At 32.6% G+C, this 72,089-nt stretch overlaps 4 protein-coding genes across 6 annotated transcripts; 2 read left to right on the top strand and 2 right to left on the bottom strand.

Annotated features, from left to right (window-relative positions):
* Positions 1-15,010: 15,010 nt before the first annotated feature.
* Positions 15,011-16,901, bottom strand: LOC110423061 (two-component response regulator ARR6-like). Its single transcript, XM_021437166.2, has 5 exons — positions 16,673-16,901; positions 16,490-16,568; positions 16,301-16,378; positions 16,138-16,208; positions 15,011-16,018 (listed from the first exon to the last, which is right to left on the bottom strand). The coding sequence occupies exons 1-5, from the start codon at positions 16,828-16,830 to the stop codon at positions 15,694-15,696; spliced, it is 711 nt and encodes a 236-aa protein (XP_021292841.1). The 5' UTR covers positions 16,831-16,901; the 3' UTR covers positions 15,011-15,693.
* Positions 16,902-23,311: 6,410 nt separating this feature from the next.
* Positions 23,312-27,824, top strand: LOC110423631 (zinc ion binding protein). Of its 3 annotated transcripts, XM_089784764.1 has the most exons (13): positions 23,312-23,463; positions 23,558-23,671; positions 23,900-24,018; positions 24,583-24,632; positions 24,704-24,804; positions 25,295-25,379; positions 25,765-25,873; positions 26,277-26,448; positions 26,587-26,658; positions 26,826-26,939; positions 27,089-27,274; positions 27,367-27,530; positions 27,652-27,824. In XM_089784764.1, exons 1-11 carry the CDS (start codon positions 23,362-23,364, stop codon positions 27,179-27,181), a joined length of 1,131 nt encoding a protein of 376 aa, XP_089640890.1. In that variant the 5' UTR covers positions 23,312-23,361; the 3' UTR covers positions 27,182-27,274; positions 27,367-27,530; positions 27,652-27,824. The 3 variants fall into 3 exon arrangements, with proteins under 3 accessions (XP_089640890.1, XP_021293589.1, XP_021293590.1); XM_021437914.2 differs by having other exon boundaries at positions 27,089-27,530; XM_021437915.1 differs by lacking the exons at positions 27,089-27,274; positions 27,367-27,530; positions 27,652-27,824 and having other exon boundaries at positions 26,818-26,939.
* Positions 27,825-36,485: 8,661 nt separating this feature from the next.
* On the top strand, positions 36,486-41,749 carry LOC110423630 (zinc finger MYND domain protein). The gene is made up of 7 exons (XM_021437912.2): positions 36,486-37,089; positions 37,551-37,691; positions 37,805-38,170; positions 40,281-40,523; positions 40,680-40,772; positions 41,015-41,215; positions 41,301-41,749. The coding sequence occupies exons 1-7, from the start codon at positions 36,763-36,765 to the stop codon at positions 41,511-41,513; spliced, it is 1,584 nt and encodes a 527-aa protein (XP_021293587.1). The 5' UTR covers positions 36,486-36,762; the 3' UTR covers positions 41,514-41,749.
* Positions 41,750-41,868: 119 nt separating this feature from the next.
* On the bottom strand, positions 41,869-43,509 carry LOC110423632 (non-functional NADPH-dependent codeinone reductase 2-like). Its single transcript, XM_021437916.1, has 4 exons — positions 43,026-43,509; positions 42,661-42,904; positions 42,401-42,580; positions 41,869-42,319 (listed from the first exon to the last, which is right to left on the bottom strand). Exons 1-4 carry the CDS (start codon positions 43,361-43,363, stop codon positions 42,110-42,112), a joined length of 972 nt encoding a protein of 323 aa, XP_021293591.1. The 5' UTR covers positions 43,364-43,509; the 3' UTR covers positions 41,869-42,109.
* Between the last annotated feature and the right edge of the window lie 28,580 nt (positions 43,510-72,089).

The raw sequence follows: 72,089 nt of genomic DNA, 5'->3' as shown, positions 1-72,089 counted from the left end.
ATGAATTTAATGATATCTTAGCCTTCGATTTTTTTATCAAATGGCATGATAGGGGGTGTAAAAGGTAATCTCTTTGTTCAGAAAAAGGGGCCTGGAGGCAGAGAGCTTTTTGGGAGAAAAAAGAAAGCTTTCTACAAAAAAAAGAAAAGGAAAGAAGTCAAAGGAGGATTGGATTCAAAAAAGCTGCAGCAACTCATTTCTCACAATAGTTTTTGCTTTCTCTCTTTACTTTTTATTGTAAAAATGATTTATTTTATGAAAATATTAAACTTTGCTATAAATATAATGAGTTAGATATCTTTTTCTAGAATTGTAGTTGTTCTCTTTATGTAGTTTGGTTATTTAAATGCTATTTTACTTATTATTAATAGGTATTATGTCATTTATTTCAAATCTAATCTTATTACCTCCAATTGCTTGGTCAACAATTATATTAATTTGTATCTCTAATTGCAACTAGATAAAGAGAGTTTAGAATAGACCAAGGGTTTGAATAGTATTTGTTCATTTCACTTAAAAATTAAGTGATTTATTAGTATTTAGAATAGAAATATACTTAAAAATCATATGTTGCCAAATTTAGAGCAAAAGCTTAGTGAACTTACCTTTATTAATTTACATAGACATATGAAAAATTAATTATAATAGATATGTTTACAATATCTCGACAAAGACTTGTAAATAAATTTAGATTTTAGGTTAGCAACTAACCTATTGATATAAGCATAAAGAGAGAGCTTAAATTCAAATGAAAGGTAGAATCATTCTACAACCCTATACTTTAATTCACTAATTCTCTAGCAATTTCTAGCATTCATTCTTTAGTTTAAACTTGTTAATTTAAGCTTAATTTTTTTATTAATCTTCAAATTAATTTACTTGGATAAGATTACAGTGTCTTATTTTACTATTTAATAAGAAATTATACACAAATTCCTTGTGGAGACAGTACTTTACTTACTATTATGTTACTTGTGCGACATGTGCGCTTGCGTGTGTGTAAAACCAGCAACAAGTTTTTGACACCATTTTTGAGGAATTATTTTTTCTATTCTTTTGCTAATATTAATACCAAGCAAACTATTATTAATTCAAGCTTTGTTTTCTTTATTTTTAGGTACTTTTTGGTCAGTGTATAAAAAGATTAAGGAGCTTGAAAATTGTCCTTTGTGATTCAGAAATCGAGAAGACTTTCCGAAGATTACTTAGACAAAACTCTCAAGACTCTAATCAATCGGAGAGAATGGTTGAGAATCAAACTAGGCAGTAAATTCAAGGATATGTAGTTGAGAATTGATCATTAAGGGATTATGCTATTCCGTTAGTCCATGGACTTCATTCAAGCATTCAAAGGTTAACAATTCAAGCTAAAATTTTGAGATTAAGCTGTCCATCATTCAAACGATCCAAACAACTATTCAATTCGAAAGCTTCCCAAATGATGATCTTAACGCTCACTTTTCTAACTTTTTGAAATTTGTGATACTTCCATACACAATGGGGTCACTGATGATGCTATCTAAATGAGACTTTTCCTTTTCTCACAGCGAGATAAAGCCAGAGTCTGGTTGAATTTTCTTTCCATGGGTTTGTCAAAGCATAAGATAATCTTGCGTAAAAGTTCTTGACTAAATTCTTCCCTTCGGTAAAGATGGCAAAGATGAGAAACAATATTACATCTTTCACACAATTTGACTCTTAATCTTTGTACAAAGCTTGGGAAGGTAAAGGACTTGCTTTAGAGATGCCCACACCACGGTCTACCTAAGTGACTTACAAGTGCAAACATTTTATAATGGGTTGTTGAACCACATTCAAACTACCATTGATGCTATAACTGATAGTGCTCCGATAGCTAAATCTATTGATGACACCTATGACCTTTTAGAAAAAATGGTGTCCAACAACTATTAGTGGCACTTTAAAAGGTCATTACTTAGGAAGATGGTTGGAGTTCTTGAGTTGGATGCAATTAATGCCTTAACTGCTCAAGTATCTACCCTTACTAAGAAATTTAAGACTATTAGTGTTCATTCTATTCAAAGCACTCCTGTCATATGTGATTAATGTGGAGACGAACACTAAACGAAGCATTGTCTTGTGAGTACGAAGTCAATTCAATTTATGGGAAATCAATAGCAAAATAACCCATACTCCAACACTTAAAATCTTGGGTGAAAGAATCACCTCAATTTTTCTTGGGGTGGCAATCAAGGATCTTCATTAGCTCCAAGACCAAACTTTCTTTCGAATTTTCAACCTCAAGTGAGACCTCCTGTGCAAGAGAAAAAATCCTCCATGGAAGAGATGTTGATGCAATACATATCTAAAATTGATTCCTTCATCCACAATCATTTAGCTTTAATAAAGAATTTAGAAGCACAAGTTGGTTAGTTAACAAGTTTTATTAATGCTAGGCCCCAGGGAACCTTACCTAGTGACACAAAGCCAAACTCTAGGAAGGAAGGCAAAAAGCATGTGAAAGCCATTACTCTTAGGAGTGGGATAACATTGGGTGATAGTAGCAAACTAATTGAAAAGCAAGAGAAGACAGTGGAGGAAAAAGTAGCAATTGAAGGGTAAAAAAAACAGATGCAAGAAAAGGCTGTAAAGGTAACGCACCTTCATATCCCATTTCTTTAGCACTTCCAAAAGTAAAAGTTAGATGATCAATTTCAGAAATTTCTAAAAGTGTTCAAGAAACTCCATATTAACATTCCTTTTGCCGAAGCCTTAGAGAGCATTCCCACTTATATTAAGTTTTTGAAAGATATACTAACAAAGAAAAGAAGACTTGATGAGTATGAAACAATGGCACTCACTAAAGAGTGTAGCATCATAATTTCGAACAAGCTTCCACCAAAGCTCAAGGATCAAAGTAGTTTTACTATACCTTGTACTATTGGTGCATTGTTCTTTGTAGAAGCCTCGAGCGACTTAGAGGTTAGTATAAATCTAATGCCTTTGTTTATTTATCAAAAGTTGGGATTAGGGAAATGAAGTCAACCACAATGACACTACAGCTTACCAATCGCTCTCTCACTTATCGTTAAGGGATTATGAAGGATGTTTTAGTGAAAGTGAACAAAATTCATTTTCCCAATTAACTTCATTGTTCTTGACATGGAAGAGGGTTGTGAGATATTGATCATACTTGGAAGACCCATTTTACAAATGGCAAAAGCTCTAATTGATATGAAAAAAGGAGACCTCACTTTAAGGGTTCAAAATGAAGAAGTACCCTTTAATATTAACTTCCTAGTAAACATGATGAATGCTTTGCGGTGAGAGTCGTCAATTGTGTCACCCTTAAGGTGTTTGAAGAGAATTACCTAGACCTTTTGGAGGCATAATTAGCTGTTAGCTCTAAGAGGGATGATATTGATGTTGCGAATTATGTGAACCTCTTGGATGCAGCATCCCACCATTTGAATCCTTGGATCTTTCTTTTTCATTTGCTCCAACAAAACCATCCTTTGATGAGCCATCTACATTTGACCTTAAACCTCTACCCTTTCATTTGAGGTATGCATTTCTTAGTATGTCATTTACTTTTCCAATTATTATTTCTTCTAGTCTTTCAAATTTGCAGGAAAAGAAACTTTTAAAAGTGCTAAAAGAGCATTAAAGAGCCATAAGATGGACTATTGTTAACATTAAGGGGATCAGTCCATCCATTTGCATCTAGAACATTTTGTTAAAGGGAGATCACCGAACCTCCATTGAGCATCAAAGGAAACTCAATCTCATTACAAAAGAGGTAGTTTAAAAGGAGATTATCAAATGGCTAGATGTCGGTATCATTTACCCTATCTCGGATATCTTGTGGGTCAACCCCATTCAGTGTGTTCTAAAGAAAGGAAGAATGATCGTGGTAGCCAACTCCAACAATGAACTTATCCTCACGAGGATGATGACTGGTTGGAATGTGTGTATGGATTATTGGAAGTTCAACAAAACTACAAGGAATGATCATTTTCCTTTGCCATTTATTGATCAGATGCTAGATAGATTGGCTGGTAAGGAGTTTTATTGTTTCTCGGATGGATATTTTGGGTACAATCAAATAGAAATAGCTCTTGACGATCAAAAAAAGGCTACCTTCACTTGCCTTGATGGCACTTTCACTTTTAAGAGGACGTCTTTCAAATTTTGTAATGCACTTACTACTTTTCAAAGATGATGAAAAATCTTTTTAGATATAGTTGAGAAATACCTTGAGGTATTTATGGATGATTTTTCAGTGTTTGGTAATAATTTTGATGAATGCCTTTTGAATCTTTTTATGGTCTTTCGAAAGTGGGAAAAGATTAACTTAAGGTCTTTCGAAAGTGGGAAAAGATTAACTTAGGGTCTTTCGAAAGTGGGAAAAGATTAACTTAGTATTGAATTAGGAGAAATGTCACTTCATGGTGTAAAAAGGCATTATTTTAGGCCACAAGGTTTCAAGTTGAGGCTTAGAGGTGGACAAAGCAAAAATTGAAACAATTGAGAAGCTTCAATTGCCAACTTTAGTGAAAAGCATCAGAGGTTTCTTAAGACATGATGGCTTTTATAGGAAGTTCATTAAAGAATTTTTAAAATTTTTCAAACCTTTGTGCAACTTGTTGGAAAAAGATATCCCTTTTAAGTTTGATTATGAATATCATGCTGTATTTTTAAAATTGAAAAAGAAATTAGTATTTGCACTTATCATTGTAGTCCCAAACTAGAGTCTTCGTTTTGGAGTTGATGTATGATTCTAGTGACTATGCTGTATGGGCAATGTTAGGCCCAAAGAAATCAAAGGTTTTTATTCTATTTATTATACAAGCAAGACATTAACCAAAACTTAAATGCACTACACCACCACTGATGCATTTGATAAGTTTCGTTCTTACTTGGTTGGCATTAAAGCTATTATGTACACTAGTCATTTTGCAATTAAGTATTGCCAAAAAAGATGCTAAGCCAAGATTGATAAAATGGATCCTTTTGCTACAAAAGTTCGACTTGAAAATTTGAGATAGAAAAGGCATAAAGAACCAAGTAGCAGATCATCTATCTAGACTGGAGAATAACAATCAATGTAACAATTTGACTTTAAATAATGAAACTTTTCTTGATGAGCAATTGTTGGATGTTCATTAAAAGAAGTTGCTTTAGTATGTTGATTACGTCAATTACATTGTGAGTAACCTTCTACCTTCTTATTTAAATTATAATCAGAAAAAAAATTTCATGATGTTAAATTTTATGTTTGGGATGAACATTTTTTATTTAAATAATGTGTTGAAAAAAATTCTAAGAGGGTGCATTATGGAGGAAGAAGTTGAAAGCATTTTAAAGCATTGCCATTCTTCCAATTATAGGGAACACTTCGGAAGGGATAGAATAGTAACAAAAGTGCTTTAGTCAAGTTTTTATTAGCTAACTTTGTTCAAAGATGCTAACAATTTTTCTTTACACTGTGATAAGTGTCAACGAGTAGGGAATATCTCAAGGAGACATGAAATGCCACTCAACAATATCCTAGAAGTAAAGATCTTTAATGTATAAGGCATTGATTTCATGGGACCTTTCATCTCGTCATTCAACAATCAATACATTTTTTTGGCTATGGACTATATATCGAAATGGGTAAAAGCTACGGCAATGCCTACAAATAATGGAAAAGTGGTGTTGAAGTTTTTGAGGAAGAACATCTTCACTATATTTGGCACCCTACGGGCAATAATAAGTGATAAAGATAGTTATTTCTGCAACAAGTATTTTGTTGCAATTCTTGCTAAGTATGGAATGACACATAAAGTTATGACTATCTATCATCGACAACAAGTGAACAAGTCGAGGTTTCCAATTGTGAAGTCAAGAGGATTTTGGAGAAAGTTGTGTCCTCATCGAGAAAAGATTAGAGCTAAAGACTTCATGATGCACTATAAACACATCGAACAACTTATAAAACTCTAATAGGTAAATCTCCTTATTAGTTAGTCTTTAGAAAGCCATGTCATCTCCTGGTAAAGATTGAACATAATGGTTATTGGGCAATCAAGAAGTTCAATTTTGACTTGGAAGTAGCCGGTGAGAAACGATTACTTCGACTCAATGAAATGGATGAATTTAGATTGGATACTATTGGAGTAGGATCTTAGTGAATTAATGTGATTGTATAAAGCATGGATTTCAATTTTTTTTTTATAAAAGAAGCAAGCAATCCAATTATACAACCGAAAACACACATTATTATTATTACTAGTAATAGAATCACATCTAAAAATAAGAATATACTAAGAAAGAAAAATCATACATTTTATTCTGAGATTCTCATTTTCGAATATCACCACACCAATGAATGATTTTTCTACTAAACAAGTTTACCACTTATTCTTCAAAAATACATTCAACTTGAACCTTGAGTAGACAAAGTGTGGAATACAAAACTATAAGATGACAACCGATTTTGTCTCTCTTTTCTTTAGAAAAGCTTGGAGGAGGAGAAAAGAAGAAATGGCTGAATTTTTTTTTTAAAAGAAAAAGTATGTTCTTTTCTTTTTCTTCCAATCTCTTCTCTTTTTATTAAAACTCTTGCTTCAAAGGTTTAATCAAAATAAAACACCTTTGAATCAATCTTGACCATCCATTCAGAGTTATGGGAGTATCAAACATGCTCCACAGTTATCAAAATTAAAATTAAAGAATAAATAATTTAATTCTTTAATTATCATTTAGAGTTCTTGATAAAATAAAACTCCTTATTAAATAATAAGTCTTATTTTATTATTATCCATCTTTAATTAAAAAGAATTGATAATAAATAAAAGAGTAATAGTCAAACATGGAGTCTCCTTTTATCAACATGGATATCTAGATTTATTTTGCAAGAATCCTCCTAAAATTATCTTAATTTAAGATAACTCTTGTTTGTAATTAAGACAAAAATATTTTATCTTGTATAAATTGAGAAAAATATGTTTTCTTATCTAGATTAAGACAAAAAATAATTTTCTTATCTTAAATTAAGACAAACATATTTTCTTGTCTAAATTAAGAACAAACATGTTTTTTGTCTAAATTAAAATAAACATGTTAAGCCTACCATTTTTGTACACAATTTAATTAATCAAATTAAAACATATATTTCAGCTTAAACAAGTTGAATTCTACAAAACTAAGTGAAGAATCTATTTGGACATAGATGTTCCAAGCTTCAATAAACTTAGAATTACTCTTAATCTCATTAAAAATAATTCAAGCTTATTAACCATGAAATCACTCCACCATAGACTCATGGATGCACTCTTGGATTAACTATAATTACAAGAAACAATTTCATATTTGATATTAATTATTAGTTGTCCAATTACAAATCTTATATTGTGAACTTTCATAACCATCCAATGACAAAAGGTGAAATTATTGTTTAACCATTTATGTCAATTTTATCCCCTAGTCTCAAATTTTATCTAATTAGTAATTCAATACGCTAGATCTAATCTTTTGAGTATCTAGATGTGATAAGTAGTTAATTCATCAATCCACTAGGCCTAGATTAATCACCAATCCTTCTAAAATTAGTAGAAGCGATGTTTAATGCTATGAACTCTATTATTTGGATATATGTTCTCAGATGTTCATCTCAATTATAATCCCAAAAGACAGAGTCTAGATCAAAGTTTTATGATGATCATGCCCATGGTAAATCAACAATTATAAGAAAATTAAACACGAATCCACTATCCATCAGGATTTTAGTTCTACTATAAACAAATGCATAAGTTTGAGATCAAGATTTAGGTAACAATAAACTTAAATTTGATTCTCACATGATTCTAGTTCATGTTATAGTGCATTACTCAAAGTTAACTATTTTGATGATTTGAGACTTATCATTCTCTTAAAATGAATCACATTCGTTTCGTTGAAAATAATCTTGACACTACAACCTTAACATAATAAAGTGACCAGCTTTATTATATGGCTATAAATAATTTTTAGATTCAATTAAAATATATGTCTCCTATGTATGACTCTTCATTCAAATGTATTTTAACATCTTAATATAATCTTGGTACCTTAATAACTAGATAATGAATGCTTACTAAAACAAACTCTTCGTCTTATTATCCAAATGTACTTTCATTACAAATAAATTTAATGAAATTAAGCATGAGAATATACTTGCTTTCCAAGGCACCATATTCTCAAAATTCCTAATAGATGTATATGAAAATGTCAAGATTTACAAAGAGAAAACTAAGAAATGGCATGATAGGAGACTTGTGGAGCACCTTTTTGAACCGAGTTAGCAAATCCTGTTGTTTGATTCTCAATTGAGGCTATTTCCAGGCAAGTTGAAATCAAGGTAGTTAAAACCTTTTCTTGTTTTAAAAGTGTTTCCTTGTGGTGCATTGGAAGTTGTTGATGGTTCAACCAATGAGAAATGTAAAGTGCATGGGCAATGATTGAAGCACTATTGGGAAGGTGATATCGAGCGTTAACATTCCTCTATCAATCTAACTGAGATCCCAAATGAGATTGAAGAGAGTCCGATTGATGATTATAAAGAAAGCGCTTCTTAAGAGGCAACTTAAGTTCTTTATACTTAATTTTCTTGTTTTAAGTTTTTTTTATCATTTATTGTATGTTTTTATGATTTTTTATGATTTAATATTTAAGTTGATAGTATTCTTTATTAAGTTTTCTTTTCATTTTTGTAAGAGGAGAAAAGGCAACACAAAGAATTTGGCGCTGCAATGCCAACTTCTTTGCACCACAATGCCAAATTCTAGCTTATAAGGTGGACAAGTTAGTAAGTTTGGTGCTGCAACGCCAAAATATGGAAGTATTATGTGAGAAACAGAAGTTTACCAATCTTTTGGTGCGGTAGTGCCAAAACATGCAACTTTGCATTGTCAACAAACAGAAAGTTTGGCACTGTAGTGTCAATTTTTTTGTGCTACGGTGTCATTTAAAAAAATAAAATAATAAAGATCGGGGCAGAAGGTTTGACACTATGGCTCCAAATGGAGGTCCCTTCCTCTATATAAATCCCATTTTCTCTTTTTTTTCTAATTTCAAACCCTAGCCCCAAATTTCCCAATATTCTCTCATCCAAAAAAACAAAAATGTCTCTGGCCCAGTCATCAAATCCGTCAAAAACCATAAATTCTTGCCATTTTAATCAAGTTTCAAGGATTTGCACCATCTCTTCTTCATCAAAGTGTAAAAATCAAGTAAGTGTCAAATATTTTGCATGAAATTTTATTCTTGAGGAACTTGACTATTTGAGAAGAATTGTGTTGTTGATTTTTGGATAAGTTATGCTTATTGATGGTAGTAATCACTTTATACTTGAAGTTTCATTGAGATTTATGGTGAATGGTGATAATTGCATTGTTATCATTGAATAGTATCAATTTTCTGCACATTGGGAGAAATTATTGATTTTTGGTGCTTTTATTGTAGTTGGTATAGATTTTGAAGAGAGTAAAGTTGTGGTGATTATTTGTCAAAATATTTGGTGTTTATTGTGGGTTGAAATATGTAGAAATGTAATTGTGAATTTTTTTGAGAAAACCATGACACCTAATAGAGTTAGACTTAGTAGCAATGGGTTTGACAGTAACAAATTTGTGTCAATTGAGGTGTTTAAACACCATACTTAATCCTTAGTTCAGAAGTCTCCGATCCTTGAAAGAGGCATTGAGGTTCCCATGGCTACGTTTAACTACATTTATGATATAATTGAGGAGATAAAATAACAAGCCTTTTGTGCTCAACCTGAAGTCATAATTTTACCAATTTTTAGAGAATTTTATGCTAATGCTTTAGAGCATGAGAATGGTGTGGCATTTTATAGGAGAAAAAGAGTGCCATTTGATAACCACACCATTAATCATTTCTATAATACACTGAAGGTGGAGAATGACCAGTATGTCTAATATTTGAATGGTAATGTGGATATTGAGGAAATCATCAATTTGCTTACTAACTTGGGCACTACTTGGAAACTATCAAGGGGAGTTCTAGCATCATTCAAGGCAAGTGTGTTATAAAATGAAAACAAGGTACAGCACCACTTAATTGTCACAAAAATATTACCAGTCAAGCATTTAAGTGATGTGACTAAGGATAGAGCAGTCTTGCTTTATGCCATCGTATCAGGTAAACCCACAAATATTGGTCAGTTGATTTTTAATAACATCATTCACATTACTGGTTCAGTTAAAGAAAAACTATGGTACCCATCACTCATCACTGCATTGTGCAAGCAAGTGAGAGTCCAATAGGGCAGCAGTGAAGTGATGTTGCAGCCAAAAGCTCCATTGAATCCAAGAATTGTTCAAAGATTCCACGTTTCAGAATCAGCTGCTATTGGTTACAGTTCATCTATTCCACCAAGTCCTTCATCACATTGACCAAACCTTTCCATCTCACAAAAGATGAAGCATTTTGAATGCTACATGGCAACCATGGAGCAAACGTTTCGTGTTTGCACTATACCTTTGTAGATGGACATCATAAATTTCCCACCCATGACTAAGGATTCAAGTGATGATAAGGACGAGGAGGAGGAGGAAAAAGTGAATCATTCTAAAAGGGAGTTTCCTTTTCCTAATTTTTCTTAATATTGGGGACAAAGTAGACTTAAGTTTAAGGGGTGTTTAAGTTTTAAACTCTATTTTAGTTGTTTTTTACATTTCATGCTTTTAAGTTTCCAAGTTAGTTAAGTTGTTATTTTCTAATAATTTTTTTTTTTTAGAAAATGTTGACTACAAGAAGTTACGCCATTTCTTTTGATCTACTTATTCAATAAAGAAAATTAGTTGTCTTATTATCTTGTGCTCTTAGTAAGTGTGAATATTGTTTAAAAATTACATTGAACTTTGTTTTTAAGCACCCTTATAGAATGTGAATTTCCACCATGTTGAGCACATTCTTCTTGCTGTGAATAATTATGTGTATTTAGAGAATGTTTACGTAAGTGTGAACATTTGAATAATTTCTTGAGTTTTAGAATTTGTTTTAATTTTTCTCGAGGTGAAATCCTAGGCTACAGTTAGTTAGGGAGATGACTTAGGCCATTTATATATCGTTTAAGCTTTTTAGGCCTACCATGCTATATTTTGTCCTTAATTACCCTTTTTGAGCTTAATGTTTCCTTTTCTTGATAAAACACTTAGTAAATAATCCTAGCCTATGAACAAATTTCCATTTCAACACTCATCACTCCTAAGTATGTAGATCATTTTAAGAACGTAATTGGGCTAAGTAATGAAGAAAAAGGTAGAGAAGGTGAAGTGGTGGAAAATTCAAAATTTTATGAAAATATTCACCCCATTATCTACCATAAAAGAAATAAGTTTAGGGGTGTTAAATTGTGAATATATGAATTACAAAAATATATAGAATAAAGTGTTTGATGGATGAGAAAAGGTGAAGCAAAGGAAAAAAAACGGTGACTAGGAGAAGTGAAGAATAAAGCTCATTATAGATCCTAGACTAATTATGTGTTTAGGGTGATTTAAGTGATATGTTATCCTATATCCTACCTTGACCTTAGCCATACATTACAAACTTGATAAAGTCTTAAAGATCTTTGATTAAGTGTTAGTCTACATTAATAGAAAGAGAAAGATGAAGAGTAAACATATGAAATTCTTAATTTGTTTAAATTCTTTGCATAAGCATGAACTTATCTAAATGACATAATTCTCATTGCAAGAAATTACACACAGACACACACACACACGAGATTCCATTTGAAAATGAGCTTGCAATTTAAGGATATGTAAATTTAAATAATGCTTCTACTTGTTATGAGTTGAGGAAATAAGACAACTTACAAGGAATGAAAGTGATCATTGGATTGGTGTAGTCGTTTTGTAGTTCAATGTTTTCTATTTTCATGTTTTTCTGTTGTTTTTAAGTTTTACTCAAGGACTAGTAAAATATTATGTTTAGAGATGTGATAACTCTATTATATAAAGTTATCTTACACATATTTGGAATCTAAAATAGAGTTAAGTCCTTTAGTTTTTAAGTAATTTATGGGTAGTTTATGCTTTCTTAATAATAGTTTCAATTATGTTATAACTTTTTCATTTTAAGAAATTTTAGTTTAATTTTTTGTTAAAAAAGTCCTAATTTCAACCTCAACTGATTTAGTCTCTTATTGATAAAGGTGTGCAAGAAGATGGAGCTTAATTAAATGGAAATGGATGAACACAATTTGGTTTGAAGCAATTGCTAAACATGTTGCTATACTTTGTGCATAATGTGAGCTAAAGAAACCTGATCGAGGTGATTTTTGGATTATTAGAATGCTAAGAGGAGAAGCTACAATTTTCATGTTCATCACTCCACCAAGTTTTAATGAGATCAAAGTCAAAAATCATCTTATAAGAGGCAGAACTGTTGCAAACTCAAGACAGAAGGCTTGGCACCACAGCCTCAAATCCTTCCACGCCGCAATGCCAACCTAATCAACCAAACAAGCTTCCAAAACAAAAGGTTTGGCACTGTAGCACCAGCCTTTTGACGTCGCTATGCCAAACGAGCCTTAGCACTAGGGTAAACAATGTGTTTGGCATCGCAGCACCAACACGAATTTAATGGCATTTCGACCTTCAATTTTTTTAACAAATGGCTATGATAGGGGGTATAAAAGGTAACCTTTTGATTCAAGAAAAAAAAGGCTAGAGGCAGAATACTTTTTGGGAGAAAAAAGAAAGCTTTCTACCAAAAAGGAAAGGATAGAAATCAAAAAGATTGGATTCAAAAAACTGCAACAACTCATTTTTCATACTAGTTCTCTTTCTCTCTTTACCTTTTATTGTAGAAATGATTTATTTTTTTAAAATATTGAACTTTGCTAGAAATATGATGGGTTAAATATCATTTTCTAGTATTGTGATTGATCTCTTCTTATGGTTTAGATATTTTAACTCTCTTTTACTTATTATTAATGGCTATTGAGTTGTTTATTTCAAATCTAAGCCTATTACTTCTAATTGCTTGATCAATAATTAAATTGATTTGAGTCTCTAAATGTAACTTGACAAAAGAAGTTTAAAATAAACCATAAATTTGAATAGCTTGCGTTCATTTCACTTAGAGATTAGGTGATTTGATTAGTATTTAAAATGAAAATATACCTAAATACCATATGTAACCAAATTTAAAGTAAAAGCTTAGTGAATCTAACTTAATTAACTTACATAAACATATAAAAAATTATTTATGATAAGTATGTTTACAATATCTTGACAAAAACTTGTAAATAAATTTAAATTCTAAGCTAGCAACCAACCCATTGATATAGGTATAAAGAAAAAGATTAAATTTAAATGAACAGTAGAATAATTCCACGATCCTAAACTTTAATTTACTGATTCTCTAGCAATTTCTAACATCAATTCCCTATTTTAGCCCTATTATTTTAAGTTTTTTTTATTAATTTTTAAATTAAAGTTATTTGAATGAGATTAAAGTGACAAATTTTATTATTTAATAAAAAATTAGACAATTTCTTGTGAGGACGTACTTTACTTATTACTATATTGCTGGTGCGAGTCTTTACGTGTGCGTAAAATCAACAACAATCTTCAAACTGACTTTTCCAAGCTGTAATGCTTTTGAGAACAGGTTCCACCTTCCGATGAGCTGAACCTCCTTCACCCTTCAAATCCTTTCATAAAATTCCAGAATCCGTATCCAAGATAACTTTCGTTAATTTTCAACTCTTTACCAGACCAACATCTTCCCTCAAAGCCAATGCTTCTGCTAACAGACTGAAATCAGATATAAAGCCGACCCAACCAGCTCTTTCTTGTTCCTGATGATAACCGTACTCCAGCTTCATTGGAGTTGTGAGAGTAAGCCCCACCATAATCAACCTTTACCCATCCCTCTTCAGGTTCAGTCTACATCTCTTTTTTTGGGTGGCCAAGGGCGTTGCAGACGTCTCCGCTGCAACATGGTTTTCAGAAATTGCTGTATTAGTACGACCCTCAGATCTTTGGTACTTAGTTCACACGTAGATGAGGATAGGCCACTGAACTGACATTTTATGTCGGGGTATCAAATATCAATAAGTCATCTTCAGGTGACATAGCCCACCCCCCACTCAAAAAGAACCACATGACTCACGGCAACAAAACCCTAAACTGATACTAATCCATTGTTTTTGGTGGCAAAGCAACAAAGTATTTTATTTTTTCGCTTTTACTTAACTAACCAATTATACTTCTCAGTTAAAACATTTACAAGAATGACAGAGGCGTCAGCTTCACCTTTAGTAAACAATTTGTCCGTATGCAATTTCCTCTATCAAGGGGAAAGAAATTTAAAGACTTTTGCCTAGAATATTTCGACTGAGCTTTCAGGGCCAAATTTATAAGACGCGGAGTAACAGAACCAAACAAACAGCGAATATTCTTCTTTATCATTTTTGCCTAGCCGTATCCGCCACCCTGGTCTCTAGTGCTTGCACCAGGACCAAACATTGCATAATGACAATTTTAGCTAAAGAGAGAAAATCTTTAAAATGAAAAAGAAAAAAAAAGTGTGTGCGCGCGCGGATGGGGGGAGAGAGACGTATAAAACTTCAATTTGGGCCGGCTAGCAACAAAAAGGAAAGAAGACATGCAAGGCCAGCTGGCCGCTGCTGGTCTCTTGTTTGGGCCCTTGTAAGGGTCTTTAAACAGAACATTACGGCCCAGGCAGGGACGGACAGATATAGATTTTGGACACGCCCGGGGATTTTCACGAGAAGAGGAGTTTGTTTCCCTTTATTGTTTCTCTTTGCAATCACTCAATAGCATGTAAATTATTCTTACAATATAATCTGAGGACTATTAGGATGAGAATATACGTTCTTTTTTTTTTATTATTTTGATCTTTCTAAATATATAAACTCAAGTAAACTAGAAATACTTGCATCCGAAAATTGTTTAGACCCAAGTCAATTATTACTACATTTTTTATTTCAAAACCTAGAAACAAATGATGCCCATAAAACGCAGCCTTTTATCTCTCCCATGCTAGAAGTCGTATGAAGTATGAACAATCAAAGTCTCACAACCAATCCAGACGTAGGGTCCAAGATCTTTACAGTATCAGCTATGTCCAATAGTTGTATGGAAGTAACTGGGGATTAGGTCCCCCTTGACAGCCGAGCATATGCAAGCAAAATACCGCTCTCAGAGAGACAGCCAGACAACACTGGCAGTTCCCCACTCCTACGTAGCCCCTTGTTCAGGGAACATCTCCATCTCATTCCCAACACTCTCCCAAAGTCCTATCCCCCTCCAAATATTCCCTGCTCTCTCTAGCAGACAACAAGATCATGCCCTCCACCTTATCATATCATATCATATTATTATTACTACCAGTATTATTTTTTTATTTCAAATTCAAAATCCCCAAACCCATCTGAACTGGCTTCATTCATATACAGAGGTAAAATATAAAGAAATTAAAAATAAATAAAAGAGACTAAGTTGATCAGAGTTAGGATTCGTAACTCGATTTTGTCACGTTATAGATTAACAAAAAATAGTACAAAAAAAAAAGAAAAAGAAAGAGGGTAAAATGGAGGGGAAGGGCCTTAATTGATTGCAAAGTGCAACAAAACCGTTGAAATACTAACGGAGAATTGCGGGTGGAAGGGGGGCTTGGCATGGGCTCCTGATAAAAATCACGTAATTTCTATTCAGAGCTTGTCATTTTGAGACGTCTGGTGGGAGAATCTAGTGATGAGGGCGAACATGGTGCTGATGCTGATAGAATTGACGGCGTTGGGGATGGAGATTGTGATGATAGAGATGATGCTGGTGATACCGGTGATGATGACAAAGTGGACGGTGGCGATGAGGAAAGATCACAGCTGTCTCTCAGCTTTCTCTTGTTGATTCCTCCTCCTCTTTCTCCTTCACCCACTCTGAACTCTCTCGTCATGTAATCTTTTATACGTTTAACATCTGATAATTTCACCGGCTTCACTATGAAATCCTCTGCTCCTTCCTCTAAACATCTGTTCATCAAAGATTTGAATAAACTCATCAATTAGTATAGATTCTTCCATTCTCGACTGACATAAAACAAAACTTAGCCAATTTTCATTTATCTAAGGCATGAAAAATATTAAAATACCTGTCAATTCGAGCTAAAACGTTCTCAGATGACATGATTACTACCGGGATTTCTCTAAAAGCAGAAGATTCCTGTTCAAAAATAAGATATTTCCATATAAAACATTAAGCCCTGTTCAAATACCATTGACAGAATTTCGAAAGAAAATGGAAAGGTTTCTAACCTTAATTTTTTTGAGCAATTCGTAGCCAGTCATTCCAGGCATGCAATAGTCAGTGATAATCAGATCAACCTTCAGACCCTGAATCAAAAACAACAGAGCTCTGAATCAGCTAAACTCATCTTTAAAAAATTCACTGACATAATTTTGAAATTGAGCTTAATTTTGTAATTTTATTTCAATTATACTCACATCAAGACCATTACTGTTTTTCTCCTCATCCAATCCCAGAAATTGCAAAGCTCTCCTTCCACTATCCACTGCCGTCACTGCACCAATTCAAACCAAACCTCATTCAATTCAAATCCAAAGAAGAAAAACAAATAGAGTAAAGAAGATAACTACTTTGGAACAAATGGAAATTATGGAACCAACCTTGCAAGAGGAATTCTGAGCAACCTTTCAATGACTTTCCGATCAACGTGGCTATCATCGACGCAACGATAGACTTCCTCAGAATCAGTCGGTGAAAGATCGAAGCCGTCAATCTTCTCCGTCCTCCTCCGCCATGTAACGGCTCCATTTCTGGCCATCTCAAGGTAATAAAAAAAAACCAGAAAGGAGCCAAATTTCTCTGTGAAACCTAAACTTAAAGGAAAGAAAAAAAAAAACCTTCAAGTAGGGAGAAGGAAGAGAACCCAAGTTCAACTATGGTAAATTTGTTGGCAGGAGAGGCAAGAACAGGGTTCCCGTTGTTCTGTGGCCTTGCTTTTATACGCTGTAATGTAATGTCTATCTGTCTCTGTCTCTTTCGTTTTCAGTTTCTTGTTTTTACCTTTTTTTATAAATGTTTAAGTATTATTTTTATTATTTATTTTTTCTCTGAAATCAAATCTTTCTCTCTCTAAGAAATCCCCGCAATCTACCTTCTTTAATACAAAGGCTTAATAGTCGCTGGGATTCTGAAATCCACTTCGGTGCCCCGCCACTCCCAATCTCTTTCCAATATATCGCTTTGAGGACCATTTTATCGTGGTAAGAGATAAATTGGTCAAATCTCGGGATACGTGCCAGTGAATGGTCGGGATCGAGGAGGGAAGTTGACCGGAGGTCAATGGAGGGCCGCGCCGTCAAATCCGTATAGGGAAATGACCGACACGGCTCCCGAACCGGCGGCATCAAAAACAGGTAAAAAAAATTGTCTTTTTTTTTTAAAACTGTGTTTGTGAAAGTGGATAGCATTGGAGAACCGCCTATTTAGTATTCCTGGATAATTTTTGTTTTTAATTTAATTTTCACAATTATCACACCCATTGCCTGTCTCACACGTGCCACCTAGTGTTCGGTCTTTTGCTTTTTTTAACTTGTTTTTACTTTTTCACTTTTCCTGGTCTTTTAAAGACACGTGCCGGCTTTTAACCGGATCAAGCAGCTGTCGATGATTGACTTTCGGTTTTGATTTAAAAAGCTTCTGTTTATGGGTGCTTATGGTTTAAAATGAAAAATGAGAAAAGATTTCCATTTTTTTAGAAAACAGTCTGAGCTTTGCATGATGAATTGAGTGGAGAATTGGGGATGATATCTTAACTGAGATTTAGTTTTAAATGAAAATCAATGCATATCTGAAGATGTCATTAATAAGTTACCCGTTTGGTGGTCCGTGCATTGTGCTGTAATCACTACTTGAAGAATTTCGATTTCAATTTCAATTTCAATTTCAATTCTTAATGAATTTGATTATCCTACCCTCTGTTTTGAGTGCTATTAATGAACTGTGCTTGTATTATTCAAAGGTTGAGATTTTTCTTAGTTTTCTTTTGCTTTATCATTTTAAATTTTTCATTCCTAAAATTTATGAGACTAAGTTGATGTTATTATAATAATTATTTTAAATCACTAGAACAGGTTGCGTTTAGTTTGCACTGACTTTGCTCCACCTAAGGCTAAGGCTAAGGCTCCATAAATTGAGATGGCAAATTAAAGTAATTTATTAATGCGTAAATGAAGAGGGTATGGAAAGGTGATTTGAAATTCCAAACGAGAAAAGAAGGGAAAAAGAGAAGATATGGATTGGTGGGATAAGGACATGGATTGATGTCATCCATTGCATAAGGAACATTAAAAACGCAAAACGGGAAGGATCTGTATCGGAATTGAAATGGTTGCCAGAAGCCAACACGACAAGAGAGAGAATGTGGAGATTTGGGAGTCCCAAGGAAATCTGGGAGTGGGGTCCAACAAAACTCCCCCACCCTTTTTTTATGCTTGGACTTTTCCTACGTTTTCAAAACTTTCAGACACTGCACATCAAATCTTGGAGATCGCCTTGAATTGTCTTTCCAATGAGGATTCATCTCGCCATCTCATCTCGCCAGGTCAAGAGACAAAAAAGTTTACCACTGTGGGTAAAATCTGTTCTCACAAGCGACGTGACGTTTTGTCATTCCAGTTTTTCACTTTTTCTTCTTTTTTTTTTACCTCAAGCCGCCGTGTAACCCTGACTTTAACAAAACACTAAAACCGTGCGGTGCGCTGTGAAAAATGTGGGGTGAGTATGCACAGGTCTGATTTACCCCGAGTTAAATTTATCGCGGCAGCCCCCTGGAAAATTCTCCGCTTTTGCTTGTCACAGGTACGTGGTCCCTCTTTCAATTTGCTGTTTGCCATTCAATCACAACTCACAAGCACGTGCTAATGAGTAATTTTTCTCTTTTTTTTATTATTTAAAAATAAATTAGTATCTCTTCCCTTTTAAGAGTTAAGAAATTGTTGCAGTGTGAAATCATCCTTCTTTTTGTTTTGGTAGACATGCGTATCAGTAATTATTCTCTACAAATTGAGTGAGGTTGTTGAGATTTTACTTGATTGAATATGACATTGACTCATGCCCGAATTGATTTCACTCGATTTGCTGCCTTTCAATTTTTCAAAGACTTCTCTTTTTTTTATTCTCATTTGATACTAATAAAAAGATCCATATCACTGTTTTTTTATAAACCCATATCTCTAACAAATATGATTTTATAGCAGTTGATGAAATTATGTTGTATCTTAATTTAACACTGTAATGGGGATTTGCAAGGCATGTTTGTGAAATTAAAATCTTCTTCTTGTACCATCACGAGCTGCGTATCCTATACCAAAACTCAAACGATATCCGAAAATGCAAAGTACATGCTACCAACATTCTTTCTACCTTTTTGTAAGTCCTCGAATCACTTAATCTTTGCTAAGCTTGTGGTGTATCAAACATGCATCCATACTTGAACTTGGATTAGATCATGGTGAATAAAGGGTCTCTAGCCTTTGAGGCTTTTGAGCAAGAATTATATGTCTAAATTAATTGTACCATCCTCTTTATTATCTACACCTAAAAGGAAGGGTATAGTTTGGACAAATCAAGTTAATTTGAGAGTTATTTTTGAATAGGTTAAGGACATATAGCCAACTAGGCCGGCAGGTCTTGTGACGTTTTGAATTTTTTCGCTGATATTAGCTGGTAGGCCACTGTTTTCGGCTTGGCTTAGAATAGAAATCTCTTGAGTTTAGAATGGTTGGAGCAATTCACTCTCTCCCTCTCTTTTTCTTCTCCAACACCAAAAACCTCTTAATTTATTCAACTTTCAAATGGATCAGCAACGACAACCCAAACCCAACCCCCAAGCCCTTTAATGAAAGCACCGAAAGGACCGTCAAACGTGAAGATTGTTTCTTTCTCTTTTGCTGCGTATTCAAACACCCATTTCATATGAACGCCATTTATAAAATCTTATGTGGTCCGTTAGTGTTTAATTTATAAAGAAAATTATAAAAAGATTTAACAGCAATTTCCAAGTTAGTATAAAGAACTGGTTGACTTAAAATCATGAAAAGCAAAGCTAAACAAAGCAAAGCTAAACAAACCAAAGCTTGGCTCCAGGAAATATGATTACAATAAATATACTACTATATATCTACCTCCCTTTTAGTCAAACAGAATCTGAGGATTGGGCCTTTAGGACCCACGAATTTTTATTGCCTCGTTTACTTTTTTATCTTGCTTAGCAAAGTAAACATGAGTGTGTGGGGTCCCTGATCCCCGACCATTGCGTCTTGATCGACTCTTTCAATAATTTCATTAAAAATGTGTAAATCCTTTTATGAACTAAGTTACCCTTTATTTTTCTAAAATTTAAAGCTATGGGTGTTAATTTCTGTGCTGCAGGCCTTTGGTCAACCAGTCTTTCACATTAATGTATATATATAATTATATACTTTTAGCGGCTTTACAAACCTTCTTCACATGAAATTTTGGTTGGTAGAGATAATGTTAACAATAATTTGAAATTAAAAAAAAAGACTTTATTTACATTGCTAAAAATTATATGAAAAACACTAAAATGTTAGGAATTGTTAAGTTGAATTTATAAAATAAAGTCATCTTTAATTACATTTATTGATATTTTATGGAGTTCCTAATAATAATATATTAAAAAAAGCTTTATACTATAATCATATTTTAAACTCGATATGTGCTTAATGTTAACAAAATATGTAAAAAGTATGAGAACAAAAAAAAAAGACCTTTTAAATTAACACTTTCTACTTTTGGATATATCTAAATTATTTTTGTCCCTTTTGTTTGGGTTCCATAAAGGAGATATATAGCTCATACATGAGAGGATGGTGTAGGTCATGGCCGACCAACTGAACTTACTAAACCAATGGATCAGATCCCACATAAACATTTGAAGGTTCAAAAAGGAATCATAGACCTTAAGGTAGTGAAAAGGAAATAGAATGGAGTTCTAATTAAGAGGTATAAATAATCTTTTCATAAACTTTGAAGGCCAGAAAGCAATGAGCGTGTGAATGATCCCTCTTATTTTTAGAAGATTTGGCATCTCCTTTTTCAAAATTGAGTGTGATTTGGAGGCATCTCTGTTTTTTTTCTTCTTCTTCTTCTTCTCCCTGTTTCTTGTACTAGCCAAATTTTCTGAATAGGGGCCAGGGATCTTTTCTCCCTTTTGCCGAACAAGTAATCAAGACTTCTTCCCTTCTTTTCAAACACTATCGCCCCAAAAAACCAACTGAGGATATGGTATAATATTTTAAAGAGCATTGATGTCAATCAAGATTAGGAGTCATCAGATGCCTTGCCTTGGGATATCATTTTTGCTTTCAAATTTCCTATAAATTAAAAGCATTATCCTAGCTAGTTAATAAATATTTGGGAACTTTTATTGGGTGGCCGGCGAAATTCTCCCCAGATAATTTTGTCTCTTTCCTATTAACCAGTGAAATATGGCCTTGGGAACTACTTTATGTTACCAGATGTCAGGTTAGGTTTGATTTGATTCTTAGGAAGTGGTGGCGGAAATGAATCTTGCTACCAAAACCTCCATGTAATGATCTAAGGAAGCATAGAGAAGATTTGATCTTTTGCTTGTTGAGTCACCCCCCATCAAATGCTCACCTTAAATAACTCAAGATTTGATAAGTTTTTTTACTACCAAGATTCAACACAATTTGGCCTTAATAGCTACTGCTTTAATGGTTCAATAAATAAATAAATAAATAAAACCTTTTTCCCAACGAAAATATCCTGCTTTTCTTTTTAATATATTTTTGACTAAGATAGGAAATTATGTTGGTCAAGGTTTGAAATTCAAAATTTCAAGTTTTCAGATTCAAACAAATACAAGAAAAATAAAAAAAGTATAATATCTAAAAAAATTCTTAAATTATTTAGGAAAATATAAATAAACTGTTATAATTTTATTACGTTCAATCAAATTTTTATATTTTTATTTTAAATTAAATTAATTTTTATAATTAATTATTGACTTAATCAAAATACCCATTATTATTCTATGTCGTATGGAGCTGGCGTGATATATTAATATATTATAATTGATAACGATATGACTCGGTAACATATCATAACTGATGATAAAGTGATATATTAATTTAACATGATAACATAATTATATAATATTTTTTACATGTCACATCAATATCATATCAATGTCATGTAGATATAAAATCATAAGTGCGATTTTGATCAACAACAATTAATTAATTATTAGGTATAAAGTTTATTTGATATAAAATAAAAATATAGAGACTTGATTAAAAAAAAAAAAACTTATTTGAATTTTGTTACATAGTTTAGGGACTTATTTGACCATTATGCCAAAAAAAAATATATAAATGACTAGAAACTTATTTCATGTTCTGCAGTGCTATTATATGATTAGTAAAATTCTACTTTTGCTTAAATGTTGTCCTTAATTAGGTGACTCAAAATTTAAATATCTAAACATTTAGTGTTTGAATTATATATATTTATGTAATTTTTAATATTATAAATAATAACAAAATAAAAAAACTAAAAGGCACAATAATATTTTTTTTATGGTGACAAAGTTATTATATTTTTATATATAATTCAAAACGTAAGATTTGAAAACCCTTTCCAAAAAACATAATATCTTAAAAAGTTCCTCAATTATTAAAAGTATTTATATAATTCTTTATTTTTCTATTGTATTCAATCAAATTTCTTTATTTTTATTTTCGATCAAATAGATTTTTATGATTAATGGTTGATTAATTATAATTAGTCAAAATATTAGTTATCATTTTATATCTACATGATATTATCATGGAGAGTGAAAAATACATATGATTATATAGTTATGCTATATTAATATATCACGTAACCACTTACTATTGCATGTTAATATGACATATTAGCATTATATGATATAAAATAACAAATAATATTTTTATCAATTAATTATAAAAACTTATATGTCTCAAAATAAAAATTTATTTAAAAATTTTAAAATAATTTAATTTTTTTAAAATTTTATGAAATGAAAAAAAACCCACCATGGACACCTTAAAGATCAATGGCTTGCTAATTTCATAACACGCAAAACAAAAGGGCGGATGTTGTCTCTGTGTCGATGGCAGTCCAAAATGTTGATGGAGTATGGCGGGGCCTAATTATATTATTGCTTCATACTCGTTAGGACATGGGGGCCTTTTAAGAAAGCCCAAAACGACCATCGTCGCTTACTATTTAGGCTTCAGCTTTCTGAAACTGGGAAAACAAACAGAAAACAGCAAAAGCTTCCATGGAGTGCGCCGGGAAGGGGAGAGGAACTCGGTGCTTAGGCCCGCCCAGAAAACGATGCGGTCGCTGCGGAGCCGTTGCTTATTGCTCTGCATCTCATCAGGTGCTTGAATATATATATATTTTCAGCATATTATCTGCCAAGTTGTTATTTCTACTTTTGAGTTAATTTTTGTTTGGAATCCAATTGCACCTAGATTTCGCACTGGAAGGAACATAGAGAAGAGTGCGATAGGCTGGAGCAGCAAATGAAACGCTTAGATTTGGTGAATGATTTTCCTTTCACGTTTTCTCAAGAAGCTACACTTCAGGTAACTGCCCCACTTGCTTCAAGGGATATATGGTATTCAGGATAAAATTGCAGTAAATCAGCTTGAACAAGTCAAAGATAAGAGTAGCTCGATGGGCCAGTTTGAATGATTTTCAAATCTCACTATGTATATATGCATGTTTACAACATAGTAAGGAAAATTGCAATTAAACTTTTATTAAACTTACTGGACTTAATTATATGCTCGTTTGGACGGTGGTTTTGGTAGATTAATGAAAAGCAGGAGAGCAGGTGCTCCTTCTTGAGCAAGAGGGGCATTCATCAAGTGGGAATGTGGATTTGTGAATGCTGTTGCGGGGCATCCATTACATCCTTCAATTATTCCAGGTTTCTCTCATCTCTTATGTTTATTGGTGATGATAGCCCTTGCCAAATCAAGAGTTTTACCCCCTGCTGTGAGTGTAAATAGAGTAGATATTCCCTAGAAGCTTCTTAGGGGATGGTTTTATCTCTGTTATTATTATTTCCTTGACATTAAATGTGTGGATCAGTTGGTGGATTCGACTTTGTTTGTAAGGATAAAAACGTAATAAAGCTAACTGAAATTAAAAGGCTGTGGCTAACTTGGTGAAAGGTGAGACATCTCATATGTTTCTGTTCCTGAATGGCAGAGTTTATGATCCGTTAGGGGGATATCAAGGTTAATGCAATTCATATAATTGATTATAGTATGAAAAGAGTGTTGCATAAACAATAAAAGTGGCAGCAATTGGTGCATTTTACCTTTGTATCGTTTGGATTTTCTATGGAGTTTCCTTAGCTTTAATTTAGATGAGAATTTATACGTTTTAAATAACAGAAGTTTCTAATTAAGCCAGTTGGTAACTTATGGCAGCTCAGATTGAAAATTTTTGTCACTTGTTTTTTTCTCTTTAAAAACTTTGTTTGCAGGCCCGAAAATAATACCTGGAATTTCTCAAGTATCCTGTGCCCATGTCGTGGTATCTCTTTTGCTTCTAGCTTTTGGTTTGGTTTAATGGATGTTTCAGGCATTGACTGTGTGATAATGCAGGGCCTTCATCTCCAATAGGAAAATCTTTGTGCACTTGGAAGGATTACTACGAATGGAGGTGCATACCACTACATTCACCTGTTGCTTTGCTTCTTCACTGGGTATGAGCTGTGTGACATGTTTTAAAATCAGTTCATAGTATAAACTTTTCAATTCTAATCATCAACTGGTGTTTATGGTACATCTTTTAACTGCAATTTCTTTATCCTTGCACAGTGGAAATTGAGGATGATATTTTATTTGTTTCTTTCATTTCTGATTTACATCTTTCAACTTCTGAGGTGCTTTATACCTATGTATGAGTAATAACTAAGAAACAACTCTTAGCTGTTACTCCTACTCCTGAATTTGAGAGGTTTTTGTTCTATCTTCTGCTCTGATAAAATTCTAAAACAATTATTTTAATGACTAAAAGTTAGAAACTTGGTTAAAGGAAATCAATCAATCACTGAATTCAAATGCAAACTTCAGTAAATGCTATATTTTGTAGATAGCTATAGCTAGCATAGACAGATATTCATTTGTCTCTTCTCTTACTTTGCCTCATATTAGCACTAATTATATATATTTATTTGTTTGTTTTTGTCTCAGCCCCTTACAGTGTATCATGCCATTCAAATTGCTGGATTAGGAAGCTTGACCTTTGAAGTTAGTAAACTGCGCATTCACTATCTCGGTACACTATGATTTTCAACTTTTAAATCTCCATGCGTTGTAATTTGAAACTTTACCACTTGTAGGAGAGGTGTGCATGCCTTTAGGTGTTTGATCGGCTAGGGGGATAATGATCATTAGATTCCAAACACTTGCTGATGATTTTCAATGAAAAGAGTGGATATTACAATTAAGTGATAATGCATCAAAAAGAGTACTCTAATTTTTCAGAGCTGTCTATTTATTTTTTGTTGTTATTCTTTTTAATATATTCTGCTAGTGTTATATGTATGAAAAACTTTCATTTACATTTGTATAATACCAGTAACCTTCCTCATGGTTTCTTTCTATATCCTAGTTAGGTTTATCTAAATTTAAGGTTTTCTTTGTGATTTGTACTTTCAAAGGGCCTGAGAAAGAGCTCCTTCAACTTGCTGTCTTTGGAGAGTTGCGTGCACTCTTTCCTGGGGTTCATGTCCATATTGAGCTTATTGGACCTGCAGTACCGCAGCATAGGTTGGTCTTACGCTTAAGTGTTTGTTGAACTTTTAATTTTGGTTTCTCTGGGCTATAAGTGCGAGGCAAACTAGTTGGTTTGGATGGGAATCAATTCAATTGTCTGCTTGCATTAGATTACAATTCATTATGTCTCTGATTAGTCTTAGTTGTCATGATATCTAGGTTGACTTGGGATTGATCAGGTTGCTTTGTTCTGATTTCCTGATCAGAAATAGGCTCTTTCTCTTTGAACTGTTAAAATTTTTCTCTTGCAAGTAATTTGAGCTAGCAGGTGCTGTTTTCGGAACTGATCTTTGGTCTTTTATTATTCTTCTAAATGTTCCAACTTTTGATGATTGATGGCTTAACTCAAACTTGTGCTGGGCATTTCTGAAGCTTCCTGTTTCAATTTGATGAATAGGGATGGTGATAAGATTGATCTGTACAGCTATGCTCATTGCATTGAGAAAGATTGCAGCTGCAAATCTGAAAATGAGAGCACCAGCTGTGGTATAGGCACTTGTATATCTTCTGCAGTCACACTGCAGCTCCATAGAGGATTCTATCATGATCGTTTCGGAGATATATCTGAGGTCTCTGTTTCTTTCTCATACCTGTTTGTTACTTTGTCCGTTCCCCTTCTGTTCATTCAAAGCTTGTCATCTTGGGAATTTTCTCATCTGATTGGCTTAGCCTATTGCCATTTCTTGTGAATGTTTGTTCTGTGACAGAATTCCTTCCCCCATCTAGTTATTGCTCCGAATGCTGGCATTGCAGCTTATACAAGTTGGTTACCAACTATAGTATGTCTTTGATATACCCCAAGTTTTTTTCACTTTATCATTCATAGTGTTCGCTACAAGTGTCCATTTATGTTTGTAGTATAACACAGAAAGCTTTTAAGTCTATACAGTCCTTTCTGCTTGAGAATTTCAGTAAGTTTTTCCCATTTCTTTTATGAGCATTTCAGGAGCTACTGAAGGAGATAAATGTCCCTGCGGTATTTTCTGATTATTGTGAAGAAGCTTGTCATCTTGCAGCTTGCTGCATAAACACTGTGACAAGCCAACCTCTCAGACTTCCTGTATGTTCACATCGCTGCTTCTTCTCTCACTCTCCCCCTCCTAACATCCCCCTTCCATTGCCTCTTCCCACCTGCTTCTCCATATAGTTTCAAACATATTGTGGAGCCATATTTGTTTAATTTGAGGTATTGTTGCTTCTGTCCTGTAGATTCAGTTAAATCCATTTAGGCAGCCAATGGTGGTGGAAGACAGCACCTTGATTCTTCCTTGCTATTCAAACTGCTTCCTTTTTGCTATGTGAAGTGATTTGCTTTTATTATACATTTATTCAATAGATTTCATTTTCTTAAAGCAAATATTTGCTGCTCTTACATCAAAGGAGAATGTAACCAAGGTACTCTTCCCCATATAGTTTCAAACATATTGTGGAGCTGTATTTGTTTAATTTGATTATTTGTATTGATGCTTTCAGTTATATCCATTTAGGTAGCAATGGAGGTGGAAGCAGCACCTTGATTGTTCCTTGCTATTCAAACTGCTTCCTATTTGCTGTAGGAAATGATCTGCTCTCATTATACATTTGTTCAATCGATTTCATTTTCTTCAAGCAAATATTTTCAGGTCTTAAAATAAAGGAGAATGTAACCAAGGTAATCTTGTACAATTTACATTTTTTTTTTCTGAAAATTGTACAATTTACTTTTGAAGGTTGATAGAACGTCACATTTGCTGACAAAGTAGTACGGGATCTCTCCTTTGGTGGTTCTGCAGGTTTAATAATGCCTGATCATGTGCCAGTTCTAGTGTGCAAATCATGATGAAGAGACTAGAGGTAATCCTTAATATTAATATGATTTTGCTAACGTTTAAAAATGTATGTATCATACAACAAAGGAAACTGCCTGTTGCACTAAGTTAAGTTCATATGTTTTTCTTTTGCGGCATGAACAAGTCCCCATGAGTTCCATCAAATCAATCTCAACTTGCTGCCATGTGTTGCCTACAAGTTTGTGCATCATATGCACAAATTTGACAACCAAACAAGCCAAAAAAGAAAACAAGACAGCTTACTATCCAGATTTCAAAAAACAGTTTCAAAACAGTTTTTGAAAATTTTCTAAAATTTTTTTTGCATTAAATCAAATATACAATCAATTTATACTGAAATCAGTAGCAATTAAACATAATTCTATTCTAAACATGTTCAAAGGAGCCTTTGATACCATCATCCGGAAATTTTATGCAATCGAATTACATATACAATGGAATATTTAAAATTTCTCATTAACAAGATAAACCTTTAGTTGTTTAATATTGACGGTTCTAACTAATAGGAAGAAGATTGATATACCTTTTTGCCTTAAATGCTAAAATCTCACGGCCATAATACTTTGGGTATTGAAATCCTCTTGCCACCAAGACTGAGTTGTAGTAAATTGTAAGTTGTCCAAATGCCTAACGTCTGATGTTAATTTCTAATGGGAAATTGAAAACTTTTGAGTCAATTCATGTTGCAGTAAGTTGTAAGACATATTGGGCTCAGAATGCAACTGAGCACCTAGCATCTTGGTTAGTTACGCACTTGTTGTAGCAACATGGTTATTGTTGATTCTAATGCAACTATGTTCACTCATGAGCCTTTTAATCTTGAATGTCTTTCTATTCAAATAGATTGATGCATGAATCATTCATTTACAACCATTCCCTTCACAGTATGTCTTATACTTAGTATTCTTATTCGTAGTTCTATATAATTCAATTCTTTCTTATATCATATAGTCTATCATAACCTCTAAAGTCACTAACACTGTTAAAATACATATTCTTGGCCAATCTCACATTTCCACACTCATCAGGTGCATAAGGAATGCTTGTCATATACCTATAAATAGCATTACCCTCCTTATCAGGATCAAAACTAGCTTGATTACTCTTCTCAACATCACTTCCAAGATTAAAGAAACCATCAACATTACTATTTGTAGCCCTATCCTCAACATTCCCCTTATCATTGCCTTTTGATCGACTTTTTTTTTTCACTCTGAGTCTTAAGCATTGAATCAATATCCTCAGTAAAGACATCAATTTCTTTTACCAAATTAATGTCCCCTGAAAAACAATAGAACTTGCATCTAAATTGCTGAAACCCCCATCACTAGTTGAAGTATTAGCACCAAGGTCAACAGATTTTTTACCTCTACCATTATTTACATTGGCACCACCAACAATAGTTGAATCTTTACTGCTAGGGCTACCTAAACCAACTTTATCTTAGACTTTGCCTTTGTCTTTACCTTTACCTCTTCCTCTCTCTAAACTAGAAACTCTTCTTATACGGGTACCATTTATAATAGGCACATCATCAATATTTACGTTATCATCAACGTTCCTAGTGGCATTAATATTTACATCATCAACATTTAAAGCAACATGCATATTTTCATCTAAGCAATTAACTTTATTAACATTGATAGAATATTTGCTTGATACAGAATTCATTATTCGTAGAGGAATTGCAAGTATAAGATCTAAGTACAGATGAATCTACTTGCAACCTTGATAAATTTCAAACAACTTGAGCACATTCTTATCGGTTCTCAACTTAAATAATTCCTTAGACTATAGATGCTGTGCGTTAATGGTTACAACCATTCTTATCCAATAGTGGAATCATCAACCAAACCTTCAATATGTCATTGGTCAACTTTATGATAGAATATTGATCGGGATCAACATTTCTTATGGTTAGCACTTCACTGTTACAGTGAATCAACAATTCTTAGAAAATGTTAGCCATATTGAGATATGTTACAACAAATTACAATAAGTTATGAATCCTCAATGTTAGCCATATTGAGATATGTTTTCATCTATTTGGAAGTTAGACTTCATGCCATTGTATTGTTCTAGGTATGACGGTATGGGACCTAGTCATGTCTGTTTGAATTAACAAGGTTTCTCCTTTAGGACTGTGGATTAAAGCTTTAGTGTTTATTACAGAATACATTGCTTTGTAATATAATCTGTAGACAACAGTTAAAGGTTCAGATCCAGGCAACATTTTATAATTATGTGTTTGTATTTGAAGTGTTAAAAAATTTAATATATTTTTGTCTTTTAATGAAACCATAAAATTTGGAAAACAATTGAAATGTATTGGTCCTCTGCACAGATTCGTTTCTATTATTCCTAACAAAGAATTATTAAATTGGAGATGCCTTTTATCTCTTAGAATAATTAATATTGAGGTGTCTAACCCTTCTTTGGTTAATTGTTTTGCTCCTACTTGGATTAATCCAAAGTGAATGTATTTATAATTTTGAGTTCTTAATTTATTTATAGTTTCTTGATCCAACAATGGAATGTTTTCATACTGGTTTTGTATGGGAGTTCTCTTTTTTTTGGTTTGTATAAGGTATCCGCAAAAGGAGTTTAAACGTAATGCATGAAATGTTGATGTTTTATAAATTTAGTTTGGGGAACCATAGGTATCTTTCAATTATCAATTTCTTGGATTATATTTTCATAATAAACATTTTCCTGATTGACTTCTGAGTTTTGAATACTAAAATCAGAACTAGAATAGGAGGTGTTTCTTAAGAAAGGAAACATTTTGAGTTACAGATTTTCTTTTCCTACATATGTGGGTTTCTATGTGTTTGATGATAACTGTAATAATTCTGCCTACAAGGAGAAATGTGTCATAACAATGCCTAACCTCGGCTCCTAATGGACTGTTTCTCTGGGACTCAGCAAGAATTAACACAATATGCATTCAATCACTTAAAACCAGAACTCAGAAAAGAAAATTGAAATCAAAAACTTTCAGTCAAAATAAATACCTCTTGATCCGGATATGGCTCTGATACCAAATCGCACCAGCATGCCTTTGATATTTTAAATAAAATATTAATATTTTAAAATTATTAAGTGAACATATAAATTAAAAAAATATAAAAAATATTCTAATACTTAATAATAAATTATTAAATTGTTTAAATTTTAATTTTAATAAACATAAAAATTAAATGATAAAAAAAGAAAAAATTTACTTAATTTTATCGTTTGGTATAAATTTTACTAAATTATATAAAGAGTATTTTTGTTTTTTATGAAAATAAATCTTATTATAATAAAGAGTTTATGTTTTCAATTATATATTAAAAAATATTTTGAGTTTAAAAATTAATTAAAAGTTTAATATTTTAATAATAATTATAGTTAAGTCATAAATAAAATATTAATATTTTAAAATTTTAATGATTAAATTATTAATAAAATATTAATATTTAAATTATCAAAATATTAATATTTTAAATAAATTATAAAATATTAATAGTTAAAAATAAAATAAATAATCGTAATAACATTTAAATTATAAATAATATATTAATATTTTATAATATTAATGATTAAATTATAAATAATATATTAATATTTAAAATAAAAATAAAAATAAATAATAATATAAACAATAAATAATATTGTTATTATTTTATCCTCTATTCTTTTCTTATTCCAAAGTTATTTTTACCAACCAAATATTATAATAAGCTATAATAACTATTTTTACTCTATTTTATTCGTCACATCAAATTAAAAATAATTATTTTGTTTTATTTTCGCAGAATAGCTATTTTATTTCATTTGTAATTATTTCACGAACCATACATGCAGGAAACCTTAACCTTACACCTTTAACTCTAACTCAAAAAACACACAAATACTTACTACAAATGCACAACAATGGTAAATTGATGCACAACAACAGTGTTTTTTTTGAGTTTCACTCATAAACACTGTTGATTTTGAAAGATGGTTTAAGGGTTTCAGAAATACCAAACAAATTAAAGGCAATCAATGAACCAATATTTCTTTTAAGCATTTTGGGTGTCGAATGAATAAATAATCAGTTAACAAATCTGGAAGCTTAAAAAAACACTAACCTTAAATGATTGGTGGTTGGAGGGGATGAAAAGGTGCAAAAGGAGTTTATAATGGTCAGTGATTCATGAATTTGTGTCCAAATGATGCAATTAGGACTTATTTATGTGATTGGCATTTTAGTCATTTAATAAAATTCATTAAAAGGCATTTGAGATTTTGAGACGGAGTGTTCATTTTCAACTTTAATGGAATAAAATTCATTAAAAGATCAGATATAGCATTTAACAATTTATTACCTTTTTGTTTTCGTTATCATAAAATCCTAAGATTTAAACTTAATATATTCTCAATAGAACTTTTGACCTCTAATCATCCTTCAAACATTAAACCACCAAATATGTAAAAAAGTTATTGCTTAAGTAAGATCCTACATTAAGAAGACCACTTTTTCCCCATATCATTTCATCTAATTCCACTAAAATAGAGAAGCGTTAGCACAGAGGATCCTATTAAAAAAAATTACACAACATTGAGTTAGCGTAGGAAATGCTGTTAAACTTGGGTCAGGGGAGCCAAGGTTCCAAATTTAGAAATCTCAAACAGAGCCAATGCAAATTTAGCATGATTACACCAAGTGTGGTTTAAGTCTATTAATCAAAACAGAAAAATGGTTAAAGTCAAGATATCAAAAGGACCAAGTGATCTTTTGCAAATAAAGTTATTTGATTATGAAGCAACTAGGAAACATGTTAGGTATATATTAAAAATGCATGAGGATGATCATATTAGACTCTTACATTTAGTACACGCCCCACTTAAGTTGTTGAGCAACAGCTTCAAATGCAATAACATTTTGCATAGAATGCCTAATGATGTTAATAGCTGAACCAAGATTTTGCTCTAGATATGAGTGTTCAGATTAATGAATGTAACTTGCTAGTGATTACAAGCATTTGCTTGGCTTTTACCAGTAAAAAATAACAATAAGTACTATTAAAAGCAAGAACACATTGGAAATTGATAAAAACTTGAAAAGTTCCTACAAATTTTAAGAAGTGTTTTGTTCAGCAATATGTAACCACTACTTTCATCTTCTATGCAAGCAATAATATCTAGCTTTTCACAAGCGCTTGTACGCCATTTAAGTGAGAAATATAAGCCTAAAAAAAGATACCACATTCATCTATTTTCATTAGTGAGCCTTCCTTTGTATCAAATACGTGTATTTGAATTAAAATTAGACAATTCTTATGATTTATCAACCAATCCATAAATTATTTAAAAGCATACGAAACAACAAAAACTTACTACAACAATAGCTAGCTGTTTAGCATTGAAACAAACCCTTGCAACCTATACAGAATAAATGCCATTATTTAGTTTGAAATTACATAAGACATTTAAAATTTCATGCAACAATGCAGTGTACTAGTTGAGCAAGTAATAAACCAGTACATGTGGAGATATGAATTCTTCGTCAGCTACTCCTTCTCATAAAGTTGCAAGCATACCTAAACTTCACTTGTAGACTTGTTAGCAAGAAAATCTTTGATAGTAAGATAACAATCAACAAATTTATACTAGAAAGCAAAGTGGTACAAATTTATATATCATGTTCATTTATTTTGAAAGGAAAAGACCCAAAGAGCAAAAGTAGCCAATTCCAAAAAAAGTTCAACAAAATTACATGTACCATGTAATCATTTTTGTAAAGGAAACCTAAGCATAGTAGCACTCGAGTATTTGGCTATTGGTTGATGCATGATTAAAGAGTAAGGTTTGATTCCCACTTTCCTCAAATCCCAAAAAAAAAAAGAAAACTAAACATGGTAATTCTTGATTCAATACACCATCCACAATCAATACTACTTATCTCTTGAACCGGTAACATATTGGTAATTAGGATAAACACCATAAAGACTGAAAAAGCTATGTTGGTGGTGGTGATCAAATAAATCTTAACAGAAGCAATGCCTCTTTTATTTTATTCCTAATTAGATTGTCTATTAATTGTTGTTATTGAAGAGAGAAGAAATTATACTTTTATAATAGCAAAGTAAAAATAAAGAAAATTGAAACCAAAATTTTTATGAAAAAGAAAATTTGAAAGCACGAATCTGACAACAAGATCTTTTACACCAAGGTTTTGATACAATAGCTAATAGTAATGTATGACTTCAACCATTCACCTTCCAACTTGATTAGATTTGACTTAACCCAGTAATGTGCAGGGGAAAAGTTCTTGATGCTGGCCTGAAAAGAGTATGAGGAAAATGAAAGAAAGTGGCATGAGAGTGTAATTGAATCACACACATGTAGTGGAATAAATGGATCAATAAAAAATGAAACAAAACAGAAATTTCTTATGCCTTATCCCATGAATCTTCTTGGTGTTTTAGCATAATAAAAAAAGATTATTTTGGAAAATAAGATTACCTAGTCAAATAATGTGGTGATCATAAAGGCAACCCCTTTTCTTTCTTTGAACACGCGACATACCATAAGAAAGGAGCAGAACTTGAGCCATTCATATTTCTTCTTTTGCTTCATGTTATATTGAACATACATATTTTTTAAGCATCTTTGGCTAGGACTCGGAAAGATGAAGTCAAAGTATAGTACTTTACACATAAAACAACTTGCTGTTTTAAGTCTAGGGAGTACTTACATGACTAACATATGAGAAATGTTCTATAGACACTAGAGTGATATACCAAATGGATTTCTCGTGGCAGATCATGTTCAATGAACTTGCATCTTATGCAAGCACACAAATGTTAGCTTCAAGCATCTTTATACTTCAACTTATGAAATTAGTTGCTTACTTCACAATGAAGAAACACAACATGTGCCAAACCTTTGAGCATTATCAATGCTTTGTCTTGATAATACAATGGTCAAAAACTATTTGAGAACAATGCTTTGATGCATAAGGATTTCACAATTATAACTCACTTATAATTCCTTTACGAGGCACGTTTGTTCCAAAAGCTTTATATTCTTAAGGAAAAGTAACCATTTACAAGGTAACTTATAAATAAAAAAATATCTTTTATTACATTGTAATAAATGTCATAATACATTAATTAACAAAAAAATACCCTCCATAATTTATGTAATTAGCTTTTGAGCTTATTCTAATAGAAAAATAATTCAAAGGATAAATTTCTCATCAATCTAAAAAACCCATCTACTTTTATCTTTCATCTACGTTTATTTGCCTCTAAAATACAACCAAAACACCTCGAAAGAAGACAAAACGGTACCAAATAGAAAAGCAGTAATGGAGCTTGGTCTAAAGATTTGTAGTTTCCTAAATAAATAAGAATGTAGTGATGACATATACTCCTTTGAAACACTTGAGGTAGAATGTACATGTCAATAACCCATGAAATCTTATTGCCATAAAAAATTTACTCAAAAGAGAGGTAAAAATAGTACCTCAGGAAACAAAAAAAATTACACAGTGGATTGACCTTTGCAACAAGACAGAAAACAAAAAGAAAGCACAAATTGGAAGACCGAAGCCAAAAGAGAGAAAAAGAAGTAAAGAAAGAATGAAGAAAAAAAAGATGAACGAAGGAAGAACAAGCAAAGGAGACAAAATAGTGTGGTGAAAAGATCAAAAAAGAGATGAGAAAGAAAAATTTACTCAACACTCCACTTCTACATGTTAATCTCATATCAGGAGTACTTGTATGTCAATCATAATTACCCACGTGTGATCAACCTCAATTGCTAAGTTGCAAAAATCATATGAGCACAATCTCCTAATTATACGGACAAACAATAATAATAATAACAATAAGAAAAAGTGAATCAAAGTCACCCCTTTGTTCACTCACCTATTGCACTATTCTAGTGGTCTTCCAACGTTTAAAGGTGAAGAACACCGATCAAATTTGAAAAAAAAATTAGAAAAAATCAATAATAGTCAATTAAAAGAAAAAAAAAATGAAAGCAAAAGGGGAAAAAAACGGGTTTTCTACAAGAGATAAAGAGTGTTTAAGCGAAGGGTCTTTGAATGTGAAAGAAAAGACAAAAAGAAAAGACAAGGGAAAAAGGCAAAATTCTAAATAGAAAAAAGGTTTCCAATTTAGCTTTTGGCAACAACTTGTTCAAGCATGGGCGCAAAGAGAGAGGTGAGGAAGAAAAAAGAAAATGAACTTATAAGTCAAAAATACTTTCCAAACATGTTAAAATATCAAAAAAAGATGGTAGGTGTAAAAAGGATAATTATTTTATTTTGTTATAGTTCATATGAGTGCTAAATTTAATTTTCTTTATTAAATAGTGTAATAAATTCGGATCTCATTTATTTTAATCTTCAAAGTTTAATATAAAATTTCAATTATAAGATAAAAGTAAAATAAAAAAATTACGAAGAGTATTCATTTTATGATATTTAAGAAAAGAAAATGAGTAGAATATTTAAAATTAAAAACCAACAAAATAAAATAATTATAGAATTTTGTATACGAGCTCATTGTGTTAATATGGGTTTTACTAATGAATGTATAACAATTTAAAAACTTTAAATATTCGAATTCAATGATAAGTATATATGTTTCAAATTTTTATATATTTTTTACTTGTAATCGAAATAATATATTTTTTATACTAAAATAATGTCCAATTTTGCGTTTACATCGTAAAAACAGTAAATTGCAGCTCAACTGCAATTCAAAAAGTAGTTAATCAGGTACAAAAGAACAAGTCTTGGGCGTACGCTTACTAATTTTAAAAGCTCGTCTCGCCACGTTGCTGTAAATCGCCGGGCAAGACGAAAAGGATCCCCTTCCCCTCCTCATTGTCAACAAAACTAATGTCACTTTTAAAAAGCTGACCCAAATTTTCCCCAACAACCCAAGCGGACCTTGCTCCCTCAATATCCAACTCAAAACCCTAATGGCTACCAAATTTTAGGGCAAATTTTCAATTCTCTCCCTATCCCGAAACGCAATCCAAGCCCAATTCACCCTTTCTTTCCGTCCCATGTCTCGATTCGTCCATTGTTTTCTTCTATCGTTATTTTTCTGTGTTTTAGGGTTAGGGTTTGGCGTTGATTTTGGTCAAGCTTTCAAAGTTCCCTTTAGGGTTAAAGATGTCCTCCCGGTGCTTCCGCGCCAGATATCTTGGCCGGTGTTGAACAATCTTCACACCCCCGTTGACTTGTTGCCCGCTTTTGTTGGATCGGTTACCCCAAACAATGGGTCAGTTGAGTGGAAAGGAGCTTGCTTTTACGGCAACGAGGCTCGTCTCGAGTTCACCGAAACCGATCGCAATGATTCGAGATTGGGCGGTGGAGTTCTTTATCTCACGGTTCGTGTCTTTGGCCTTTTAATCACTATAACTGTCGTTATACTTGAAGTTTTTACCGTAATTACAGTTGTTGACAAGTTATTTACTTATTTTATGTAATTAATTGTCTGTTTATTGGTGGGGTTTGAGTTGAATTACATATTTCTTGAGTTGTTTTAGAGTGTTAAATAAATTACTTTCTTTTTCCTTCCTAATTTTGTTATGCTTATCGTGGAATTTATTTAAGGTTATTTGTTTATGTTCAGTAGACTGTGATTATTGGTATTTTAATAAGTTTGAGCAACTTTGAGTAGTTTATGAATTTGAAAATTTTTTTTTGGTAGACTTCAAATTCTGAATTGAAGAATTAGTTGGTATCTCTTCTCTTGAGTCTTGAAGAAAACTGTGATTGTTTTACATACTATGCTAAAGTTTGGAGTGCTGATTTTCGTTTTGAACTACAAAATGTTTTTCTTCTACAGACATCTGAAGCACACAGCTGGACCTGTATGGATCTTTATGTTTTTGCAACACCTTACAGGATTACTTGGGATTACTACTTTTCAGCTCGAGAGCACACATTGACATTTGATTCTTGGGAAGAACCTGCAGAGTTGGAATATGTATGTTCTGATTAATTTTGTCTCTTTGAATATCAATGCTAGTATGTATAAACTGAGCAAAAAAAAAAAAATGTATATGCATGGAAATAACGTTCTGGATCATTATTGAGCAGGTAAAGCAGCACGGAATCTCTGTATTTCTAATGCCATCAGGAATGCTTGGCACATTGCTTTCTTTAGTAGATGTATTGCCTCTGTTTTCTAATACTGCTTGGGGTCAGAATGCCAACCTTGCTTTTTTGAAAACGCACATGGGTGCTTCGTTTGAAAAACGTCCTAAGCCATGGCGTGCAGCAATAAATCCAGAAGATGTGCATTCTGGTGACTTTTTGGCAGTGTCAAAGATCCGTGGTCGGTGGGGGGGATTTGAGACACTAGAAAAATGGGTGACTGGGGCGTTTGCTGGTCATACTGCGGTCTGCTTGAAGGATGAAATCGGTAATCTATGGGTGGCTGAATCAGGACATGAAAATGAAAAGGTATGCTATAAATAACACATAGATTGCAGATGAAATATATATTGCTCATTAAAAAAAAAAAGGAAAAAGGAAGTGCACACAAAGATGTTAAAATGCTGTCCAGGATTCACTAACTTTTAGTTTTGACACCTTATCTATTTGATGTATGACGTAACTCCCTTTAAACTATTATCAGATGTTGATCACACCTTATCAAGTTGACTTTAACTGTTCCATCATTCTTCCTCTCCTCCTCTTCATTTCATTGGGGTGAGGGGTATGTAGGAGGGAAGTGGGTGGTGTTTCAATTAGAGTGAGTGATGTCTTGGAAAATTTGTATGGATTGGTAGGTATTTGTTCATTATTAACTATATAAATTTAATGCTTTGCTTTTCAAAAAGAAAAAAAAGTAAATAAATTTAAACCTTATAATTCAAATTAATATATTATGTAATTAAGGTAAAAAAATCATTCTATTGGATCCAAAAAAAAAAAAAGACTAAATTAGGACAACTGTAAACTTAAAATAACTCGAAACTCATTTGAACTTGAATTGACTTACTTAAAACAACCAAATTTGAAACAAAATGAACCAAAATTGATTCAAGACATTTCCAATATGAAATTACCATGACTGAAGATGGCCTAACCCGAAACAACCATGACTCGAATTGAAAAAGACTTTTAATCAAAAAAACCATGAACATGAGAATTGACCTAAAACACAATCAACCTAACCCATGTCACCCCCAAACCACCCATTTAACGAATGCATGTATATCATGCTCTATTAATATAAGATCAAATTCTTCTTTTTTTTTTCTTCTTCTATGACTATTCTTTATGGGTGTTGCACTTTTGTTTAGACGGTTAATATGAGCTTTACATCTAACCTTGAAATCAAACTAAGACTATACAATGTTACGTTTATAGAAAAGAATGTACCATATTAATTTGAAAATTTGAAATTACAATATTTTATTCCAAGATGATTTGTCATTAATATTTTTATTCTGATAACGCTATACATAGCCAATCAATCTTTACTTTCTATCTCTCTTTCGAAATCTATTTGGTACTTTAATTGTTTGAATGTAATTGTATATTCTTCAAATTGAAATTTTCTTTTATGAGACTTATAACATAATTTGTTTATATGCATTACTCCTCCGTCCCATTTTGTTTGTCCATCTATCCTTTTTTGAATATCTCAAAATTATATCCTCTTTCTATTTTGAGCACCTAATAGTCTTATTTTTTTTATATTACAAATTAAACTATTTTCATGATTTTTGTACCTTTTGGCGTTAAAAGTCATGAAACTTAAATTTGGTAAAATTTTTTAAAAAATTTAATAAAAAATATACTAAAGTCTAAGTTTTCTTAATTCTTGTGAAAGTCAAATGAGGACAAAGAATTTGGGGTGGAGTGAGTTTTAAGTTTTCTTACTTTTTTAAGGGTGCAGTGGGCTAAGATTATCGGATGAGCATTCATGTGCATGATTTGGTTCATGAAAGTTGGTTTTATAAAAGAGCATATTCTTTATTATGAAAGTGGTAGTGATAAACCTACCTATAATTTAAGAAATTGGAAAAGAAATAAAAGGATATCTTTGGAGCTTTATGTATAAATATGAGAACAAAAGGGAAATAACAATTTAAGGAAAATAACTTTGTCACCTCTAATCAATTTTGCGTGCAAGAAGAATAATTGTTGCTGTACTTCAAAATGTCCAATAAACCTTATATTACTATAGTTGAAGTTAATTACGAAAGGATGAAGAAGTATTTTAAGTGAAATTAGTGAAGTAATTAGGTGAGTTAAATTGATTGTTTAAATTAATTTGAATGGGATTGAGTTATCCGATCATGTGTGTTGCGATTATTAGTTAGTACTAATTTTGATTCTCATGATGGAATCTAAAAGAAAAAAAGTTCAATAGAAGTTAAATTATTTAGGATAAGACAAATAAAACTATTGAAATAATTTAATTGATAATAAAAAAGTGATAATCTTTTAATATAATAAATTTGTAAATTAATAGGGTATTTACGTAATACACTTTTAATACTTTTGAAGTTCACACTTTTACCTAGAGAAGATATCCCATTTGCTTGCATGAATTGTGCAGGGTGAAGAAATTATAGTGGTTATTCCATGGGACGAATGGTGGGAGCTGTCACTGAAAGACAGCTCTAATCCGCAGATAGCCTTGCTTCCTTTACATCCAGATGTACGTGAAAATTTCAACTCCACTGCAGCATGGGAGTATGCTCGGAGCATGTCAGGCAAGCCATATGGTTATCACAACATGATATTTAGTTGGATAGACACTGTAGCTGACAACTATCCACCACCTCTTGATGCTCACTTGGTAGGCTTATTCTCTGATCACTCTGTGCATCTTGAGTATGCGCTGCTGAAGTTGTGTTCTGGATGGAGCAGATGGTTTTCCTGGCAAAACGTTGATGAACTGAGCTCGTTAATGAAGCTTGCTTCCCAAGTCCTAACTAGACGATTTTGATTGCAGGTCATTTCTGTCATGTCTATGTGGACTAGGGTGCAGCCAGCATATGCTGCAAATATGTGGAATGAAGCGCTAAATAAGCGGTTAGGGACTGAGGTATTGTGCTTATTTCTTGGTTCTTCAATAATTCTATAATTATTAATTTATGATGAGAAGTGAACCCCCCCTCTTCCTCCTCTTTCTCTCTGTCACTCTAATAAATGATTTTGGACTTTCACTAGAGCAGGAACACTGGAAGATATAGGTTAATTAGATAATCTGTTGTCATGGATTTGTTTGGATGAGGTGAAACTTTCTGTGATATGATGAATTTATTACTTTGAACTCTACCTATTCAGGATTTGGATTTGTACGGCATTTTAGATGAGATTGAAAGGCGTGGCATAGCCTTTGATCAATTACTCACCATTCCAGAACAAGATGAGTGGGTATACAGTGATGGGAAATCAACAACATGCGTTGCCTTTATCCTTGAGATGTATAAAGAGGCTGGGGTCTTTGGTCCTATTGCTAACTCTATTCAAGTAACTGAATTCACTGTAAGTTTCAATGCTTTGGTCGTCTTTCCATTTCAATGTTGGTTTGACTTGATCCTATGGGTGGTGACATGAGTTTTTGTTATAGATTCGTGATGCCTACATGCTTAAGATTTTTGAGAACAACCAGACACGCCTGCCGAGTTGGTGCAACCACAAGGATGGCGGGTTTCCATTCTGTCAGATTCTTGGTGAGTATTGGATGGAATTGCCACATTATAACACCTTAGAGCCATATGCCAATATGAATGAGAATTGTCCGTCCTTACCTCCAATTTATGATAGGCCCACGAGATGTTAGGTTTGATATCTATCTGTTTGTTGCCTAGTGCTCCGTCGTTTATTAAATGCAAAGATGTGCAAAGATGCCTTGATGGAAAATTTACACAACTGTACAAGGACAATATATATATATATATATATATATATATATATATATATATCCTAATTCCTGCTAGATATAATCCAAGTCTGTAAATATTGTATTCTATTTTAGTATAATCTAGTTCAATAAAAGTTTTCATTCGTGATTTCTGACATCTGATGCACGATTGCTGCTACTGGTTCTATATTCAAGCGAGGTGGAAGTCATAGTAGGGGCAAGGCCTTTTTTTTTTTAAATCACAATGACCAATATCATAGTTAAATTGCTGCACATTAAGAAATATCCGCAGAATTGTCATTTAATCATATATCATTCCAACACAGGCATCGTTGTGTCCCAAAAGTGAACTTATTAGTGGATGGAAGAGCTTGCTAGGAGAAATCTGGATTTGGTTTAGACTTAGGTCTGCAAATCCGTTAACTAATGGCAAGTGGCAACTATGAAGGAGGGTTTTTGTTTTTTTGAAAGTTAAACTATTGAAGGAATTGATGATCGAATTACATTTCACCATCCTAGATCTCCTCAACTGTCTTGAACGGTCCATATCTGGAGATGTAATCCACTCCAGGGACACCTCTGCTTTGGGGGATCTCACTGATCTTTTTCAGCTCGTCCTCATTCAGTGACCAATCGAATATCTCAAGGTTTTGCTTCATTCTCTCCCCATTGAAGCTCTTCACAATCACACCGACCCCTTGTTCATACGCCCATCTCAGAGATATCTGTTCTCGGAGTCAGTAATCAAACATTCAATGTGTCGTGATGAGAAAAAACAAGAACTACTTTTATGGGGGAAAAGGCACCTGAGCAACAGTTTTCCCTTTTGCCTTTGCAATTTCTTTCAGCACCTCACACTCCAGTACTCTATTGCTACCCCACCTGGTTCCATTGGCTCCCAACGGAGAGTAAGCTGTCAAAAAGATCCCATTTGCTTGGCAAAACTCTCTTAGCTTCTTCTGTTGCCACAGTGGGTTCATCTCCACCTTGCAAACATTGTAACAACTTCACTATCATTACTCCAAACCAAATTGCGGTGAAAGAGAGAGAGCGAGAGAGCTGTTACCTGGTTAACAGCTGGAGGGATCTTTGCAATGGCGACGATGCCTCTCAGCTTTTTGCAGGAAAAATTGCTGACGCCAATAGCCTTTGTGAGACCAAGCCTCTGGCAATCTTCCATGGCTGCCCATACCGACTTGAAATCCATGGGGAGGAAGTTTTCCTGCTTTATTGGAAATTCATATGTCCCAGGTTTTGCGCTCACGGGCCAATGAATAAGAAAGAGATCAAGGTACTCTAACTTGAGATTTCTGCAGGAATATAAACTTTAGAGATATATATCATGGTCCCATGGACTGAATTGAAAACATTTCATGTACTAAGATTATAATTATATCCTGACGGAAAAAATAAAAAGAAAGCAATATTTACTGTAAGCTCCTCTTGAGGGCAGGGACAACAAGTTCGCCATGAGCATCGCCGCACCATAGCTTGGTAGTGATGAAGAGCTCATCTCGAGATTGAATCAATCCTAAGGAAAGTGCTTCTGCGATTCCTGCACCCAGCGGCTCCTCTGACCCATTCTTAGCAGCTGTATCAAAATGTCTGCAACCAAGTTTGATTGCTTGGAGAATTGCCGTTTTTGTAGCTTCTGATCCAACAGGTGGGGAGGCTGCCGTTCCCAAGCCCAAAAGCGGCATTCTCTTGCCGCTGCAGGCCAGCGCATGTTCGGGAATAGTGAAAGCAATTGGCCCCACACAGCTGTCCATCTTCTTAGCGTCAACAACTCGAAACACAGGCTTTGGCAAAGCCGGTGGTTATGTTTTTAGATCTTCTTTGGATGGAATTCATCTAACACAATCATATTGGCAAACAAATTTAATAGGATAAAAGTGAATTTTATATACTATAAAGTCATTAAATTTTGATATTAATCTAAAAAAAATAAAAAATTAATGAGTGCTAGTTGCCACATTATTGGCCACCATTTATTTAATGCAAATTATTGTCTGTTTACTGTTGCAATCAAATAATTGGGAAGCGTGACAGTAGTAATAGATTAAAAAATATTTGAAAATTTTTATACATTATATTTAATTAAATTTTTTATTTTTATTTTAAATCTAATAAATTTTTATTATTCATTATTATTAATAATTTATTATTTTATATTTATATAACATTAACGTATAAATATAAATATAAATAAATTAATATTCCAACTCAACTTTTTTCATCTTCATATTCCTCAAGTGTGTTAAAGCAGCTGTTTTGGAGGTTTTACTTTTTCTATTAATCAAATTAACCAAACTCAGGACCTCGTACTTAAAAGTCAACTACTCTACTAATTAAGTTAAAAAAATTTGTTATTTGTAAGTTGCTACCCTATATAATTTATAATAATTGTCAAAGTAAAATTTACAATTGAGGAATAAACTTTTATTATATTTAATTGATCAAAATTTTAAGGTAATCTTCCTATAATTAGCACTTAACTACATGTAACTGTAAACTTGTTACATTCATCATATAATCGAAATATTTGATAATTTTTTTTTACTTAAATATCTTAAAAAAATATAAAAGAGATAATGAGCTATAGCTTTATTCAATATGTTATTTAAGGTAAAAAAAAGAAAAAAAGTAAAAAAAAAAGAAGGAATATAAACTTTGAAGGAACTTTATCTTAGATTAAATACAAAACTAAATCACATGAGCTTGATATCAAATGAAATACTAACATCTTAGACAAGAACGGGTAATAATGAAAAAGGAAAAAACTTGTTAAATAATTTGTACTTGTATAATAGACATGTTGTAGTTAAAGTGTTGATGAAAATTAGAATTATGTTCTCTCAAAATCCAATTATTACCATTTATATTTTGTATATTCATTGAAGGATAGATTATGTAGAAACTATTAACAAATTAAATCACCAAAATAGTTTCTTTTTGTGTCACTCTGACCTTTTCTCCTTTTTTTTTTCCTTTTGCTATTGATAAATAAGTTGATTGATACTTACTCTCCTCTTTATAATCTGCTACTTAAATTGTTTTTTAAAATTTTGAGATTAATAAGTGAGGAATGAAAAAATAATAAAGAAATAAAAGGGGAAAAATACACACAACTTAAAACAATGTTTACCTTTTATTTTATTTTGATATTGGAAATTAAAATTGGGTCAAAAAGGTAGTATTACATACTTGCATTATAATAATTTGAAAAATTAAGAACTTAATATAAGAGTTTTTGTCTTTAATTTGGATGCAAAGGACCATAACTTAATACACTTAAATAGGTATATACAATTGCATTCTTGTCTTATACATTAGAATAAAAAACATAAAAATTCCACATAAAAGTTTAATTGATCATAGTGATTTTAGGTAAAAAAAGTCAACTTTGAAATTAAACTAATATATATAATTAAAACGATTATATGGCAATCACTGTGATTACACTTTTCTTGGAACATTTAGTGTATTATTATTTTTATTTATGTTTGTTCTAACATTTTAATGTGTTTAACCATGTTTGTTGGAGGTTTGACACATTTTAATGCTATTAGCTTATGGTGTTGTTAAAATTTCATAAGTTAATTTAATTTACTATGTAATTAGCATACAAATAATGAAACTAAAAAAATTAGATTTGAAAATTTTGCTCGAATGTATTAATGCCCATTAACTCTAAATATTTTAATTGAATTAATTCGATTAAGTGGTTGCTTTGGTTTAAATAAAATTTCAATGGTTTTGATTAATTTTTTCAACAAATTTAAATAATTTAATTAAGAAAATTTTTTAATAGATTTAACTGAACAAACATTCCTACGCTCAATAACCAATTAAATATCTTAAGGTTTTGCTTCATTCTCTCACCGTTGAAGCTCTTACTATTATAATAATCCCTTGTTCATTAGCCCATCTTAGACGTACCTGATTTTGGATTAGTATTTAACTTTTAATGTGCCTTGATTTTGATAACTATTTTAAGATTCAAAAATTTAATTGAATCCTTTATTAAGTATCAAATATAATATATTTGGCATGTATATAACCAATGTATCAAGGTATAGCCTTTAGTTAAATTCAACATCATTTGATGGCAACATCAAAGTCATATAAATACTGAATAAAATATATCAAACTCTCAAGTATAAGAAAAATTAATAAATTGTAATAGAGCTTCTTTTTAATTATTGATAATGATAAGCTTATATAGTGTTTTTTAATTAGATTCTGATCAATATATGTATCTAATACATTATACCAACTCATTTTCTTTAAAGTTATTATCCTAATAGCAAAGTTAAAACATTTTAATCTTTTGATAGAGGTATAATATATGTAGGCTTTGGACATTTTGTTCCATTTATAGCCTAGAAAAATTTTTGTAAACATATAGCTGAAGAATTATAACTCTTTGCTCAATAGTTCATCAACTACTATTAACATAGTTTAATAAAAAAACTACTATTAACATAGTTTTACTTCAATGGCGTCGAATAATTTATGAACATATCGTATATCACAAATTAATAAAATATTTATTAAAATATAATATACATGAAATAATAATTAATACACTAATTTATTTATCTAATAAATAAATAATTAGTTTTTAGGGGTATGTGTATAACAATCTCCTACCGGCGCTAACAACCAATCATACACATACTTCATACTAATTGATTCTAGGTGCTTCTCAAACACTTTTTGTGACAAAAATTTGGTCAATGGATCTGCCACATTTTCGACTGAAGCAACCTTAGCTATTGTAACATCTCCTCTGTGTATAACACCACGAATTAAGTGGAAATTGTGCTTAATGTGCTTTGTTCAGGTGAACTCTTGGCTCCACTACATGTGCTATTGCTTTACTTAATATTAAGGAATGGGAGAATTTATAGAGGGAACAACTCCACACTCCTGTACGAATTTCAAAATCCATATAACTTTTATTGCAACTTTACTTGGAGTGATATACTATAACTTAGTGGTGAAATTCGCACTAGGATTTTGGTGGCCACTTCTCATTATTGCTACCTTACCCAAAGTGAAAACAAACTTAGATGTTGAGTTTTTAATCATCCACATCTAATTGAAAATCTAAATTTGAATAGCTTGTTTCTTTTTCACCAAACATAAAACAATAGTACTTAGTTCAATTCAAATATTTCAATATGTGTTTTACTACTGTCTAGTATCTAAGGTATGGATTAGATTGGTATCTACTCAAAATGACAATTGCATAAGAAATATCCAATCTAGTGCATAGCATGACATACATGAGATTCCTCCTACTAATGCATAAAGATAGTTTCTTATCTCCTCTATTTTCTCTTGGGATTTATATAACATTCTTTTGGAGAGATGAATTCCATATCTAAAGGGTAACAACTCTTTCTTGAAATTATGCATGCTAAACTTGATCAATATCTTGTCAATTAATTGGTTTGAGACAATCCAAACAATCTTTACTTTTGGCCTTTAAACAATTTGATTAGAACATACAGGATGCTTCACCAAGGTCCTTCATAGCGAAGTGATTAGATAACCAAATATTTGTTGATGACAATGCATCAACATAAAGAACAAAAAATGTAACGTTGCTCCCATTTTTTTGTATACATAATTCAGCCAAATTTTGTAAAAAATCAAATGATTTGATTGCCTTATTAAGGCAAATATTTCAAATTTGAGATGCTTGCTCTAAGTCATAAATTGATTTTGTCAATTTGCACACTTTTGTTTATTAACTATTGTCGATTTTATAATGTAAGTGCACGTATCAAAAACAAGTAATATAGTAGAAAGTAAAGTTCGTTCCCACAGAGAATTGACCAAATATTGTTGCTAATTACTAAAATTATAATAACTTAATCTTCTCCAAACAATCGAATTTAAAACTACTAAAACTTAAATAAACTAAGATAAAAACTAAAACTGAAAGCAAAATAAACAATTTAACTAGAATCAATTAATCAAAAGTTTAGAACCACAATATTCCTTCAATGTTTTATCTGAATTTCTTCTATCCCTCTTTACATACTAAATAAGTTTGAGTTGTTAACTTAGAGTTCTAATTTATTTATAAGTCTCCATCAAGTTTCTTATAAAAATATCTATCTCAACCAATTTATTTTATATCTATGCAACTTGAAATTAAGAAAGACTCATTAAGAACATACTCTGATTTTGGCTACATATAACATGAAATTGTATGTCTACGCCACATGCGAATCAAATCAATCATTTCATGAAATTGATATTAAACATATGCTATTTCATCCATGGCTTACTCTAAAGTCTCTTTCTTAGTTTCGTTTAGGTTTCCAAATCAATTTAATTAATGGTTAGTCAATCAGACTCATTAAGAATAAGATTGAAATAAACAACTCAAACCATATCAATTATAAGGAAGAAAGAATATTAAAAACTCAGACTACATATTGAGTTTAGTTGAGATTCTAGATTAAAAACTTAGCTCAAAATAATGTATGTAAACATCATCCAAAAATGAAATTTACCCATTAAAACTAAACAAGAAAGTATACAGATAACAAGATAAGAAAGAATTCTAATATTTATCATGTTTTTGATATGCAATCTTCATTGCTTTCCTTGCTAACTTCAATGCCTTTTCTTTTTTTTTTCAGAAAACTCTAGCTTAATTATGCTTTTTCGTGCTTTTCAAAAGGGAATAAATAAAGCTTGAGTTCAAGGCCAAATAGAAGTCAAGCAGCTTAAAGATTATTTCTTCTTCATTGGGCATTGTGGCTTTCCTTGGTTAGGCACTACGGTATTGAGCACTTTTAATTTTTTTGTTGGAGTATACATTTGGGAGTTGTGACACTCGGTGCTTGGTGGCTGTAGTGTTGAGGCTCATATACACTTTCAAGCATACTTCTTAATCAGGGTGTCATGGCTTTGGTCCCATGATGGTTGGCGGTGCTTAAAGCTTTGTATTACTCATTCAGACTTTGTGACGCTACTTTGACTTCGATATGATTTTTATCACCTTTTAGACTAAATTGGGCAATATAGTAACATAAAAACTTGTAGCTTTACCTCTTAGCTTTCCAATGGTTGACAAATCACGTCAATTGGACTTTTGTAGTAAAAGATATTCTTGAAATATCTTAACATGTGTAGTTGAAGTCAGCACTTAAAAATTCATGACCCAAACCCGGGGCCATGACTGGCACACGAGCCTAGTAGGCAAGCCCACTAGACTCGACCAAGCCTCAGAGTAAAAAATCATATAACACATAGCCAAGGGATTTCACAAACATATATTTATAATAAAATCGAATGTACTACATTATCCTTGGCATATAATTCATACAAATGTACATAAGGCCATGCATTGGCCAATTAAATAGGGTTCATACATATCAACCCTTACATAAGTTCAAATGGCACATCATGCCTACATACATATCATATGCAAATGCTCGTGACGGACTTAATAGAGTGAAAACATCAAAATGGAGACCTACTAGATGCCAAAATTGGTTTGTTGCTTGATGACCTTTACCACACAGCTTTATGGCCTATTTATCTGCACATGGTATACAAATGAGTGAGTACTATAATACTCAGTGAGTGGTGCACAGTGGCCAATCGATGGAGAATCAGATCACGCTAAAGGCAAAGCCGCTGATAGAGAAATAGATCATGCAAGTGTCGAAGCAACTGGCGGAGAATAGATCACGCACATTGTCAAAGCAGCTGACAGAGAATCAAATCATCGACTGGCGTAAACTCTTGACGTCGGCATCACCCATAGTACTTTCAAATGGGTGGCATTAAAGCACTGAAGGTGGGAATCACAAATGAGATCAGTGCCACCGTCCTTGCTTACAACCATCCCTGCAAGCACACACATAGTCACAGGGGGATAGAAATCCACTGAACCACAAATTAGACCAACATTCGATATTCATTCCTCGAACGAAAACACGAATCCACAAATAAGGCCATCATGCCTTTTTCTTTCACATTTTCCTCATCAAACCTCAATTCACATTTATTAAGCTTCACTCATCTTAAACTCGGTTAGGTTCTAAGTGTCTTTAAATCTCTAAGGCATCATTTAATCAAATCATCTCAACCTATCATTCACATAAGGTAATCTACTCTTAGGGGTTCATCCTAGTCTAGACACGTACAACATAGGCCACCCACGTGGCTCACATCACAACACACAATCACAGACAATTTATATATATATATATATACATATACACATATATTGTTCTCTAGCCTAGGTTTATTTGTCTAGGCATACATATTTTATTCTAATATATGGTAGTGCATCTATCATGTGTCATGCATTACACACATTTTATTTAAACTCACTCACAGTGAGAAATTGGAGGTATTCCCAGTTAAGTTTCGATCCTTATCCTCCAATTGTCGTCTAGCTTGCCAATGAGTTGCTTAACTCTGTTTCCCTTTCCAAGACATCAAAACATCGAAATGTTAATTATTCCTAGCTTTTGAAAAATGCCAACTTTTGAACAATTAACCAAATCTTAGCAATCCAACTTGTTAAGCTCAAATCTTTCATTAACAAGCTAAACCTATATCGTAGAAGCTGGATTGCATGAGTCTTAGCTTCAAATTCCGTAATCTAAGCCAAAGAAGGAAAAATACTAAATTTAGAAAAAACCAGATTTCAAAGTTATTAACCAATGAAATCAAAAAATAATCGGTAAAAACGTTAAATCTTACCTACAGGATGATTTCCTAAGCTCTAAATTGATTCAAATAGCTTAGAAATTCAATTTAGGGGTTAGGGTTTTAGGTTTCTAAAGATAGAAAAAGAGAGAAAGAGCTGAGAGAAAGAGACAAGGTAAAATGGCCTAAACGTCTTTTTATTTTTGCCTTTTCTTTGTGATGTATAATACATAGAGCAATGCATCGATACATCTGCCTTAATTTTGAGTGAATGTTTTGATATATTTCGAGCAGAATGATCTTGGGTGTTCTCTGTTTCAAATGTATCCAGGCATTGAGGCAATGTATCGATACATGTTCATCCTTTGTCAAATCTATTGATACATTCTAAAATGTATATATAGAATTCCTCTAAAACACCTCATATCATTCTTCCTACCAAGATTGCGTTGATACATAAAAGGTTGTATTGATAGATTTTCCCTTGTACGCAGTTTTAAGTTTCCGAAACTTTCTAAAAATCCAAGTTTAACACCCCAAAATCATTCCTTGTTAATATCACACCTCAAATAATTGATTTAACTTAATCCTGTACACATAATCTCACAACATAACATCAAACTTAGATCAAAATCTCAAACTATAAGATTTATCACATATTGCCTCAAAATTTCACCTAAGTGTTAATATATGCACTTTCAAACACTTGGCATACATAGCATTGTTGACTCCATATGTTTTTGATAATAACAAAGTGTTTCTTATGCATTAACGTCTAATTTTGTTATTTAAGTGTATAGAATTTAATTTAATATCCCTAACAAAGTGGTTAATTAAAGGAAAGTTAAGAAGCTTGCTAAGTTTAATGAAGAGTTAATCAATTAAGAGGGAAAGAGCAAGTAATGAATTAAAAACAGAACATTAGTAATTGATTATCAAGGGACCTTAATCAGTTAAAGAATGGCTACGTGATAAGCTGAAGTAAAATAGAAAAATGCTAATCGATTAAAAGGTCTAGTTAATCAGTTAGAGCATAATGCTCTAATATCTTTAAACATAAAAAACAAGTATGAAAATATAGTTGACTGTTGAAGGGAGCCAAAATGAAGAAGTTCAAAATTCAAAAATCTTCTAGTCGATTAAAGTTGATTTTAGTCAGTTATGATTGAAGGAAGTAAAGCTTCAATCAGTTAAGGGAAGAGCTAACCAATTAGAGAAAAACTAATGTATAGAGAAGTGAAAACAGAAAGTTTGTAATTGGTTAAAGCCTGCCATAACCAGTTAGAAGAAGTTTGCTGAAAAAGAGAAGCTTGAAGACAGAGAACTCTTAATCAATTAGAGCCTCCTGTAATTAGTTAAAGCAGAGATCACAGTAGCAAGACAGTGCAAGGCAGAGAAGTTGTAATAAGTTAAAGCTACCTGTAATTGGTTACCTAAAGTCTGTCTTTTTTTTTTGAATTTAAACACTAGAGGATAAAATAATAGCTAGAAACGCATCAGAGTTGTTTTTAGCAACTAGAAATTGTCTCCAATAAAAAAATTTGACTCCTCAGGTATAAAAGGAAGCTTCAACGGTAAAAAAAGATAGATTCGAAGAAAAAAGAGCCATTTTGAGAAAAAAGCAAAATATTTTTCACCAAAAATACTTGTTTTCATTCCAAATCTAGAAAAAATGTTTAAACTTGATTGTAACCTATCCAGACTTGTAAAAGTACTTAGTTGTACTTCGTTTTCTTTTTTTTCTTGAGAAATTAGAATGTAGGAAGGACTCAAAAGCTTGTTGTAAGGGATTAGAGCTTCGGTTAAAAGCTCACATTATAAAAACTTGGTGGAAGCTGTTAATTCCACTATTATAGTGAAGTTAGTTGAAAATCTTTGATTAGGAGAACAAGGTATTGGATATAGATCAAGGGGATCAAACCACTATAAATACTCTTGCATTGTCCACTTCTCTTTACCCTTCATTACTTGGTGTATTGTAATTTTTACAAGTTCTAGTCCTTCCCTTCATCTTGTTGATTAAGAGCTCTACAAGCGCTAAAGGGCTGAATAGAAAATTTTTAGTGCTATTCACCTCCCTTTAGCACTCTAACGAGGCCAACAAAAATATCATCAAAGTCCTCAAGACTTCACATATTCATAAATTATCTTTAGTTTACTTAATTTACATAAAAAATTGAAGGTGTTACATTCTCCCCTCCTTATAGAAAATTCATCTTAGAATTTCAAACCATACTTCGCAAGTTGCGATTATTAATCCTCAAGTAAATGGGGATAATTCTATCATATTTCAACCCAATGTGGCTTTTGCAACCAAATGGCTTTGCCACAATACTTTCACCATAGCAATGTCCTTAGAGCAGAGCCATTTCACTTGTTGATCTAAAATGGCTATGGGCTGCACCTCATAGTTAAGTCCATCTTGCAGCTAGACTTTATCATATTGTATCACATATAAAGGATTTGAGACATACTTTCTAAGTATGAACACATAAAAAAATCAAATAAACATCGGTTAATTGGGCGGTAATGCTAAATGATAAGCAACTGCACTCACATGCCTTAGTACCTAAAAAAGTTTGATGTATTTAGGGTTTAACTTCCTTTTCTTTCCAAATCTCTTAACCTTTTTAGTTGGCAAAACCTTTGAAAACATGTAGTCACTAACTTCAAACTGTAAAGGCTTTTGCTTATTATCAACATAAGATTTCTGAAAACTTCACGCTACGAGCATCCTTTCTCGAATTACTTGGACACCTCGCTTGGTTTCTTAAACCATCTTTGGTCCCAAGAGCTTTCATTCCCCAACTTCAAGCCAACCAATAGTCGATCTACATGCAAAACCTCATAAGGAGCCATAACGATTATGGCTTGATAACTATTATTATATGCAAACTTAGCCAAAGGAAAATATTATTTTCACAAAACTTAAAAGTCAAGCACAATAGTTGTTAGCATATCCTTGAGCGTCTGAATGGTATGCTTAGATTGGCCAGCCATTTGTGGATGGAAGGATGTACTAAAATCCAACCTTGTGCCTATGGCCTATTGTAATTTCCTCCAAAATCAGTTTGTAAACTGTGGTCCCTTATCAAACACTATTGTTACTGGAACAACATGTAGCTTCACAATCTCATTAATGTAAATTTAGGCATATCGAGCTGCTCAATACTTAGTTTAGACTAGAAAAAAGTGAGCTGACTTAGTTAGCCGATCAATTATCACCTAAATGGCATTATAGCCACCTTTAGCTCATGCTAAACCCATCACAAATTCCATTGCTACATTTTCCCACTTCCATTCGGGTATCGATAACGGTTGCAATAGTCCTGATTGTCTCTAATGCTCAGTTTTCACTTGCTGGCAAGTAAAACACTTAGAGACATACTCAACCATGTCTTTTTTTAATCTTAGCCACCAAAACATAGACTTCAAGTCATGATACATCTTAGTGGCTCCAGGGTGTATTGCATAGGCTGTAACATGCGCCTTTTCCAAAATCTTATTTCTCAAATTGTCCATATTTAGCAGATAGACTCATGATCTATATCTCATCAAATTATCTATGCCTTACACAAAGTCTCGAGTTCTATTGTTGCTCATATCTCTAAATATTTTAACCAAATATTCATCTTGATCTTAGGCATTCTTAATCCGATCTAATATCATTAGTTGAATTCTAAAGTGCGCCAACAAGGCATTCATGTGATTAATCTCTAAATGTATTCCCATATTGCCTAGATAATATAAACTCTGCACCAAAGATTGTCTTTCCACAGTCACATGTGCCAAACTTGCCATCGACTTCTGACTTAGAGCATCTATTACAACATTAGCTTTGTTGTGATGGTAAAGTATGGCATAGTCATAATCTTTCAATAACTCTAACCATGTACGCTGCCTTAGATTCAAATATCTCTATTGAAATATATTTTTCGAGCTCTTGTGGTTTGTATATATTTCACAGGTCTCCCTACACAAGTAATGTCTCTAAATCTTTAAGGCAAATATGATCACTACCATATCTGGATCGTGCATAGGGTAATTCTGTTCATGCCTTTTTAATTGTTGTGATTTGTATGTTATAAGCTTCCCATGTTGCATCAATACGTAACCTAATCCAACTTGTGATGCATCGCAATACACGGTGTAGCTTCCAGATCCATATGATAGGCTTAACACAGGTGCAGAAGTAAGGTAGGCTTTAAGCTTTTGAAAACTAGCCTCACAAACATCAGATTGGTCGAACTTGACTCCTTTTTGAGTTAGTCTTGTCAAAAAGGATGCGATCTTAGAGCAATCTGGCATAGATCATCTATAATGTTCGACTAAACCCAAAAAACTTCTAACTTTAGTTATAGATGTTGACTTTGGCCAATTCTCCATAGCTTCCACCTTACTAGGATCCACATGCCCCCTTTGTTCAAACATACTATGTCCTAAGAAATTGACTTTACTTAGTCCAAAGTGACATTTTGAAAACTTAGCATATAACCTACACTCTCTCAAGTCTGAAGTATAATCCTGAAATGTTGTGCATGTTCCTTTAGGCTCTTAGAATACACCAATATGTTGTCTATGAGTACAACCACAAATTTATCCAAATATGTTTGAAAGACTCTATTCATCAAGTCCATAAATGCTGCAGGTGTTTTAGTGATTCTAAACAACATTACTAAAAATTCATAATGTCCATAACGTGTGTGGAACACTATCTTGGGTATATCATATTTTCTTATTCTCAATTGGTGATACCTCAAGCATAAGTCAATCTTAGAGAAGCACATGACATCCTATAACTAATCAAACAAATCATCAATCCTCAAGAGTGGATATTTATTCTTCACAGCAACTTTATTCAATTGTCGATAGTCAATGCATAACTAAAGGCTACCATCCTTCTTTTTCACGAATAGCATTAGACCTCCCCAAGGCGAAACATTGAGACGAATAAAACCCTTATTTAATAAGTCTTCCAATTGCCCTTTTAGCTCCCTTAACTCAGTTGATGCCATTCGATAAAGAGGTATTGAAATTGGCTATGTACCCGAAATTAGATCTATAGAAATACATTCGGATACATTCGATAAAGAGGTATTAATTTCCCTCTCAAGAGGCAATCCAGGCAATTCATCTAGAAATACATTCGGATACTCACCCACTATTGGTACAAAATCCACACTCCTTTTTTCCATTGAAGCATCTCTTATGATCACAAAGTACCCTTGGCCTTCTTGCCTTGGCATTAGTCCAATGACTACATTTGATACAACTTTCACAGACACTAGGCTACCATGCTCGTATATCACAAATGAGGATTCCCTTAGGAGCTTAAACTTCACCAATTTATGATAGCATTCTACCTTGGCAAAATAGGACACTAACCAATCCATGCCCAAATCATATCAAAGTCCAAAGTTATCAACAACACTAGGTTTGTTAATGTGTCCTTATCCCTTATATGGATCACACATGATTTTTACACTTACTCTGCCACAAATATCTCCTCTAAAGGATTTTTCATAATTAAGGGTTACTCTGTGTTAGTACAAAATTAGTCTAATTTCGACACAAAGTGCTGGGACACAAAAAAATGTGTCGATCCGGGATTAAATAGAATTAGTGCTTTGGTACCATAAATAAGAAGTGTACCTGTGACCACTACATTGGAAGCTTGAGCATCTTGCTGTATCAAAGAAAATACACGTGCTAGACTTTCATTTTCATGGTTATGTTGATCTACCATGAGATGATGAGGCCATACCTTTACCTTTGTCACCTTTGGCATTCCTCCTAATTTGTGCCATCCTAGGTGAGATAGTCGCCAGTTGTCTCACAAAGAAATGATGGCGGCTTTAATTTCATAAAATTCACTAAAAAGACTTTAATAGACTCTCTTTGGTTTTCACACTAAGGCACATAGTTCGGATCTTGCGAACCAGAATCAACCCATTCCTTAGATGGTGCCTTGTTTTCATTGAGGAACTTAACAAATTTGTGAGCCAAACTTTACAGCCCTGCTGCCAAATCCTTTAGGGGGACACCTTTTCCTATAAGGTAATCATCCCCTATTCCCACATTTGATCACTAGTGTACATATAACTTGGTTTTGCATTTTAAGTGCATCTTGTTGCTCTACTCTTACCATGACTCCTTCAAGTGGACACTTATGGTGGTTCCATAGGCTTATTTGGGGCATCTTGCTCTCCCGTGGCCCTTGAAGCAGCTTTCATCTTAGACGACATCCTGTACTAAGATTAAGCAAAACCATGTTCATGATCATAAATCTAAAGGGTAGGCTTATTAACACTTTGAGAGTTCATGCAGCTTCCTATTCATGATTAGTGTTGCAGTCACCAACCATGAACAAGACTCTGCACTAATTCCTAACACTTTGCTAATACACATAGAATGACCTAAAACACTATAAAAGCTAGACGCATAGATACTAATTTTATCACAACCCAAACTCAGGACTATGATTAACGCACGAGCCCAGCAAGCAAGCCTGAAAGTCCAAAATCATATAACACATAGCTAAGGGATTTCATAAAACATATATTTATAATAAAAACAATTGTTCTACATTATCCTTGGCACATAATTCATTCAAATGTACATAAGGCAATGCATTGGCTAGTCAAATCGAGTTCATACCAATGTTTACACAAGTTCCACATCGTGCCTACATACATCAAAGCCAACCATAAGTGGAAGCTTGTGACAGACTCAGTGGAGTGAAAATATCAAAACAATGGCTTAAAAGCTGCCAAAACCTCTCTATCATGGGATGACCTTTACCACAAACTCTGTAGCTTATTTATCTACATATGGTATACAAATGGGTGAGTACTATAATATTTAGTAAGTGGTGCAGATAAACAAAATCATATATATATTTATATATATGTTAAACACGTATAAAATATATGCGCCATCCGTGCATCTAGATGTTCTAGTAGACATATCTGAATATATGGTATATTATTATCCCAAAAATCTCGAATGTGAGGGCATATCATCATCCTCAATGTCTCCAAAGATCATTCCACATATCAACAGCTTACCCTCAAAGGTAATCAAAGTTAATTGACTCATCTTTCATGGCACACTCTAATGGTCGAAGTATCACATCATATTTATCTAAGCCTTTTTGTGGCTATCTCACCTCATATGCAAATCAAATTAATGAGTGGTCCTCCCCTGAACATAGTCAAATCATGCACGGTGGCCAACCGACAGAGAATTAGATCACACTTAAGGCAAAGTCGTTGGTGGAGAAAATAATCACTAGTGTGTCTAAGCAACGGGCAGAGAAAGATCACGCATAGCATTGAAGCAACTAGTGGAGAATCAGATCATCAATTGGAGTAAACTCTCGACGTCGGCATCCCCCAAAGTACTTTGAAACGGATGGCATCAAAACATTGTAGGTGGGAATCAAAAAGGGGATTAGTGCCACCATCCCTATTTACCACCATTATTGCAAGCACATATATAATCATAGGGGGATAGAAATCCACTCAACCACAAATCAATTCAACATCTGGTATTCATCCTTCGGACGAAAACACGAATCCACAAATAAAGCCATCATGCCTTTTTCATTCACAATTTCCTCATTAAAACTCAATTAACATTTATCGAGCTTCAATTGTCTTAAGCTCGATTAGGTTTTAAGTGTCTTTAAATCACCAAGGCATCATTTAATCAAATCATCTCAACATATTATTCAGCTAGGGTAATCTACTTCTAGGGGTTGATTATAGCCTCTAGACATACACAACATAGGCCATCTCTATGGCTCACATCACAGCATATAATCATAGACAATTCACTTATATACATATACGCATATATTATTCTTTAGCCTAGGTTCATTTGTCTAGGCATACATATTTCATCCTAATACCATGGTAGTGCATTTATCATGCGTCATGCATTTTATTTAAACCCACTCACAGTGACAAATTAGAAGTACTCATTGCCAAGCTTCGATCCTTCACCTTCAATTGTCGTCCAGCTTGCTAATGAGTTGACTTAACTTTGTTTCCCCTTCCAACACATCAGAACATAGAAATGTGAATTATTCTTAGCTTTTGAAAATACCAGCTTTTACATAATTAACCAAATCTTAGTAATCTAACTAGTTAAGTTCAAATCTTTCATTAATGAGCTAAACTCATACTTTTAAAGTTGGATTGCACAAGTCCTAGCTCCAAATTCCCTAATCCAAACCAAAAAAGAAAAAACACCCAATTTGGAGAAAATCAGATTTTAAAGTTATTAATCGATTAAATAAAAAATAATTAGTAAAATCATTAAATATTACCTTTAAGATAGTTTTCCAAGCTCCAAATGGCCTCAAATGGCTCTAAAATTCAACTTGAGGGGTTAAGGTTTTGGGTTTATAAAGAGAAAGGGAAAGAAAGAGTTGAGAGAAGGAGATGGGGCAAAATGGCTTGAACCCCTTTCTATTTATGCCTTTTCTTTGTGATGTATCAATACATTTAGCAATTCATCGATAAATTTGCTAGGAATGGCATGATTAGAGCATCAACACAGTGGAATAACAAAAATTGAAATAAAATAAGAACCTTGCCTCCTTTAGATCACCTTGGTTGTTTAATGCAAAGTTAAGCACCACATAAAATCAGAAAAAAAATTTTCCCTTTTCAAGTGATATCGTAATCAAATGGATTCCTTTTAGTGATAAAACGTGAACACCTTTTGTGTGAAAGAATCCCAGCCACTCAATCACTTAGCCTTTAATGATGCACACATGATTGTAATGGATCCTTTTCAAGGAAAGAGCTTTATGCCACAAGCTTGTGCTAGCAAGTGGACAACGATTTGTCCACTTTTCTCCTTTGATTTCCAGCAAAGAATCAAAGGAGAAGTTTTCGAAACAATAAAAAAATAAACTTCTCAAGAGTGGTAGCACTTAAGAGAAAACCCCTTTTTCTTTTTTTGTTTCCTTCCTTTCAAAAAAAAAGTGGCTATAATGTGATATTTATATCTAGGTTTAACTTATTAAAATTTACAAAATAAGTCCTTAATATTATACTAATTATAATATTTAACCAATACCTAATTAAACTCTTTTAATTACGTCCTTAGTAGTTAAAAATTAGAATTTAATTTTAATCTAACTTAAATCATCACACTCTTAATTTAATCCAAATTGCAACCTTTGTGTTTCACCTATTAGGTTCCTAACATGTTGGTAATAGAATTAAATTATCATATTATTAATTAATTAATTTAAATCAATCATATTCAATTTTAAATTAACTATTTTAATTCCATTGATCATGATTGGCGTCTAGCAATGCATCATGACCACCAAATTGCTTAGAGAGTCAACGGATTCTTTAATAACCTTTTAGTATACAGTTTTTCAATGTAATTCATTCCCTCATCATATATCTCGAAGATGATAAGAGCTTGGTGCAGTGCCTACTCTTATTGATCTCTACATTTGTTCTTGTAGTTAGATCATTAGCTTTGTGGAGATTTATGAAACTCATTTTATAATCTCCTAATCACCTTGGCCAAAGATTTGATTAAGCTAATGTCAATCAAGGACTAATGAGATATTTTCTCTTGAATCACTTGGGGTGATGATTCTTATCTTGACCACTTATTTGCTTTCATATGCTTCATACTATACTAAAAAACATCTTATTTTGGCATTCTTGATTAGGCACCCATAAAGATGAAATCAAAGTATAGTACTCTATATGCAAAATAACCTGATGTCTCAAGTCAAGGGAAATAGTAATACAACTGACACATGATAAGTATTGCATAGACACTTGAGTGAGGTACCAAATGCACTTCTCCTAGCATGTCATATTTAATGAACTTGCTCTGCCATCGCAAGCACCCACATGCTAGTTCAGAGTATTTCTATACTTTAACCTATGAAAGCGATTGCTTACTTCACAAGTAAGGAACATAACATGTGCCAATCTTTGAGCATTATTGATGCCTTGTTTCAATAATGCGATAATCAGGAACTTTTAGGAATAATGCTTTAATGTATAAGGATCTCATAATTATATCTCAATACAATTCCTTTGCAAGGCATATATAGTTACATGAGCTTTATCTACATAAGTACAAAAAGTAATTAAATCACAAACTTATGGATAAATAACTACCTTAATGTTATTAGGAACAACAAAATGTCGTACATGAATATCTCAAAATTGCAATTCCTATACAACCACATATTAGCTTGTAGGGTTTATATTGACAATCTTCTATTAGCACTAAAGCCAATTGCCTATGTATCTAATACCAATGTTCTCAACATGAAGATTATGCTTCTGTTGGGACAATGCTTTAGTGAGAAGATCAACAATATTATCCTCAATGGGTATACACTTTATGCAAATGTCTCTTTTTTCAATAATCTCCCTGATCACATGGTAACGCCGCAATACATGTTTGTATTTTTTATGAGACCTTGGTTCCTTTGCTTGTGCAATGGCTTCATTGTTATCACAATACAAAGGTATTAGATCAACAATGCTAGGAACCACTCTAGTTCAGTAATGAACTTCTTAATCCCAACTACCTCTTTCGCTGCCTCAAACACAGAGATGTATTCAGCCTCGATTGTATAATTCACATTCGTTTCTTGTTTAGAACTCTTCTAACTCACTGCACCTCCATTAAGTGTGACACATATCCACTTTGCGACTTGCTATCATTTTTGTTAATTTGAAAGCTTGCATCCGTATAACCCCTAACTTAGAGTTCACCTCTTCCATAAACCAAAAATACATCCTTAGTTCTTCGTAAGTACTTCAGGATGTTTTTCATAGCTATCCAATGACTTTCACCAATATTAGCTTGGTATCTACTAGTGAGACTTGGAGTATAAGATACATTTGGTCTATTGCAAAGCATTGCATATGGGATCTTATCTATGTGATCTTTCTCTTCTTGATTCTTTGGACACATGTCCATGGAGAGATAGATGCTTTGCAACATAGGCAAGTGTCCTTTCTTGGACTCCATTATCCTAAACCTCTTTAGCACTTTGTCTATGTATGTGGATTGAGAAAGACCTAGCAACCTTTTAGATCTATCTTTATAGATCTTTATTCGTAGAATATAAGTTGCTTCTCCCAAATCCTTTATGAAGAATTGTTTGGATAGCCAAATCTTCGTAGATTACAGCAATGGTATATCGTTTCCTATGAGCAATATGTCATCAACATATAGTATTAGGAAAATTATGGCACTCCCACTAACCTTTTTATAGACACATGGTTCATCTTCATTTTTGATGAAGTCAAACCTTTTTACAACTTCATCAAAATGGATGTTCCAACTCCGAGAAGCCTACTTAAGTCCATAAATGGACTTTTGAAGCTTGCACACCTTATTAGCATTAGCATTGGATATAAAACGTTCAGGATGTGTCATGTACACTTCCTCTCGCAGGTTTACATTAAGGAATGCAATTTTTACATCCATTGGTCATATTTCATAATCATGGTATACAGCAATTGCAAGCAAAATCCTAATGAATTTAAGAACAACAATTGGGGAAAAGATTTCTTCAAAGTCAATACCTTTTCTTTGTTTGTAACCTTTTGCTACCAGTCTAGCTTTAAAGGTTTGGACCTTGGCATCTACATCGATCTTTCTTTTAAAGACCCACTTACACCTAATGGGTTTTATCCTTTCATGTGGATTCACCAAAGTCCATACTTGGTTAGTATCCATGGCATCTATTTTAGATTTCATGGCTTCTAGCCTTTTCTCAGAATCGATGTCCAACATCGCCACCTCATAGGTTGTAGGCTCATCATTTATGGGCAATGCATCCTTTTTCAAGAGAAATCCATATCTCTTTGAAGCTTGACGTATTCTACTAGACCTTTTGAGTGGTTGTGCCTTTTGAGATTGTGGTTGTTCATCAGATGTCACAATCTCAGGCTTAAGTTCCAATGGAATGTCAATTTGTAGGTCTCAAACTTCTTTGAGTACAACTTTACTCCTATTAGCCCTTTCATTTAAGAACTTTTTCTCAAGAAAAGTGGTATGCCTTGAGACAAATACTTTTGCACAATGGGATTATAGAAATAATATCCCCGTGTTTCTTTAGGATATCCCACAAATTTACATTTGTCTAATCTCGCTTTTAGCTTTTCAAACATTGTACATTTCACATAAGTAGTACGTCCCCAAATCCTAGCATAAGACAAGTTGGTTCTTTTCCTACATCATATCTCATATGGTGTCTTATCAACTGATTTGGTAAAAACTTGGTTCAATATGTGAGTAGTAGTTTCTACGGCATATCCCCAGAAAGATATAGGAAGATCTACATGACTCATCAAGGATCGAATCATGTCCAATAATGTTCGATTCTTTCTCTCAGACACCCCCATTGTGCTGTGGAGTCCCTGAAGGAGTCAATTGGGCGAGAATCCCATTCTCTTTCAAATAATCTTGAAACTCTTGGATAAGATATTTTCCTCATTGGTTAGATTTAAGAGTGAAAATACTTTTCCCAGTTTGTTTCTCAACCTCTGCTCTGTATTCTTTGAACTTGTTAAAGGATTCAGATTTATATTTCATCAAATATACATAACCATAATGAGAATGGTCATTTATGAAGGTGATGAAGTAAGAGTATCCTCCTCTAGCACTAATATTCATAGGACCACCTACATCCGAATGTACAAGTCCTAGTAACACCTTAGCTTGTTCACCCTTCTTGGTGAAAGACCGCTTGATCATCTTACCAAGGAGACAACACTAACTTGTTCCATAAGATCATAATTATATGGATCGATATAACCTTATTTATGTAACTTGGTTAAGCGAGTCTCTTTGATGTGTCCACGCCTATAATGCCAGATGTAGGATAGTTTTGGATCTTCTTTCTTTACTTTCTTAACCTCTATATTAAGTATAGGGCTTTTAGGATCAAGAATATAGACACTGTTCAAATGTGTCCCTGCACCATAATGCATCTCTCTTTTTGAGAAAAATCAACAATTGCCTTTAATGCAAAATTCAATATCATCATATAATGCAAAGTATGCAACATATATTATATTTTGAGATATGAAAGGAACATAGTAGCAGTCTCTTAATTCCAAGATCAACCCAGAAGGTAAAGATATGGTAACTGTCCCCACAACCGATGTAGTAACATTTGCTCCATTTCCTACTCTTAGGACCACCTCTCCCTTCGTTAATCTTCTACTCGTTTACAACACTTTTATGTCATTACATAAGTGTGACCCATATCTAGTATCTAATACCCATGATGACGGATCAATAGTGGACAGATTTACTTCAATCATATACATGGTCAAAGGTGAAACTTCTACAAGGTTCCCATTCTTTGACCTTGTCAAGAAGGCTAGGATGTCTTCCTTAATGACATCTATTCTTAATATATATTTGAGAACGTTTCTCAACTTGAGATACCAGTCTAAACATTTTGGCCCAAATTTCATGATGACATCAAGTATGCAAAGTAATGTGTATTCGTATTCTAACAACCTAGACATTTAAAGAACATTTATGAGTAATTGTGTATTATAATCAATTAAGATAACATAGTAAATCTTAAATTGATTGCTTCCACTATTTTCTTCAAGATAACAACCCTCCATATCACCTCCAGAGATCTCTACAAGGATTTTCTTAGTGGGTTAGGATCCTTGTCCATTCTAATCATGACCTTGAGTGTGCTCAACAAACCATGATAGGTGGATTAGGTAGGTAACCAATTTTACCAATTATATCTTTATACAGCTTGTAGATCAGCTAGGTGACAACACATTGCCTAAACATATCATATATGTTTTGCCTAGCCATTGCCTCTAGTTTCCATAATAATCAAGTTTCCAAGTATCTGAATTTTATAAAACTAGTTGACTAAGACCCACCAATAGCTCAAATATACTCGTATAAAAGTGTGACCTTAAGTGTGCTCAACAAGTCTCTAATTAAAAGAGTGGCCAAGTTATCTTGCTATATGGTAGGAGGTAACTTAATCATGCATGGCATGTGACTCAATATTTTTTGAGGGATTTTCTTATTTTTGACTTGATTTAGCTTATCAAAACCCCAAAAAAGCATAGCTTATATATCTTGTACATAGTTGTAGTTTTTGAGTTGCATATGTGGCATTATGATGGCATAAATCAAGGGATTAAATCCCTTAATTTTAGTAATTTTTCCAGGAATCTTTTGAACATATTCAAACTTCATAATTTATCCAAAAAGGTACAACAATTGCACAATTTTAGGACTCTTTGAAGATGATTTTTTCAGCAGAATCATGACCTGAAACTACCACTGGCAACAATGGTTTCAACCATGATTTCATGACCTTTCCTTCACCGTTTTTAGCTGGTAATTAATCATATTGAAAAAATTTCAATGTAGATTACTTTCAATTTTTTTTAGAATTTTTAGAGGTTTTAGGCCCCCATTAAAAACTAAAAATTGAACCATATGCAAATCTAGACAAAATTGAATTCTATCACTAAACCGTATCTTATTTCCCATAAATTCTAATCCTTTTCCTGCCAAACTCTTTTGTGCATCTCATGCACATATTTTTCTGCAAAATTGAAACACTTAAACAAGATTAGTTGCTGAAACAAATAAGTATTAAAAATCAAAACTCGAATAAGTGATAAACTACTTTAAAACATAATCGAAATTTAACACTTACTTGCTCTCTTCCAAATACCCCATATTCAATCAGAATTGAAATTAAACAATAATAAGACATACGTTTGCATTAAAATGAGCTAAGGGAGGCTTTGATACCACTGCTAGGAACAACATGATTAAAGCAATAACTTAGCGAAATAACAAAAATTGAAATAAAATAAAAACCATGCCTCCTACCTTTGGATCACTTTGGTTGTTTAATGCAAAGTTAAGCACCACATCAAATAAAAAAAAAAATACCTTTCCAAGTGATATCATAATCAAATGGATTCCTTTTGGTGACAAAACATGAACACCTTTTGTGTGAAAGAATCCTTGCTACTCAATTGCTTGGCCTCCAATGATGCACACACGATTGCAAAAGATCCTTCTCAAGAAAAAAGCTTTATGCCACGGACTTGTGCTAGCAAGTGGACAACAATTTGTCCTCTTTTCTTCTTTGATTTCTAGCAAAGAATCAAAGGAGAAGTTTTCAAAAAAAAAAAAAAACTTTTCAAGAGTGGTAGCACTCAAGAGAAAAACCATTTTTCTTTTCTTGTTTCCTTCCTTTCGAAAAAAAAAGAGTGGCTATAATGTGATATTTATATGTACACTTAACTTATTAAAATTTACAAAATAAGTCCTTAATGTTATAACAATTATAATATTTAACCAATAAAATTGAACTCTTTTAATTAGGTCATTAGTAGTTAAAACCTAGAATTTGATTTAAGTTTAATTTAAATCATCACACTCTCAATTTAATCCAAATTGCAACCTTTGTGTGCGACCCATTAGATTCGTAACATGTTGGTAATGGAATTGAATTATAATATTATTTATTAATTCAAATGAATCATATTCAATTTTAAATTAATTATTTCAATTCCGTAGACTGATTGGCATCTAACAATGTATCATGGCCACCCAATTGTTAGGAGAGTCAAAGGGTTCTTTAACAACCTTTCAGTGAATAGTTTTTCAATGTAATTCATTCCCTCATCATATATCTCAAAGATGATAAGAGCTCAGTGCAGTGCCTACTTTATTGATCTCCATATTTGTTCTTGTAGTTAGATCATTAGCTTTATAGAGACTTCTGAAACTCATTTTATAATCTCCTAATCACCTTGGTCAAGGATTTGATTAAGCTAATGTCAACCAAAAACTAATGGGATATGATCCTTGGATCACTTGGGGTGATGATTTTTATTTTGACCACTCATTTGTCTTTATATGCTTTATATTGTACTAAAAAACATCCTGTTTTGGCATCTTTGATTAGGCACCCATAAGGATGAAATCAAAATATAGTATTCCACATACAAAATAACCTGGTGTCTTAAGTCTAGAGAGTAGTTACACAACTGACATATGAAAACTATTGCATAGGCACTTGAGTGAGGTATCAAATGCACTTCTCATGGCTGGTCATGTTTAGTGAACTCGCTCTCCCATGGCAAGCACCCACATGCTAGCTCCAAATATCTCTATACTTCAACCTATGAAAGCGATTGCTTACTTCATAAGTAAGGAACATAACATATGCCAGTCTTTGAGCATTATTGATGCCTTGTCTCAATAATACAATGATCAAAAACTTTTAAGAACAATACTTTAATGCATAAGGATCTCATAATTGTATCCCAATACAATTCCTTTGCAATGCATATATAGTTCCATGGACTTTATCTACATAAGGACAAAAAGTAATTAAATCACAAACTTATGGATAAAGAACTACCTCAATGTTATTATGAATAACAAAATGTCATACATGAACATCTCAAAAGTACAATTCCCATACAACCATAGATTGCCTTGTAAGGCTTATACTAACAACATTTGCCCTAATTTTGAGTGAATGTATTGATACATTGAGGAAATGTATCAATACATTTTGGGTAGAATGGTCTTGGGTGTTCTCTACTTTTATTGTATCAATACATTAAGGCAATGTATTGATACATGTTCATCCTTTGCCAAATCTAATGGTACATCCTAAAATATATCGATAGAATTCCTTTGGAACACCTCATATTGTTGTTCTTACCAAGAATGTATTGATATAAAGGGGGATGTATTGATTCATTTTCCCCCATAGGTAGTTTTACGCTTCCAAAACTTTTCAAAAATCCAAGTTTAATACTCTAAGATCATCCTTTTAATATCACACCTCAAATTATTGATTAACTTAATCCCATAGACATAATTTCACAACATAACATCAAACTTAGATCAAAACCTCAAACTATGAGATTTATCGCATATTTCCTCAAAATTTTACCTAAGTGTCATATATTCAGCCTCAAACACTTGGCATACATAACATATCATGAATGTCCTCAAGACTTCACATATTCATAAATCATCTTTAGTTTACTTAATTTACATAAAAAAATTAGGGGTGTTATACAAAATGCATCTTTTTCACTAAATAGGCCTTATTTTTAAAGCACATCTTCAAAAACATAAAACTTAACTTAAATAATAACTAAAATTAACATAAAATAACTTAACACAGTTGAACCCAATTTAAATTAAATAAAATAAATAGCTATAAACTCATAATGTTTAAATTAAATCTTAAGAACTTAAACAAAATATATTGAAAATTATGACCAAGTAGCTCTATAAAATAGAGTTATCATTAACCTTTGAATACAAAGCCTTTAGATAGATCCAAGTAAATTTCTTCTTGAAGATATCCACTCATGAAAATGATTTTCATATCTATTTACTAAACTTGATGATCATAGTGTACTGCAACTGGCAACATAATCCTTGTGGACTTTAGCTTGGCTATAGGTGAAAAAGTTTCCTCATAATCACTTTCAACTTATTAAGAATAAACTTTTTCCATTAGCCATGCTTTATAGGGCCTTACCTTTTCAACTAGGTCATAATTTTCTTTTAAATATCTATTACAATTGATTAACATTACACCTTTCAGTGTATCCATTAGGGTTTATACCCTATTTGAATACATTGAGTCTATCTCTAATTTGATGACCTTTCACCACTGAGCAACATCTTTTTCTTTCATAGTTTTTTTATGTGTAAAAGACCATCATTTGTTCACCCAATTCTATTTGATAAATCTCATTTAATGAAGTATATAGTTGGAGGTTGAACTATCTTTCTAGTATGACAAGGTTCTTATGGAAATTATTACAACTATTGCACCCATTCCTAACTTCATGATCACCTTTTCTTCATTTAGCTGCCAGATTACCTTGAATCCCTATAACATATTGAAAATGTTGAAGTTATGCCAAAATCTACACATTAGTCATTAAAAGGACCAATATTCAAATTAGTCTAAATATAATAAGCATAATTAACATACTTAATGAAGGTTTTTCCTTTCTCAAAGTTGACAAGTATTGATGGAAAGTCTTCTTCCAATGACCAAGCTTGCTGAAATGGAAATAATTTATTTTGCCTTTTTTTATCTTAATAACCTTCAAATTTCCACCTTTACTCTGCTCGGAGAACTTGGAGCCATTAAACTTCTATTTCTTGTTATTGCCCTTGGGCTTGAACTTAAAGCCATTTGCCTCTTCAGTCAATATGATAACAGGCTTATCTTTCTTTATCAAATCCTCTGTTGCTGTAAAATATTAAGCATCTCAGATAGTGTAACCATCACCTTGTTCATGTAGTAGCTCAAAACAAAGTCTCAGATAGCATCAACTTGAGTTTTAGCTTCCATCCGCACACCTAGTGTTTCTATGGAAAAATTCCTTTTAGTATATCACTCAAGTTTCATTGCGTGTTTTAATTTGATTGCATGCCTTTTCCCCAACAAGTTTTAAACTTGTTTAAATAATTTTCTTTACATCAGGTTAAAAGCAAAGCTCCTTAATTAAAGTTGAGAGTTTTACTTTGGCCGCATATAGTAATGTGAAGTGCGAGCAATTTGTAATATTTATATGAATAGCATTACTCAGATTAGCCTACAAAACTAATAAAGGAGTAAATTAAAGCAACGACAATGTAACTAAAGGTCTAGTTTACTATGTAGTCCTATGGAGAAAAGCCGATAGTTTTGATATTGGAGAAAGCATTCAATTATTCTTGCAACTCCTTTCACAATTCTTTAATGAAACAAACTCTTTAGCAATTTCTTCAATGTAAGTAAAGGTCTAGTAAACTATCCATGAGCTGTGACATCAGCTTCAATTCTTCTAGAGAAATACTTACTTATCCATGAAATATCTACAATTGCCAAAGCCTTACTTAAGATTTCCAACACAATAGAGAAGAAATCTACACTTTGAAAAGTGCATGTGCTTGCAAATACACTCCAAATTGTCTACATGTTGTCACAAAAATGAAAACCATGAAAGTGGACTATAAAATTGTTCTTCACTTTTTTTCTTCCTATTTTTTTACTACACCACCTTGATGCATAGAAAATTTATAAATCTTTTGATAAAAGAAATTTTTTTCCACGTAGGGGGTAACAACATTCATGATGAACATCTTCTCAAGTCTTTCTTGAACAAATTTATTTTTATGGAGATGTAAAGCATCTTTTATAAGTATTTTCTAATGATTGTCACAACATAATATCTTGTCGCTTGCTAGTAGCCACATGCAAGCTTGTAGGTAATTGTTAGCTGTGTGCAAGCTTACGTTGGTCATCAGTGACGCACAAACTTGAAGCTTGTCACAGGCAACATTACGGCTTGTTGCTCGTGACTTTTCGCACACAAGCTTTTGACTTTCCACATGCAAGATTGATGCTTTTTATGCACAAGCTTGATTTATGCTTGCCATTTGTCACTTGTCACGCACAAGCTTGATGTTTGTCAAGTGCCAGCTTGTTTCATGCAAGCAACCTATGTACCACTTACCATGGGCAAGCAATTGCTTTACGCGCACAGACAGAATAATTCTTGCAACATGTGTAAGGAACAAAACCGCATAACGTAATCACTCCATGAGTAACATTGGAAATCATTTAATATATTTCATGAGTATTGCATATTTTTTCTTTATTATAAATGCATGAAAACCCTTTTGCAAGGAATTCTATGTAGAAGGCAAAATCAAGAAATAAAAAAAAACTAAAATAATATTTTGAACTATTGTAGGAATTTAATACCATTAATCACAAGATAGTGCATTAACTTTAGCTAATTTCTTTAATTATTATAAAATTATTTTGCTAGCGAAACAATTTTTCTCCTCTAATAGTGATGGTGAAACAAGCATAATCAATATGCATAGAGCAATTACTACTCCTTAAGGCCCGATACATGCCTCTCAAAATAAGTCTCACCCAGACATGTTCATAGAAATGAAATGAAATTACTTTATTTTTATATTCTAAATTATCTTTTTATTTTGTCTCAGTGGCAATTTGTGAGAACCTCTTTCACCGAGAATTCTCATGTTAGAGGTATAATGTAGATCCTTGCTTTTGATTATTAACTTATTATTTCTCTAAGAGTTGTTTTATAGTAATGCTATATAAAGAGCAATGGGAGCAGCCAAAACAAATAGAACAACTATATCACGTGAATAATAGTGAAAGTGATTCGAAATATGTGACAGGGTTCAGGGATTAGTTTCACTTTTGGGACGTTTAGAGAGCTTGATTTGGTGGCTCGGATATAAAGATAGTTAAGAGGTTTTCTTCTTAATCTTTTCTTGAAGTACAAATGTTTTCCTTTTATCTTTTACCTCTTCCTTTTTACTCAAGAACAAGTCTCATTACACTATTAATAGCCATTTGTTAGAAAAATTGAAATGGCCACAAAACGAGGTTCTAATAACTATTACCCATTATTTACATTAAAACAATTTTCAGTAACTGCTACCTATTATGTCCTATATTAAAGTTTTTTTTATACTATTACTCATTTTGTGCATTAAAGTCTTTGTTTAAGTAGCTGTTTCTTCTTGCTTTATATATAAAGTTTTACTAAAACAAGATTTCTGAGGCTGAGGCAAATTGACTTCACACTCTCTAAATATTATCTTTCAAATTACCGTTTATTTAACACTCTTTGCATACCTATTCTTTGCACATTCTCTACCCCATTCTCAACTTTATTATGTTACTTTGTCCCTTACCTATTCTTTCTCGTCTGTCACAACATTCAATACTTTAAGTATTGCTCTAGTCTTCCTCTTAGTCATCTTTAACACATTTTTTTCACCTATTTGCAACACACCTCTCTCTATCATAAGAATCCCTTCGTATATAATGTTTTCTTTTCCTTTTTTCTTTGTCACTGTTTCTTCCAATACTAGTGTTATTTTGCTTTTTTGTTTATCAAAGTACCCAAATGTGGTTGGTAGCATACAAGAAAAAACAAGTCAAGAACCCTCTTTCCTTCATCTGCTTTGTAATTTTTAGATATTTCATATATGATTATATAAGAAAGGTGCTTTGGCCTTTTGCTTACTTTGTTTTACCAAGAGTTTGAAACTAAAAGTGAAAGGCATTAGTGGTGGAGGGTCATATACTTTTGGAAAAATTTTGAACATTTTTATTTATTATATTTTTTTGATGGCCTCGGAGAGTAGTATATTTATGAGGTTGTGGCCTCCCCAACATTTTTGAAATTTTTTATTTTTTATATATTATTTTAATAGCCCTCTCAAAATGATTTTTTATTTAGTAATTAATATAAATAAAAAATAATAAAATGGTCCCACAAGCCTTACTCAATTTTACCTTAATTCTTAAGTTTCTCCACACCTCTTTCTCTTTCTTTCTTTTTCTTTTTCCCATCTCATTTGTCTTTTTATTTTTATTTTACTCCTTTTTTTTTGTAACTTACCACAGAAACATACTTTTTACTTCACTTTCTTCTCTATAACTTACCACTGAAACATAATAACTCTATGATATGGTGTTGAAAAAAAAAACTCTATGATATGGTGTTATTTAGGCTTATTTTTAATAGTAATTTAGCTTAGGTCTTACAGTAATGTATAAAAATTAGTAGATTTTATTTAAATTATTTTAAGTTAATTAATTTAGGTGAGTCAATATAATCTTAGTTAATTTTATGCTTAATTTGGTGTTAATGTGATTAAGAAAGGTTGTTCTTGATTTATTTGTGCTTTTGTATGTGTTTAGTG

The sequence above is a fragment of the Theobroma umbraticum genome, unplaced genomic scaffold (assembly GCF_002168275.2).
Source record: "Theobroma umbraticum cultivar Fairchild unplaced genomic scaffold, ASM216827v3 scaffold_20.0, whole genome shotgun sequence".
In the NCBI taxonomy this organism is placed as follows: domain Eukaryota; kingdom Viridiplantae; phylum Streptophyta; class Magnoliopsida; order Malvales; family Malvaceae; genus Theobroma; species Theobroma umbraticum.
This window is presented reverse-complemented; position numbering and strand designations above follow the sequence as displayed.

Excerpts from the sequence above, each read along its gene's own strand:
- LOC110423632 (XM_021437916.1), bottom strand. The coding sequence starts at position 43,363 with ATGGACAGCTGTGTGGGGCCAATTGCTTTCACTATTCCCGAACATGCG. Across the intron at positions 42,905-43,025 it reads GCCCTCAAGAGGAGCTTACA|AAATCTCAAGTTAGAGTACC; the intron begins GTAAATATTGCT and ends ATATTCCTGCAG. Across the intron at positions 42,320-42,400 it reads AAGGGAAAACTGTTGCTCAG|ATATCTCTGAGATGGGCGTA; the intron begins GTGCCTTTTCCC and ends CTCCGAGAACAG.
- LOC110423631 (XM_089784764.1), top strand. The coding sequence starts at position 23,362 with ATGGAGTGCGCCGGGAAGGGGAGAGGAACTCGGTGCTTAGGCCCGCCC. Across the intron at positions 23,672-23,899 it reads CTCAAGAAGCTACACTTCAG|ATTAATGAAAAGCAGGAGAG; the intron begins GTAACTGCCCCA and ends TGGTTTTGGTAG. Across the intron at positions 24,019-24,582 it reads ACATCCTTCAATTATTCCAG|GCCCGAAAATAATACCTGGA; the intron begins GTTTCTCTCATC and ends CTTTGTTTGCAG.
- LOC110423630 (XM_021437912.2), top strand. The coding sequence starts at position 36,763 with ATGTCTCGATTCGTCCATTGTTTTCTTCTATCGTTATTTTTCTGTGTT. Across the intron at positions 37,090-37,550 it reads GTGGAGTTCTTTATCTCACG|ACATCTGAAGCACACAGCTG; the intron begins GTTCGTGTCTTT and ends TTTCTTCTACAG. Across the intron at positions 40,773-41,014 it reads ATAAGCGGTTAGGGACTGAG|GATTTGGATTTGTACGGCAT; the intron begins GTATTGTGCTTA and ends CTACCTATTCAG.
- LOC110423061 (XM_021437166.2), bottom strand. The coding sequence starts at position 16,830 with ATGGCCAGAAATGGAGCCGTTACATGGCGGAGGAGGACGGAGAAGATT. Across the intron at positions 16,569-16,672 it reads CTCAGAATTCCTCTTGCAAG|AGTGACGGCAGTGGATAGTG; the intron begins GTTGGTTCCATA and ends TTGAATTGGTGC. Across the intron at positions 16,379-16,489 it reads AAAACAGTAATGGTCTTGAT|GGTCTGAAGGTTGATCTGAT; the intron begins GTGAGTATAATT and ends TTTTTGATTCAG.